The sequence below is a fragment of the Lactuca virosa genome, chromosome 5 (assembly GCF_052849685.1).
Source record: "Lactuca virosa cultivar CGN04683 chromosome 5, Lactuca_virosa_CGN04683_v6, whole genome shotgun sequence".
Lineage (NCBI taxonomy): Eukaryota > Viridiplantae > Streptophyta > Magnoliopsida > Asterales > Asteraceae > Lactuca > Lactuca virosa.
In genome coordinates, this window is record NC_136430.1 from 399,777,692 (window position 1) to 399,849,780 (window position 72,089).

The 72,089-nt window shown below is 35.8% G+C and overlaps 3 protein-coding genes across 3 annotated transcripts in view; 2 read left to right on the top strand and 1 right to left on the bottom strand.

The window, feature by feature from the left end:
• Positions 1-23,322: 23,322 nt before the first annotated feature.
• LOC145111000 (HXXXD-type acyl-transferase family protein) lies at positions 23,323-24,918 on the top strand. The gene has a single exon (XM_079047304.1). The coding sequence runs from the start codon at positions 23,388-23,390 to the stop codon at positions 24,795-24,797; it is 1,410 nt and encodes a 469-aa protein (XP_078903430.1). The 5' UTR covers positions 23,323-23,387; the 3' UTR covers positions 24,798-24,918.
• Positions 24,919-27,435: 2,517 nt separating this feature from the next.
• Positions 27,436-28,167, top strand: LOC145113869 (uncharacterized). Its single transcript, XM_079049915.1, has one exon. It carries the CDS (start codon positions 27,436-27,438, stop codon positions 28,165-28,167), a length of 732 nt encoding a protein of 243 aa, XP_078906041.1.
• Positions 28,168-68,817: 40,650 nt separating this feature from the next.
• The window catches only part of SQD2 (sulfoquinovosyldiacylglycerol 2), a 4,456-nt gene continuing 1,184 nt past the window's right edge, over positions 68,818-72,089 (bottom strand). The window contains exons 2-11 of the mRNA XM_079047307.1: positions 71,917-71,983; positions 71,718-71,788; positions 71,129-71,246; positions 70,766-70,839; positions 70,575-70,630; positions 70,400-70,483; positions 70,219-70,306; positions 69,885-69,962; positions 69,724-69,780; positions 68,818-69,601 (exon numbers count right to left, since the gene is read on the bottom strand). Coding sequence (XP_078903433.1) covers positions 69,085-69,601; positions 69,724-69,780; positions 69,885-69,962; positions 70,219-70,306; positions 70,400-70,483; positions 70,575-70,630; positions 70,766-70,839; positions 71,129-71,246; positions 71,718-71,788; positions 71,917-71,983 — 1,210 coding nt within the window. The 3' untranslated portion in view covers positions 68,818-69,084. The remainder of the gene's footprint in view (positions 69,602-69,723; positions 69,781-69,884; positions 69,963-70,218; positions 70,307-70,399; positions 70,484-70,574; positions 70,631-70,765; positions 70,840-71,128; positions 71,247-71,717; positions 71,789-71,916; positions 71,984-72,089) is intronic.

Here is a 72,089-nt window from a genome sequence, read left to right on the forward strand (position 1 = left end):
TTGACCTGCTTCTCGACCTTCCTTCTCATCATACGGGTTGTTTTTGTTAATGGGATTCAGATGGGTAACAATTTTTCCACTTCTAGTTGTAATAGCTTGTATGTGAGCTCCTTTTGGGTTTTGTTCAGTGTTTCTTGTAAGGGAGCCCGGTGATCTTTCATTGAATTTTTTAGCTAGTTGCCCAAGTTGTTTTTCGATGTTGAGGATTGAAGCTTGTTGATTTATGAGTAAAGCTTGTTGATCTCTTATTTCCGCTTCGGTTTCATCATGCCTCTTTTCTGATGCAATTGCAAAGCGGGGGAGCATTGACTCAAAATCGGGTTTCTTTTCAGGAGATGGTTCCTCTCTTTGGTAAAAACCTCTTCCTTTTTTCTCAAACTTCTCATCTTTGGCTTTCTTATACTCATGATAAGGTAACCACTTTTTCTTGGGCTTTCTCCAGTCTTCATCATAACGATCACCGCTTGAGTAGCAAGCTTGAACATTTCGGTTTCCATTCTCATCCAAATCACAGTCTCTAGTTAAATGCGGCATGTTACAGTTTACACACCCCACTCTTATATCATGGATTGTTTGATCCATTTTAGTCATCCTCCTATCCATGTTATGCACATTGCTAAGACCGCCGACATGTCTTCCGAAGCATCATTCATGTTTCCCCTAGTTGCATCATATCGAGGGTTATGGTATTCTCTTGAATGTTTAGAAAATTCCTCGATTAGCTCCTTGATTGCGGCTGGTGCTTTCTTTGTTAGTGGCCCTTGAGAATCAAGGAGTTGCCTAGTTGTGACGTTCACCCCATCATAGAAAATCAAGACTTCAACCAATCTTTTGTTGTACCATTAAGAGTATGAACTATTTGCGCATTTGTGCCCAAGTTGTTATTGTACCCGGTGGGAGTGCCTTCAACCAATCTTTTGTTGTACCCTTAAGAGTAATAGGGAGCATTCTTAGCAAAACCGTCTCACGTGGGATATTTTGTATGTTGAAGTAGTCAACGATGTCATTGACTTCATCAAGGTGCTTGTAGGCGTCCTCATGGTCTTTCCTATACAAGGGTATGTCTTTCAGTTGCGCAAGAATGTGGCCTTTCAGTTCAAAGCTAGCGGTGTTGGGGATTGCGGGTTACACAAGTCCGGGTCCGGTGTCTTCATGCATCCACCTCTTGTAGGCTTCCATCGTCATGTCCGCAATGTCCGTCATTTTGGCTTTTGGTTTGCTTTCGGATTCGCTTACTTTGTTATGATTCTTGTTCGCTTTCGGGCTCGTACCCTAACTCCTTTTTGTTAGGAGTCTTCTCAAAATATTCGAATTCGCTTTCAAGAGTTCTTTTGCTTGATTCTCCGATTTGGTTGTCTTCTTCTTATGGAATTCCGACTCAATATCGTCAAACGGTGGTAAGATTGGTGTGTTTGACCCTCGGGTCATAAATCACTAAAACAGAAACAAATAAAACGCGTAAAAAGAACAAAATGAAAACTAGAACCTAACTGTTACGACACCATGGCGTGGTGTTAATTACCACAACGTGGTAAGTCAAATAGAAAAAAGACTAAATACGAAAATTTTAAAAGAAAATAGACAAAAAAGTCCTAATAAAATAGCATATTCAAATTAACTAAAAATGGACCGTTCCCCGACAACGGCGCCAAAAACTTGATGTGTAAATAATTATGCACTAGTTAATCCTACTAATGTAACTAATTATTACCTAAGGCGGTGTACCTCATTAAGAATAGTCTAGCACAATAGACAAGTATCGAACACAGGGAACGGGATGATTAGCTAATTCTTATCTGCTAACTAACTAAATTACTATTTAATTCATAAAAGGGGTTTTCTCTAGTTTTGCAAGACTAGAAACTTAATTAACTAAACTAACTAACTATCAACTACTGAAGAAAATATTAAAACTAAAAGCAAGAAACACAAAAGACGATTCAAACCAAGGTAATTGATAGACTTTCATTTAGCTTCGATTTACTTGCTATTATGGTTGATTTATGGAAGTGCAATGGATTAATATTTCATTGGTTCCCGATTCCTATGATGACCAAGTTAATGCTCACTAACTTAATCCTTCACCAAACAAGTTCATTCATACGGTGATCAGGTGGATAAACTAACAAGTTTACTAGTGTTAGTTCGAGTTAAATTAGACTTATAATAGATTGATCAAATTGGTTCATTGATTCAATTCAATATATGATTGGTTTTCATATATTAGCTCATACAATTATTTACCCACTTTTCTATTTAACCCTAGGTTTTGGTCAAAACACTAGTCCTACAATTTTTGCAATTCACAAATATCATAAGATTCAAATTCAATTAAGAAAGATGGTCATGCAATCTAGATCAAACTCAACAATAAACAGAAAAAGTAGTTCTCATAAGCATAGAAGGTTCTTTAATAAGCTAAAGTAATAAATAACCAATAAAACTTAATCCTAACCATAAATTAAGCCATAAAAAGTCAAGCAAACCTACACTAAACGAAAGTCATAGGGTTTTAGCCCATGATTTCAGCAATCAAACTCAGAAAAACGAGATTCATTGTCACAAACATGATTAAACTAAAGTAGAAAATTGTAAATAAGGGTTGTATTGCCTTAATGCTCTCAATTCCCAAGCTATGATCGACTTCCTCAATTCCAAGCTTCAAAACGGATACTTGGCCTTCAAAAATCGACAGTAGCTTCCAGCAAAAGTTACAATTTATGAGTAGAATGGCTTCTATTTATAATTTCCCGAAAACAAATCACCACGACGTGATAAGTCCACCACGTCGTGGCCTTCATGGTTATCTCGTATCCAACAAGTCTTCTAGATCCATCGGGACAGTCCAAAACACCACGTCGGGGAATGTCAACACGACGTGGAGAGTATATTTTTCTTCATTTTAAGACTTGATCCAAATTCCTAGCTTCCAGCTTCCTTTTCGCTCTAAGCATGTCTTTTACCCCTACAACACAATATACAACAAATTAAGTACCTTTTGTTATATAAAGGGAATAAAAATAACTATAAATATTAAGATATGATGTAAAATTATATGTATAGATATGCACATATCAACTACCCTGGCGAGAGGAATCATAACCAAATTGAGGAAGAATCGAATGACATCTGTTTTCACTAGGGTCTTCCTCATAGATGGCCATTTAAGGAAGACAAAGAACCTGTTTGACTGTGACTATACAAATATAAACCCTAGAACGACCATCTCTAACAGTTCCGGAGATAGTTTGATCATCTGTATCATAGGTACATGAGTAGTAGAACTCACATACCTTCTTTGGAAAGAAGGGTTCAGGAGCATCCCTAAGAGAATAACGCAGAGGACAACTTTTCAAATAATTCACAAAGTCTTCAATGCCCTAGTTTTGATGTCGAGGAGAAATGGTATCAGTGAAGGCGACATTTTTTTCTTGAACAACAATTGGGGTTTCTGGGTTGTTTGGGGCTTTGACGACCTTCTCAGCAGGAACAAAGGCAAATAGAACTGGAGCCATTGATGAAATCTTGAAGTTGCAGAACTTGAAGCAGGAAAGAAGATGACCCAAGAGGGTTTTTGCGGGATTTTTCTTGACCGGGAAAAGGAAAGTGACCTAGGAGAGAGAAAACTCCTATTTATATTCAAAAATCCCCCCACCTTTCACGTAATCATTATGGATGGAGAAATGTCGTAAAAATATCAAATCCCAAGGTAACGGTGTACATTCTTATCCTCATCAGAAATTTATCGTTGAGGAATTACCGTTGAAAAACAGTGAATCACATATTGAGCAAAATGAATCAGCATATCGCAAGTTGCAACGGAAGATGTCAGTGTATCAAGATTTGTAGCAAAAATATTAGTACAATGGATTGGTTGGTGATGTCTCCTGATAGTATATTGTGATACTATAGATCATTGACATATTTTTGCGAAGTCTCATCAGTATATGGTCCTATACGCTAAATCGTTGACTTCTTTATTAGAAAAAAAAGGCAAGAGTGGATAAGTGCGTCACAACTATAGATCATTGACATAGTTTTGCGAAGTCTCATCGGCATATGGTCTTATACGCTAAATCATTGATTTCTTTTATTATAATAAAAAGGGAAATAGTGGGTAGGTGCGTGTAATATACCACGGTACATGATATACCCATCGGAATAGATTTTTCAAGTTCTCATTAGTGTCTGGCATCTTACACTGACTCATAAAACTTTTAAGAAGAAAAATAGGGTGCGAAAGGATTGGTGTGTACGATAGTCTACGGTACATAACCTAACCATCGGCACAGAGTTTCAAACTTTTATCAGTGTATGACATTATATAAAAGAATCATTAAGCTCTTTTTTATAAGAATTGAAGAAACCCTTTGTAAATAGAGGACCTGACAAGTATCTCTTACGCCGATGACAATGCAATCATGGTAAGCCACTGGATAATGCTCAATGTTTCAGCAGAACATGAGACTTGATGTATACGACAAGCATGCTTCCAGGGACAAGGTCAGTGAAGATACATTTATCCAAAAAAAATAACCACCCAAGCCTTGTAAATTTTTTTTGATGTGGACCAGGCAGTCTCATGCTGAAAGATATGTCAATACATAACGATCAGTGTGAATGGGTGACTCAATGTCATCTCAACAGATGGTCTCGTTGATGATATACTTAGAGAGGTTTTTCACATACAACAACATGCTTCTAGGGACAAATTTTTTCAATAGTTTCATACTTTCAATTCATTGGTACAGGACAAAAATAAATAAAAAATAAAACAAAAGAATTAGTCAAACAAGGAATCATTCAAAAAGAGGAGAAAATGCAGCTTTTTCAGAAAAGTCATAAAGACTGGATTTGGTGGATCCTTTGAATTGAAAGGTCATTAATGACTCATTATTGCAACATATCTACCCCACAACCTTCATCTATAAAAACAACATAACTAAAACACAACCCATCACATAAAAATAAGGATTTAAATACAGAAGTTAGAGAGAAATGTTTTCAACCTTTGATGTGTTGTAGATGGATTCCAAACTCCATATTTATCAAAGTCAAAAGAAGTCCAACAAAACATAGTCTTTGTAACCAACGAGTTAGAAGGTTCCAATCTTTGTAACCTTCGAGTTATGCATGCCAGCAGAAAGAGACTCGCAGAAACAAGGCATTGGGAACCGAGAAATAAGGGACATGGAACATTGTCTTGACAATGTGTTCTCTGGATCTCAGATGGGGTTTGGTGTAGCAGTAAGAACGACAAGGGAAATTATCTGTGCCATACTCACTAGCTTCACCCGATCTCATTACAACAGAAATAGGCTTCAAGGGAGGGCAAGAAGAGCATCCAGAACTAGATGAATAGACACAATTCTTTTCAAACTGGTGTCAATCACCCTAACAATTATCTTCATACTTAAGAATGCAAACACTGAAGAAAAGATGCAGAGCCGAGCTCAATGATAAGATCTTGAAACAAATATAGTGCAAGGTTAGGCGAGCTAGTCTTTTCTTTTTAAGGAAATGATACTTGTCAGCTTCAAAGGAAGGAGACGGATGATCTTGAGACTAGAAGATTAAAAGAGAAGAATCATACTATTTAAACATTAGATATAGGAAATGTAAGCAAAAACATGTATACTCCTTTGGTAAAAGCAAAACTAGAAATTTTTTTGTACTTTTCTTGAAGCAAAAATCCCAAGATTTTGAAATTATTCAAATGAAACCATTAAAGAAAAGAAAACATAAAGAAGCAATTGTTTATCAAACAAAAAGATCAATAAGATATGTGAGCATTGTTCTTCATGATGGAATTAAACATGATAGAGTACCCTAAGTCCACAACTTGTTCCTTCTCCTTGCTGAGAAAAACTTTATAGCCAATGACACACAAATGATTGATTGAAATAAGATTGTTCCGAAGACCTTTGACAAAAGACACATTCTTCAGCTCAATTGATTTGCACTTGGAATTTCCAAAACCTTTGATTTCTTCCTTGGTACTGTCTCCAAACATAACTGTAAGGCCATCTTTCTTCAAATAATCATTCAAGAAAGACTTAAATCATGTCATATGTCGTGAGCATCCACTATCTAAGAGCCATATATGCTTTTGACCTTGCAATACTAATACATGAATTAGCACACACTGACCCATTTTGCAATGGGTCTCTTAGGAAGGAAAATATTATAGCATTCAATTGGAAGACAGTTTAGAGAATTTTCCTTTTGACCCATTTGTTATTTCGAACTAAAATGTTGTCAATGCATTTTGCATTTTCATCAAATGTGCACTCGTTGATATTGTGTGAAGGGTCCCCACAACGATAGCATATCCTAATTCCAATATTTTTTCGTTTAAAAATTGGCTTCCAGTGAGTGGACTCCGACTCATTTAATTTAAAAACCCTTTCTTTTGTCCTGGAACTCGATACGCTACACTGTCATTACACGCTGATGAATTGGAAGATATCAGTGTTAGAAGTGTCTTAAAGACAGTCAGTGTCAATGTCACTTATAGTGCATTGAGGAAATTCATGAAGTATTTCATTCACTAAGTGAAATTCACCAGTCGAATATGAATATTTTAGCAAGACTTTGGTAGAGGGCAACACATATTCAGGAGTTGAAGGATGTTGTGATGGATCAAGAACGGACAAGTGAGATTTCCAATTAGTGTGTCCATTTGAGTCAGTGACACAATGTTTGTCAATTAAACTTTGATTTATAAAGAAGGTACTGAAAAATTTAGTTTTGAAGTCCTTTTCAAGATCACAGGCAGTGTCAAAGTTTTGTTTAGATTCAATATGTTCAAGTATTTTCACAGCGTCATCAATATTACTACAAAGAATTTTCTCATAATGATCAAGGATTTGAATGTTTAGTATTTTGTTTAACTTGAAATTTGAATGTGCCTAATTGTAAACTATACGTTGTAACTTTTTGGCAAGCTCATCAGAGGTTTCCTTTTCAGTGAAGAAGAATTTGTTTGATAAAGACAAATTTTTAAATTCTTTATTCAACTGTAAGAGAGAGTTTTCAGTGGCAATCAGTTTCTCCTTTAAAATCTTAATCTTTAATTTAAGTATGATCTTTTCAGAGTTATATTTTTCAGATCAAGACGCAAATATTCAAACATATCAAATTTTTCATTAGAAGAGTAATTAATAAATTTCTTAACCTGATACATGGAAGATGAGTCCCAGTCTTGCATCTTTGAGTCCCTGGCGGCTTGAGAAAGATCAGCGTCAAAAGTACTAGAACTTCCATTTGACTCCTTAATGTGAGAATCATCTATGCGAACCATTAGACACTTCCCTTTTGTCTCCTCATCTTCCGAAGACTCTTCTTCATCAACCCATTCTTCAGTTTTCTCTTGTTTAGCAGCAAGTGATTTTGGAAGAGAAATATTTTCTTTCTTCATATGAGCCAACAACTTCTTGTACATCACCTCATAACTTTCTGAGGCTTGTGATGCTTTCTTTGCTTTGCACTCCCTGGAAAAGAGATCAGTGCTTCCATAGTTGAAGCACTTTCGATCATATTTTTTGTCAGCGACATTCTTTCTCGCTGATGAACTGCTTCCTTTAGACTGAAACCTTTTACGCCCACTCAACCTGCTTTCTTCATAGCGTTTGACAACGAGTGCAGCGCTAGCGATTAACTCATCTGAGCAAACATTATCAGGAGTTTCATCATGATCTGATGTTTCAGAGTCATTGACAAATATCTCCTTTCTAGATAACAAGGCGACAAATTTTTCCTTGTTGGAGTCTTTTATGATGTCTTTTCGAAGAGCTTTGTTTTCTTCTAGTTACGCAGATTTCCAAAGAGAGAGTTTAGATCCATGGTCTAGATCTTCTCGGTGTTCTTGAGAAGATCAGTGTGATGTTCCCAGCTTTTGCCCAAGGAATCCAAGAATTTTAACACCAGCTAAGATATGTGTTTAGTAGTGACCAATCTGCGCATATCATTAACCAAACAGTTAAACATGTTAAAGGTTTGAGTTAGAGTCTCACCTTGTTTAGCAAATAAGTGCTCATATCTCCGATTCAAGTTGTTGATTTGAGTTGCTTGAACTTCTACATTTCCTTCTTAGGCAACTGTCAGTGTCTCCATCATTTCGTGTGCAGATTCACAATTCTTTAACATATGATAAATGTGTCAAGGAAGAGAGTTTCCAATGGCATCCCTTGCTTTTACATCTAGGCTGATGAGTCTTTTGTCTTCTTCATCATAGTTTGTCTTTGGTTTTGGCTTTAATCCACCAGTAGGTGCATTATCGACCATAAGTTGATACATGGTAATGTGTGGACCGTTATTGACAATGTTGAGCATGCCATAGTCCATAGTTTCAAGAACAACCAGGGATCTTGTCTTCCACATACCAAAGTTATTTTCATAGAACAATGGAATTTTATTTATTGTTGAGGATTTAGGATAGTATTGAGATGGGGAAGACATGATATCTTAAATGTATCAGAAAACCTGCTCTGATACCACTTGAAGGTTCGTTTGATTGAGTACAAACAAGAAAGAAATAAGAACAAGGATACCACAAAGATGTTTTGTAACGTCCCAAAATTTAAGAAAAAAAATTTCATTTTAATAATAATAAAACCATTATCCAAATCATATTCATAAAACCATAAAATAAAATCAGAGTCAGTCAATCATCTCAATACATCAGAGTCAAATAAACGAAAGTCGTGGTGTGTGCGATAAGATCATGCCGAGCTCTTCCCCTTCGATCCGGAAGTACATGAAACATAAACTAAAAACCATAAGCATGATGCTTAGTGATTTCCACAAAATACCTCATACCATACATATCAAACATACAATGGGCCATGCCCAACAACCATTGAGCCCTGCCTGACATCGGGCCTCGCCCGACATTCGTACAGATACATAAAATACATGCAAGAATCACTAAGATAAATAACATACAATACACTCATCAGGCTCAACTCGGTATACATATCACATACTGCTCATGCAAGAGTCATGCAGACAACTAGCATCCTAATCATAATAAATCATGGACCGGCATTGGTGCCTTCAACCTGCCAAGCATAGTGAGGAGACTCACCTCAAACTGCTGAAAATCAGATAAATGTTCGGACTGCTGATCCAGAAAATCCCCGCGCTAAAAAATCAAACAATACCCTAATTAATAATTAGGTCAAAATTCATAATCGGGGTCCCCGACCTAACACCCTCAGCCTCTAGGATAAAAGATTATTTTATCTTTTCCCTTATTGGGCCCAACTAGCTTGGCCCAATAACCCTATAGTGGTCTGAGGCCTAAAAATGGCCCATCCCATAAACCTAAGGTCCAACTATGACCCAACAAATACAAGGCCCAAAATCTAGCTAAGGCCCAAAGTCTAAAGGGAGTCCAAGTCCAAAAGAAGGCCCAAAGCAAAAGAAGCCCAATCACAGCGTACGCCCTACATACTCTTCGTATGCACCGTGTCTGCGCGTTGACCCAAACATACGGCATGCTAACCCAGTACATGCAGCGTACTATGGAGTATGCCCGGCATTCTGGCCAGAGTCCCAAAATCCAACTTAGGGTCTTATTCCCTTAATACCTTTTCTTCCAACTTCAGATCTAAGTCTTGTAGAACGTCTTAATCCATAAAGTCATGAACTTAGAGCCTTTGTATGGCTCAAAAGACCCCATACCTTACTTTAGCATTCTACTTTCACCAAATGGACCTAAACACATGCATGGTTGATCCACAACCATCAAGATGCTAACTTTATGGACTAGGGACCTCAGAAACATCAAGAGAATCAACTCTTAACTTCGGGAGTGGAACAAATCCACTAGATCTCATCATAGGACCAAAAAGGGACCAAAACTTCATAAATACTAGATCTAAGCATATAAGGAGCAAGTTCCAAGCTTTATACCTCAATGAAGCTAGAAATGATGTATGAAATATGGATCTACAAGTTCTCCTTTGATCGAGGATCCTTCTTCCAATCTCTTCTTCCTCAAATCTCACCAACACACACAAGAGGGTCAAATCTCCTTAAAAGGGGCTAGGGTTTCGAAATAGGACTCAATGGGCTATGGACGCTAAGAAATGAGAGGATCATGGGTCATAATGTTGTTTAAATAGGGTCCAAAACCTAAAATTTAGGGTTTGTCCCCTGGGTGTGTACGCCCTGCGTACTCCCAAATTTTCGAAAATGGCAAAACTGCCCCATAGGGACCAAATCTGCAAAATATTTACATACCAAGGGTCAAAAATGAAAAGTACCTTGAATCGAGTGTTACATGTTTTCACTAAGAAGTGATCCTCGCGAAGAGAATCAACATAAAGCGACGTTTAGGGTTACCATTTAGCACAAACCGATTACACAAATATATAGTAACACTAGTAACAATCAATCCCGACAGTTATGGGATTGATTCTAATCTAAGTAAACATATTGATCCTAATCACTGAGATTAAGGAACATTTAACCGACAACTACTATTACTATAATTATAGAATATAAAGTAAATACACTACTACTAGTGAACACATGTTGATGCTGGTAAGGTTCATACGCTAACATTAGCGCTGGAGCTGATGGTCGGCGTGTATTTGACTCATCAGATTATAAGGTTCGGCCTTACATGAACTTACTCTATTTTTAAATTTTAATTAAAAAAAAGTAGGGTGTAATTATAAAAACTAGTGTATGGTATATGTTTAGCGATAAATCCGGTATATAAAAATATCATTTGAATCTTTCATGTGAAATTCATATTTGAATCTTTCATGATAAAATCACATGTAAATAACATATGATATAATCACATGTGAATTTCATAGTTGAATCTTTCATGAAAAAATCATATGTGAATATTACATTATAAAAATCTTACATGTTATAATCCATATGAATCTTTCAACATATAATCACATGTGAATCTTAAACGATATAATCACATGTGAATATCATATGTGAATCTTTTGAGATATAATCACATGTGAATATTACATGATGTATACATATGTCGATATGCACATGATATAATCACATGTGAATCTTTCATGATATAATCACATGTGAATATAATTACATGTAAATATCACATGATATAATCATATGTGAATCTTACATGATATAATCACATGTGAATCTTGTAAGTTTCGCTTGTGAATATTTCATTATATAGTCACAGATGAATCATAAATGATATAATAACATGTGATTTCACATTTGAATTTTTCATGAAAAAATCACATGTGAATATCATATGATATAATCACATGTGAATTTCACAGTTTAATCTTTCATGATAAAATCACATGCGAATATTACATGATATAATCACATGTGAATCTTTTATTATATAATCACATGTGAATCTTTAATAATATAATCAAATGTGAATATCATATGTGAATCTTTCAGTATCTAATCACATGTGAATCTTTCATGATATAATCACAAGTGAATATCACATGATATAATCATATGTGAATCTTACATGATATAATCACATGTGAATATTACATGATTTAAATATAAATATAAATAAATAAATATATATATATATATATATATATATATATATATATATATATATATATCATGTAATATTCACATGTGATTATATCATGTAAGATTCATATATGATTATATCATGTGATATTCACTTGTGATTATATCATGAAAGATTCACATGCGATTATATCATGTTCATATCGACATATGTCAATATGCATATGTGCATACGTCTATATGCACACATGCATTTTGTGTGAGTGTTCTTTGTTAATTATTTTTTTAATGTTCATGTAGGTGTGAAATAATTTGTCGATAATTTTGAAGATATGAAAAAGGATAAATTTAAAAAAATATTGCAATTTGGGCATAATGAAATGAAGACACTTTGAAAAAGTTTATAGAATTTTTTTTTTTATATTTTACCTTGTATCGACAAATAATTGTACTATAATGTTTATAAATTATTAAATAAAATTTATTTTTATGATTATTTACGAATATTACTTAATAATTTTATTAAATCTAAAAAATTTATTTTTTATTCTAGTTTTTAAGAATAATTATTAATGTTTTAAAAAATACAAAATTACAATGACAATCATGCCGTTAATGAACATTTTTTAATCTAACGTTTCGTTTTTAGTTTTCAGATTCACATTAAACTATTAGTTCTCAACAGATCTCCACCTATATATATATATATATATATATATATATATATATATATATATATATATATATATATATATATATATATATATATATATACACCAAAATGAAGTTTTTGGTAGGAAGAGAATAAATTGTTAATATGCATATGTTTTCAATGGAACAAAAAAATCAATCATTAGATGAATAAAAAATAATATGATTTATAAAAAAAACGTCTTGATGACTTTTTTAATGATGATTTTGTTATTATTCATTAAAATTGTCCGTAAAGTGAATTTTTGCTTGATTTACTAAAAAATGATTCACGGATGTGTTTTTTCAGTAATTTTTATTTTTTTGTGAATCGTGTTAGTTTTTATTCATATAATGATTTGTTTTTTTGGTTTGCTAAAATAATATTCACATAAAAACGTTTTAACTTCGTACAAAAAATTTGTTCTTATTTGATCCGGATTATATATATATATATATATATATATATATATATATATATATATATATATATATATATATATATATATATATATATATATATATATGAAACATCATTAGGTATAAAAACCTAAAACGTATCTTACATATACAACTTAAAGTATTCTAATCATCTTATGGCATGCTTCGTTCATAAGGGATCCTAATTACTCCTTATACTAACCAAGACTTCATATATACCAAAATCCATTTCAAATAATAATTTTTTTTTGGAATGGCGGAAGATTTTATTAAAAACTAGCAAGAAACTAGAAAAAGAAACATTACAACATAATAGAAGCTATAGCAGAATTATAGAGTCAAGCAGTCCAAACAAGCTTAGCTTTTCTACACCTATTGAAAATCCAAAAAAAAATGTCATTTCAACAATATCATCAAAAATAAGAGATTTCCTAGGCAACACCGTTGCAAAAATGATGGAATTTTGAAAACTCCAAAGGCACCAAAAGGTTGATATCACTATTGCATCAAAAGCCTTGCGTTGACCGTCTCTCAATTGAAGGGAATCGGACCATGAAAGGATATCAGAAACCGTAAGATGCTCAACTAGTTGAACATCCCACCAAATTGCAATCTTGCTCCATATATCAATCAGCTCCCTATAACTTGTCAAAATATGATCAAGGGTTTCAACAGATGTGTGGCATACCGGACATAAAATTGACTCCACCTCAACCCTGCGGTATGATAATTTCTCTCTAGTCGGAATACTCTCCAATCTGATCCTCCAAGTAAGAATATTAAGCTTAATAGGAACCCAATTATTCCACCTGGTCTCAGCACCACTGACTAGAAGTAAGCTAGAATCAATAATAGAGCGAGCTGCAGAAACAGAAAAAACGTCTGAGGTATCAGCTATCCAACCCAATATGTCCTTCCTATCCTCCAAGTGATGGTTTTGCGCAGTCTCTAGAAAAACAGCCCATTGACTTTTCTCTATCCCTCCCCTAGTCATACGACGAAGATTTCCCGGGTCCCTACCAATACTAACTCGATCTCTAACAGTAGCGGATTTATGGTTATCCAAAGCGTAGATTTTATGAAAAGAAGTAGCAAGAGGGTTGTCAAGTAACCATTTGTCATGCCAAAAACTCGAAGCAGCACCATCTCCAACCCTAATGGGGCATAAAGAAAGAAGATCAACTCCATGTTCTGTAAGATTAACAAGCATACAAATAAGATTATTCCAGATCCCCGAAGAAGAGCCATGTTGAGAAAGTGAAGAAAGACCACCATCAGCCTCGTAAATGGTTTTGACGACCCGCACCCACAAAAGATCAGAATGATGGAAAAATTTCCACCGCCACTTAAACATCATAGATCTATTAAAAGCAAAAAGACTACCAAATCCAAGACCCCACACTCCTTTTGAATCCATAATTTTATTCCACCTTATCCAATGCATCCTTCCATCATCAAGATCGACACCCCAAAAAAAATCTAGCACTCAAAGATTCCAATTAACGAATAACTGTAACCGGAGCCGAGAACATCGAAAAGTAATAGCTACCGAAAGAGCCCAACACGGATTTGATGAGAGTAAGCCGACCACCAAAAGAGAGACTTTTGGCCTTCCAATTTGCAAGCCTGTTACGAAATATGTCCATAATAGGAGACCATGAATTCACCCGGTTCATGTTTTGCCCTACCGGAACCCCAAGATGAATCAAAGGAAGAGACTGAGAAACACAACCCATGAAGTTAGCCATATCCGCCACCTGGGAAGAAGGTATTCCCACACCGATCAATCTACATTTAAGCAAGTTGATTTGATGTAACGCCCGCAGATCCGAGCTAGTCAATTAAGACACAATAAGTGGCGAAAATGACTTTTTGATAGAAGGTTATTTAGAATAAATAATCTTAACTAAGATGGAGTATATGTCACAAGGGTTCCGTGCATATAAAGAACGCCGAAATCCGAGTTGTAACGAAGAAGTTATGGTATGTCGAAGTTTCGCGACAGAACCGACACGACATTACGTGACGTAAATAGTGAATTTATGATATAAGACTTTTTAGCCTTAGCAATCTAAAAGAAAGTTGTAGTGTTCGCTAAACCGAGAGCGTACATAGAAAGAACGTCTAAATCTGACTTCGTATGAGGAAGTTATGAATTTTCCAAGTTTCGGCACAGTAGTGTGCAGCCCGGAGTTCGAATTTCCGATTGAGCAATTTTTAGCCGATACAACCTAAATGAGAATTGAAGATCTCATTAATAGATGCTCAACGATAAAAAGACAGTCGAAAACGGAGTCTGTATGTAGAAGTTATGAATTCTACACGGTCGTTTAGCAGTGTAATCTTCTCATACTGTTAAATTTAAAACTGGTCGAGAATTAGCGGATGGAGTCTAAAGGAAAGTTGTAGAGAATGTTCCCACCTACACGTGGATATAAAGAACGTAAAAAACGAAGCTCTTATGAGAAAGTTACGAGGTTTAGAAGTCGGCAGGGTGCTGCAGCGAAATGGGTGACATTGCGCAATCTGATGACGAAACGTGGCACCAACTCGACGAGTTGGGGTTCAGAAACTCGACGAGTTGGGCCAGAAACTCGACGAGTTGGAGCCTTTTCCAGCCTATAAATACCACCCGAGAGCCCCTTCGTTTCTCACACTTTTTACCCTTTCTTTCCCTCTCTACTTACTCTCTAAACCTCCCAAAACATCCCCAAAAGCCTAGGAAACTTCCCTAGCACTTGAAGAAAGCCCCGGAGTTCCCGGAGTCTCTGAGAAAAAGAGTTTTTCGGTTTGAAACTCTGCCTGCGTAGAGCCCGGTTTTCAAGGAAACCTCCCGGTTTCGTCAAAGAAGATTGTTTTAAGAAGCGAAGTGTTGTCCGAATCACTTCTTATCAGGTGAGTGCATAGTCCCTACCATGAACATGATTTTAATAAAAGTATTAATATCTGTTAAAGAATTAAATATTTGTTAAAGAGTTTATGTGTGCATATTATCTGTTTACTTGAGATCTGTGCTAGATGAAAGATTTAAACTTCTTTGTTTTTCAAATCTAAACCGTAGATGTATTTTGTTTTCAGATCTGAACTTTTTTCTTCAGATCTAGACTGTAGATGTATTTGTTTTCAGATCTGAACATTTTTCTTCAGATCTAGGCTCTAGATGTATTTTTTTTTTCAGATCTAGACCTTTCCCTCAAATCTGAACCGTATATGTAATTTCTTTTCAGATCTAAACCTTTTTTTTTCTTCAGATCTGAATTGTATATGTATTTTATATCTACGAATATGTTGGGTAGAGCATGGGTAGATGAAATAGTTGGTTTTGATAGTGCCTGAAATACGTGTTAAGAGCATATCTGATGAATATATGATGATTTAGGATACAGAGTAGACCTAAATAAATTAAGAGGGATATTGGGTAGTATGTCCTTGTGAGTACAAATGAGATATACAAGGAGGGAATAACTTTAAGACTTGACATCTATCTGAGAGTATGGATTAGACTTAGTCAGCTGTCCTTAGTCCGGGAGTATGGTTAGGACATAGTTATGTGTTTTTAGATCTGGGAGTATGGATCAGACATACCCGATCCGAGAGCATGGATTAGGTAAAGAGGTAAATTTTAGATCCGGGAGTAAGGATCAGACATACCCGATCCGAGAGTATGGATTAGGTAAGAAGGTAATTTCAGATCCAGGAGTATGGATCAGACTTATCTGATCCGGGAGTATGGATTAGGTAAAGATGTAACTTTTAGATCCGGGAACATGGATTAGGTAAAGAGGTAACTTTTAGATTCGGGAGTATGGATTAGGTAAATAGGTAACTTTTAGATCCAGGAGTATGGATTAGGTAAAGAGGTAAATTTTGGATCTGGGAGTATGGATTAGGTAAAGAGGTTAACTTTAGAGTATGGATCGTCTCGTTGTGAGGACCGACGGGGTGGGGTAAAGTTGCTTATAGATGGTGAAATTGTATATTTTGTGAGTTCTAATATATTATATATATATATATATATATATATATATATATATATATATGATATAACATTGTGGGATTGAAATCCCTATGTACTCACCAGGTTTCCCAACCTGACCCACTCAGTTTATTGTATTACAGGTGTCGATATAAAGCTACAATACACTGAGAGATTAAAGAGATGTAGATCACTAGTGTAAATGAATGTAAGTTCTGTTTATGCTTATGTTTCTGTATTGACGTTGACATCCCAAAATTTTAAAATGAATAAAATACATTTCTTCGGAAAATGTTTTGATAACATACTTATCATGTTTTCTGGGAACAAAATTCTGCAACACTTTTCTATAAAAGTATACTCTGATTTTAAAAATGAAGCATAAACAAATCGGTCTTTTCTGGCCGTGCAAATGGGGATGTCACATTTGAGACCCGAAGCAAGAAAGAAATATCTAAGGATACAGATAATATGAGAAGCATCGTCCAGACTCCAAGCCGAGAGAATAACAACATCATAAGCATAAAAAAGATGAGATATTTCTATATCACCAATAGAAACACCTACTGTGAGGATCTAGCCGTTGCTTCATGCTCACCTTCCTTCATAAGAATAGGCTAGGATTAGTCCGGATCTAGCCTTAGTGTAGTAAAGACCATCACCTAAAGACACCAGCCAATCGGGCTCTATGAAGCGCCACATGAAGACCTTCCGTATCCGAAATGAACAGAAAAGGAGAAAGAGGATCTCCCTGGCATAATCCTCTTTGAATCTTGAATTCCTGAGTAGGAGACCCGTTAACCAGAACCGAGGCTCTAGCAGTCCTCAACATCTCCATGATCCACCCGCACCACTTAGATATGAAACCCATAATACTCATAATTTCAACGAGATAATCCCATGAAAGAGAATCAAAAGCTTTCTCAAAATCCACTTTAAAAATCAGAAGAGGAATTTTAGAAGCTTTACACCACGAGACAACTTCATTAAGGAGGAAAGGACCATCTAAAATCTGTCTACCTTGTATAAAAACAGACTGCTCCGGACTAACCAATAACCAGCGCCAACCTATTGGCTAAAATTTTACCAATAATTTTATATTGGCAACCAATTAAGCTAATAGGTCTGTAATCACGAACAGACTTCGGGTCTCTAAGTTTAGGGATGACAGTAAAGAAAGAAGCATTGCAACCTTTTGGGATAGACGAATTACAATGAAAGTGCATAACAGAAGCCACTAAATCATCCTCAAGAATGTCTCAGTATCTCTTTATGAAGCCAAAAGTAAAACCATCTGGACCCGAAACTTTAGAAGAACCACAATCCCACACAGCTCTTTTGATTTCATCCATAGTAAAAGGAGCCTGAATGGAATGCAACTGAGACTCCAAAAAGGAAAAAAAAAAAGGTTGAATCAGTCTTAGGTTTGTTTCCTTTTTGGCGAGAAAACAAAGACTGATAATAATTCTGAAATTCATCCTTCACCCGCCTTAGATAATCCACCCAAATTCCATCACTATACACTCCACGGATAGTCACTTGACGCCTCTTACGATTAACAAGACCATGGAAGTAATTCTAATTCTTATCCCCATCAATACCCCCAATGAATTTTCACCTTCTGGGCTAGATCAATATTGGCAATATGATCTAACTCATTCATCTCCTTCTGGATTGAGACTCGTTGTTCACGCAAAATCGCCGAATCTTCATTGTCCATTAACCGAGCATCAATGGATTCAAGATTCACCTCTAAATCTATTCTTTTGGACCCCAACCAAGTACGATAAGAAGCATTCCACAATTTAATGTTATATTTAAGATTTTGCAATTTTTTCTTAAATATAACCCATGGATTATTAACATCCACAACCTGAGCCCAAGAGGTCCTCACCAAACTATCGAAACCATCCATATCAAACCAAGAATGGAACACCCTAAATGGGGAAGGGCCATAATCGCAAATATGCTCCGAAAGAAGAATAGGGCGATGATCCGGGATTTTTTTCTCTAAGACCATACCAGAAAGATGAGGAAAATGCCCAAGAATACCATTTGTAACCAAGAATCTATCCAGATTACTAAATTTTGATCCCCACTTATTGCTCCAAGTGTACCTAGGCCCTCCCAAAGGAATATCAAGCAAGGCAGCCTACTCAATAAAATTGTTGAACAAATTAGCAGTCGTCGCATTAAATTGGGAACCCAATCTTTCCGATTCATCTCTGACGACATTAAAATCTCCCATAATAATACATTCACCAGAGAAGTTCAAGATCAGTTGAAGGAGTTGGACCCAAAGGTCTCGTTTACTATCCGCATCTTGAGGAGCATAAACAGAAATAAACATAATATTTAGGCCCGAATTCCTCCAAGTCGCCTCCACAATGACAAAAAAATCTGAAATGACAATGTTATTATGAGAAATAACATCGGTATCCCAAATGGCGATGATACCACTCGAAGCACCACGAGAGGGAGAAAGCACAAAAGAGTAAGAAGAAGTTCCCCAAAAAGAACCGACCACACTGAGATCCACACTATACAACTTCGATTCATAGATGGATAAAAAATTGACCTTATGCTTATGGCAAATAGATCTAATCCAAACCTGCTTGTCTCTACTACCCGCTCCTTGAATATTAATAAAGATGCAATTCATATCTCTACTCGATTTTTCTCGTGACCATGAACAATTTCTTTTATCCGATCGAAGCACTCTTCCATGTTGTAACCCAAAGATCTACCCATCTCCAAAGTTTTTTGGATTTCATTTAGGAATCCATTATTTGTACTCGGCCCATCGGAAGAACCACCATGTTGCCCATGATTGGAAACACCCGGGGGATGAGAAAGAGATTCATCTGAGGATTCCACACCCGACATTCTACCGTATCCGCCAGAAAAACCAACAAGATACATCTCGGACCCTTAAACTTCTGATTTACAGCCGTGTGAGAAGAGGTTGAGTTATCCGGAATAGAACAGGCAGCCGGAACTGCGCCACATGAGCCACCAGCATCGGCGGTAACAGTAGGGGCTGTTTCTAGACTTTTCACAAAAGCAGGGGCTTTTTCTGAATTATTTTCATCTGCGGGGGTGGGCACTGTAGCATTTTCCTTTTGAGTCTTCTTTGTTGTGGCAGAATTTTGCATGGGGCCTTTACCAATTTTGGCATTTTCAACTTCACAGGAATCAACACATTCCACTTTTAAAAGTACCACCTTTGTGAGATTGATTCAATTTGATAAAATCACCTTCTTTATCCATTTTATCCATCATTTCATAAATACTAAATGGGTCCTCGAAAACTTCATTATTATCATGATTTGAGTGGAGATCTTCCTCTTCTTCAAACGGACCTTGTGCTTCACGGTTTTCCATGACAGACTTTGGAAAATCGAAGGAGAAGGAAGGTTCCCATCCCGAAGCTTCTTTGATGCGAATAGTAAAAATCAAATCATCAACCTTAATCTTAACCTCTTCCGAGATGATTCCTTGGAATGTGGTCAAAATACAAACCCGATTCTTATAAATATCTTCACCAAGATCGTCTTCAAGATAGGCAATATATCCCCACTTTGCAATAATTCGTCTAAAAGCATCTTTGCTCCATGCACGTAGAGGAACTCCTTCAATATCTATCCATACAAGTCGTTTAAGAGGAATAAAACTCTTATCCCATTCTCGTTTTTCCACAAACCAATGGTTCAATCCATCATTAGACATGAAATTTTTACAAGCCTCTTTCACTTTGAATTCAAACATGACCTAATACCCACCAACATATCTTAGATCAAAATCATCAAAGCCCTCATCATAACAAAGCATACGAATATTTGGCAACGTAGAGAAGTATCTAACATTAACCAAACAAGCACGTTTTATCTTTTCAACTATAAAGTCACCGGATGGAAGGACTAATATGTCATCAACATGAGTCTTGACACAATCATCGTGACCAATAGACGATCCTTTAACAACACTTGCAAAAGAATTATCCGGGGAGACCATTTTCTCTGCTTTGGGCGGAATCCCACGAGAAATTGGAGCTTTCGATTCCAAGTTTTTTGATTTCGAGTCTCTAGGGAAGGATGAAAATAACTTATGATAACCAAACCAAATATCACAAAGCTGTTTGATTATATGATCGTTACTAGTTACCCCAAAGAACCGAACAAAGCCAAACCTTTTTCCTAATCGCGACCTCTTTTTAGATATGAAGATATCAGAGACTTTTCCGATACGATTACAAACACTCCATAAATCTTTTGGGATTATATAGTCTGGGAAATTAGTAATGTAGAAGGAAGAGATGGAGGGACTGTTACGGTGCCAAACCTTGTCATGGAATTGAGATTGAGAAGTAGGTTTTGATTGACGAGCCTTAATCCACGAATCAGAGGACCTCCATCTAGTCGCCATGTTGGGAAGAGGACGAACAGGATGAATTAATCATCCGGCCACCGGATTATACGGCGTTTGCGCCGGCTGTGGGTAGGGCCCGAAATCAATGTTTCAAATAATATTTACAACTTAGATCTTAGAACCTAAAACATAAAAGTAATAAATCTTATGTTTAAGAACCTTAAATCCAAAATAATTAAATAATAATCCTATCACTATGTAATATCGAAGGTTAAGTGTGTTTCTTTTAACTTAATGAAGTTAATATTAACAACACGTAAAATATTCAGATGAATTTTGATGTTTCCTTCATGAAGGAGGAGAAGAATAGTGTTTATGATGTGAGATGTGTTTTTTTTTCAAGGCATTATATTTCTTTTAAATCAATCATGTTTCCTTAATAATCTGATTTTTTTATCGTTGTTCAAAAATCTCTCTCTCTCTCTCTCTCTCTCTCTCTCTCTCTCTCTCTCTCTCTCTCTCTCTCTCTCTCTCTCTCTCTCTCATAAACCTAATGAAATCCTTAATATCACTCCAAATTTCATTCATTTTCTTCATTCTTCTGTTGCATTCACCTTTTAATTAACTTTAAGATTGATTTTTATTAAATGAGTGTAAATATGTTTATAATTATGCTATTGGTGAGAATTAAAACCTCGATGAATTAAAATGAACATATAAAAAATGAGTGAATGAACATCGATGAATTAAAACAAGTTAGAATAAAAAATAAATATAAAAAATGAACAACGATGAATTAAAACAAGTTAGAATTTAATAATCGACATTCATATAATGTCTTTCTTTCTTTTTAAATTTCATTAAAAATACAAATTTAAAACCAATAAATTACAATAAAGTAGAACTTAATGACTGATTCTCTTTTTTTTTTCCATGTTCTATTTTTTTTCTCTTTATTTACTTTTCAACTCTCAAAGTTAGAAAATTACAGTTCTTCATATGTATATACAGAAAGCATATAGAAATAATATATTGTAAGACATATTTTGATTTAATTTTATTATTGAACTTATTTTAAAATAATGTTTAATGTAAGTTAAATATCATTTTTTTAAATCTATTTTACATTTAAAAATTATTTAATTTGATAATGTACACTTTAAATTTATAACGAATAAGTAGTCAACTTGTTATTTGTTATCATTAAATATGAGATTAAAATAGTTATTTATTTATATTCTTGATAATAGTGTAAAAAAAGAAATAATGTTTATATCAGCAACACTATATTTGTTCAAATATCATATATTTGTTCAAATATCACATATTTGTTCAAATATCATTATCCATTATTGACATTTATCACTTCATGACTTAACAAAAAAGGGCCTAACCCATACTATCCAAAATGCATGCAAAGATGAAATCCTAAAAACTAAGATCAAGTCCTAAAGACATGTTAACCCTTAATCAAATTTGTCGGCTAGCATCAACAAAGCATTTGCAAAAATACCAAAAACAACTTAATACTAAGTTTTAATAAAAAAAAAACCAATGATAATAAATTCAAAACATGTGTTTTTTAAGCAAATAGATAATTATTGAATCGGGGTTGTCTGGTTATTTGAGGCCAAAATCATGTTTATGTTTGTCATTTTGCTCTTTTAATACACACAACAAATGTGGATAGTTTTAAGAAAATGTAGTATAAGAAAAAAAGGTTGATCATATCATAAAACCAACATGGAACCTGCCTACCAAGGTTCATGAACCTCAACAACCCTCAAAACCCCACCCGAAACTTTAAAAAATAAAAAAAAAAATTGAAAATTAAAAAAAAAATACTACATTATATAACTTGCACATTATGTTATTTTTTTGGTAAATATATTTATCAAGTAAAATATTATATCTATCAGTCTAGATATAGAACATACCAGCATAACTATTTCATTTCATAAATCGATAAAAAAAATAATAATAATAATAATAGAACGCGTTTAACACTTATAATAATGATATTTATTATTGTCCGTTATTATCCTTTAAAACACTTATATAAAACAAAAGCTCACAAAATTACGTTTATTTATTATGTTGGATATCATGTCATATGATAAATTGTGGGAGGTAAGTTGACAAATCAAAATTTGGTATATTCTTTTCAATTTTATAGATAAATGGTATATTACGAATATAGAAATTAATACTACTAAAATAATAATTTAAAATCTTTATTAATATGCTAAAATGTCGTAAAAGTTTTATTTCCTAGAATAACATTTTACTGAAGTTTGGAATCCCTATAAATACCAAATCAAATCTAATATCTTCTTCCACAAACTCACAGCGACTACAAAGTCTATAAGTGCATACATCCATTGACTTGATACTGAAAGAAACTATGCCTTCGTCTTCTTCTTCTACAACTGCAACTGATTCAGTTGCCAAAATCTCCAAATGCAAAATTCATCCAGACAAAAACTCCATAATCAAATCCTTGAAGCTCTCAGTTTCTGATCTTCCCATGCTCTCTTGCCAATACATCCAAAAGGGTGTCTTGCTCTCTCAACCTCCTTTGCCTCCCCACCACCTAATTCCCCTCCTCAAACTTTCTCTCTCTAAAACCCTCTCTCATTTCCCGGCCCTCGCCGGCCGCCTCTCCACCGACGACAAAGGGCATGTCAACATTATCTGCAACGATTCCGGTGTGGAGTTCGTTCATTCCACCGCTACCCATCTCTTCACCCATCAAATTCTACTCCCCAATTGCGACGTTCACCCATGCTTCAAGACTTTCTTTGCTTTTGACAAGACCTTGAGTTACGCCGGGCACCATCAACCAATCGCCGCCGTGCAAGTGACAGAGCTTGGGGATGGGGTTTTTATTGGGTGCACCGTTAATCACGCGGTGGTCGACGGGACTTCCTTCTGGAATTTTTTTAATACTTTTGCTGAGATCTCGAAAGGAGCCATGAAAGTAACGAACTCGCCGAATTTTTGCCGGGAAAATGTTTTTAACTCTCCGGTGGTCCTGCCACTTCCCGACGGTGGACCGGCTGCTACGTTTTCCGGTGATGAGCCGCTACGGGAGAGGATCATTCACTTTAGCAGGGAATCAATCTTGAAGATGAAATTCAGAGCCAATAATCCGTTATGGAAACCCCAAAACTCCGATCTGAACGACGCAGAGATTTACGGGAAGGCGAATAACGACGGTAACGGAAAACATAACGGCACGTTAAAGCCCAAAAGTGAAATTTCGTCATTCCAATCACTTTGTGCTCAATTGTGGCGTTCTGTAACACGCGCGCGTAATTTCCACGACACAAAAACGACGACGTTCAGGATGGCTGTTAACTGTAGACATCGATTAGATCCTAAGGTGGACCCCTTTTATTTCGGTAACTTGATCCAAAGCATCCCAACCGTTGCTTCCGTTGGGGACCTACTTTCACATGACTTGTCGTGGGCAGCCAATCAGCTCCACCAAAATGTGGTGGCACATGATAATGTTACTGTGCGCCGAGGTGTGAAGGATTGGGAAAACAATCCAAAGTTGTTTCCTTTGGGTAACTTTGATGGTGCTATGATAACCATGGGAAGTTCTCCTAGGTTTCCAATGTATAACAATGACTTCGGGTGGGGTCGGCCCATGGCGATTCGCAGCGGTAAGGCTAATAAATTTGATGGTAAGATTTCGGCTTTTCCAGGTCGTGACGGTGATGGCAGTGTTGATCTTGAGGTGGTATTAGCTCCCGAGACCATGGCCGGCCTTGAATGTGATCAAGAATTTATGCAATACGTGTCTTAAAGGTTGTTTATTGAATTTTATTTTAGACATTTTGTTATCGATCGATTTCTATAGCAAATTATTGTATAAATATTTTGAAATAATGACAATTAAATTAAAAAAGAGTGATTAAATTTTCTAAGACATTGGTTTTTAAATTTCTATTAAAAGAAAAACTTAGTTTTGTTGGTAAATATATAACTGAAAAGAAGGAAGGATTATCATAGTTTATGATAAAAGTTTATAATTATATAATTGATTTAGTTATTAAATAAAGTTTATATTAATAAAATTTAATTTATATTTTCGATATTTATGATAATGATTTAAGTAAATCACAAATGTATATATAACAATCAAAATTTTGTATTTTTCATATAACAATGACTTATTAAAAGTTAAAAACTCATATGATACATATACATTAAAGTCAGAACGAGTACTCACAATGCCATACACATGGTGGTGAGGCGGCGGATAGCCAAGATGTGCACACTAGCCTACCTCCAGTGGAGCGATGAATTAGAGCCACACTGTGTGGCTTTATGTGGTCTGCACCATATCTTTCAACAGAATATATGGCTCTTGTGCCTCTCTTCATTTCTTGTTTTTCTTTCTCTTTCGATGTTTTGTGGAGACCACATCATTGTTAATGTGGTGTGGTGTTGATTATTGATGGTGATTTGGAGGAAACTCTCGCCCTTAGTGTTGGGAGTACTCCAGATGACCTAAGTTGTAGAAAGGTAGGTCATCTTTTAAAGATTCGATTACTGGATAAAACCAAACTGTATCCATAACTTCCTTATATGTTTGGGATTCATTATTCACTACAAATGTTATGTAATGAGGTCTAAAATTTTTGGCTATTTTTTCCAATTTGCTTTTTCTAGGTTCTAAGTTCTCTTCTTGAACCTTGGAAGAACTCTCTTCATTTGTCTGTAAACTTTTGTCAACAATGGTTTCATTCAGTCCATAATCTAGAGGTCTTTTCCTTGAGCATGAAACCCTTTTCCCTTTATCCTTGTAAGGAAATACATTTTCAAATAATTCAACCTCTGTTGATTCCATGGTATTGTTATGGATATCATCAACATGTGATTTGTAGAAAAGAAACCTATAGACTGCACTATTCATGGCAGGTCCAAGATAGATACAATCTATGATTTTTGGTCCAAGGTTGGTCCTCCTGGGAAGATTTATCACTCTTTTTTTGAGGAATTCTATTAAGTATTGAATTTGTTGCAAGACATGCTTCTCCCTACATATTATGTGGTGCTCTAGAAGTGATTAACATTTAATTAATCATGTTTTTCAATGTTCTTTTCTTCCTTTCACCACTTCATTCTGTTAAGGAGTATATGGAGCAGTTTTTTGATGTGTAATACCATATAAAGAACAAAAATCAGCAAAGTCTTCAGACTCATATTCTCCTCCTCGGTCCGACCTTAAAATTTTGATCTTTTTGTCAAGTTGATTTTAAACTTCAGCCTTATAGTTCTTAAAAGAGGTCAAGGCTTTATCTTTGGTATTTAACAAAAAAAATATAACAATACTTGTTGCAATCATCTATAAAAGACATATAATAATTCTTTCCTCATCTTTTAGGTGTTGCTCTAAAATCATATAAATCATAGTGGATTAAACCAAGAATGTCATTAGATTTTTCTATTGATTTATGAGGGTGTTGACAAAATTTCGATTCTACGCAAACCTCGCATTTCATAATTTTTTCTAATGAACATTTTTGTAACATGCCCAGTTTTGTCATTCTTTGAATAGAACGAAATTGGCATGTCCCAATCGAGAATGCCATAAAAATAAAGGATCATGCATACACATAGAAGAGGGGATAGTAGTGCCCATTATTGCATTAGTATTACTAACCATGTTGGTTTGAATCATTACAACAAACTAATTTGGTGATTCAACCATGTTGGTTTGACCAGAAGTTCCTCCACCAAAATTTCCACCATTGTTTCAATTGTTTCCTCTAAAATTGCCTCCTTGACCCTTCCTAAATTTGCAACCATTGGCCTTATGTCTAGTTCTGCCACAAACATAGCAAGGACCCGGATTCTTCTTGTTTGGGCCATGGTTTTTGCCATCTTTAGAAGATTTTTTGGATCCATGCTTCTTTTTCTTGTTGTTATTTATTATCTTTGAAGTATGTGCTTCTCCAACAAAGTTTGTGTTAATATATATCTGTATTAGATTGTATTTTCCAGGCCCGTATTCTTTGTAAACGGCCCATGTATTTGTATTCTATTATATATATATATATATATATATATATATATATATATATATATATATATATATATATATATATATATATATATATTGATTTAATGAGAAGGGTAATTTCATGGGAAATAATAAACTCAACTTGGTATCAGAGCTCTCCTGATTTCTCTCACCCTAGACGCCGCTTCCTCCTTGGCACAAAATCCCTTCTCATTTCATTATTATTTTTTTGTCTTCTGTGTCGATCTCCCTTCTCTTCTTGGTGCAATCATCGACATCCAATACCAATATCACCTCAGAAAAACTTTATGGCATATCCAACATCAAAGCCTCCATACCCATCATTCTTGATCTAGAAAAACTTAACTATGATGCATGGCAAAAGCTGTTTTAGACTCACTGCATCGGTTTTGGGATGGCTGATCATCTAAAAGCCCCAACTGAAAAAACTATTGCTGTCACGGATGAATGGGAGAGGATTGATAACATCGTGCAAATGTTGATGTTTTGTACTATCTCTGAATCATTACTTCATATGGTACTCAGGAAACAAAGCTCAGCTCATGAGATGTGGCAAGACCTTGAATACCTGTTTCGCATCAACAAAGATGCAAAAATTATCCAACTTGATAATGAACTTCGCACGATCAATCAAGGTGAATCTGATGTTTCTTCTTACTGCACTCGTCTCAAGTCTATTGTTGATATGATTGAGGATATTGACTCTCTTGTGCGTGAAAAAAATCTTGTTATGTATGCTATCAATGGGTTAAACCCAAAGTTTAAGAGTGTTGCTACTATCATACGCCACAGCAAGCCCCTTCCGAGTTTTCTGGAAACTCGATCCATGCTTATGGCTCAAGAACACCGAATCAAACAACTTGATCACTCGCTCACTCCATATGTCACTCCTTCATTGCCTACTGTCTTGGTTGGTGAAAAACATAACTCATCTCAAAATACCACTCGTGGAGGATTTAATCACCATGGTGGTCGAAACGGTGGCAGGGGGAGAGGTCGCAACAGTCGTGATGGTGGTTGTTGGTCACACTCGACATGTCAAACTCTCCAGGCTCCTCATGGTTGGGGATTCGGATGGTACCCATTGCAAATAGGACAAGGCTTGCTGCCAAGACCCCCTCAGTAGCTTAACTTCGTCCCTCAACAGCCTTTGTGGGCCGGTAATCAAGTGCAACAACAAAAACAACCTAATCTGCAAGCTTTAGCCCAACAACTCCCTCCAACCCATTAGGCATTCACAACGCATCAGTCCAACAGCACTCCTCCGCCCTGGGCTTGGTTTCAACAAGATTCTTCAGGTGCAAATCAGCCAACTAACCTTCCAGAAATGTTCAATTCGATTTCTCTCAATGATCCATTAAACGATGGATGTGTAATGGACATCGGGGCCACTACGCACCTTCACTCCAATGCAGGTATACTCATATATATATTAGGGATAAGTGCATTAATTTACCTTATGTTTTAGTTAGTAATGGGTCTAAAATTCTTGTCTACAATTTTGTACACTTGTATCTATCTAACTTCAATCCTAATCATCCCCTTATTCTCAAAAATATCCTTATCACACCCCAAATCATTAAAATTTTGATATATGTTCGTAAGTTTACTCATGATAATCTTTGTTCTATTGAGTTTGATTCTTATGGTTTTTCTGTGAAGGATTTTCAAACCAAGAAAATCCTCATCCGATGTGATAGCTCTGGCGACTTGTACCCTATCACGTTACCTCCACATCAAGCTTTGGTCTCTCCTAACTCCACCATTTGGCACTAACGGCTTGAACACCCCGGTCAAGAAGTTTTTAATCAGCTTTCTTCGCAAAATTTATTCCTTGCAAAAACATTAAAAATTCTACTTTATGTCAGTCTTGTCAGTTAGGAAAACATGTTAGGCTTCCTTTTACATTGTCGAATACTGTTGCTTCTTATGCTTTTAAAATTGTTCGTTATGATGTTTGGACTTCTCCGGTTCTTAGCAACTCTGGTTTTAAGTATTATGTTCTATTTCTTGACCAATTTTCTCATTATTTGTGGGTGTTTCCTATCAAACATAAATTTGATGTGTTTGAAAATTTTGTTCAATTTAGCACTCATGTCAGAAATCAATTTCGATGTGATATTAAATATTTTCAATGTGACAATGGGGGTGAGTATAATAATACTCAATTTCATAATTTTTGTACCACCAATGGCATCCAAATGCGCTTTTCTTGTCCATACACTTCCCAACAAAATGGGAAGTTTGAACGTATGATTCGTACAATCAACAACACTATTTGCACTCTTCTCTTTCAAGCTCGCCTCCCTCCTACATATTGGGTCGAGGCTCTTTTCATGGTTGTTCACGTTCTCACCATCACTCCCTCCACCACCATCAATCATATGTCTCTTTATCAAAAACTCTATAATAAAACACCGTCATATTCTCACCTTCGAGTCTTCGGTTGCCCATGTTACCCTCATATTCCAACTCCTCATAAATTATCTCCTCGTTCCACCCTATGTATTTTCCTTGGATATCCTACTCATCACAAAGGGTATAGATGTCTTAACCTTCATACAAATTCCATTATAATTTCCCGTCATGTAATTTTTGACGAGACTATTTTCCTTTTTGGTTCTTTCACTCCCAATGTCGCTCCAAACTATTCTTTCTTAGACACATCTGATACTCCTAACATTACTGCTACTAAACTCTTATTCTCTCCTTTTTCACAACCTAATCCCTCTTCCGCTACCCAGGTCTCTGACCATTCTTCACCAACTACAGATGCTCCCACATCATCTTCCTCTATTCCTAACGTGAGCAACCCTCCTCCTTCTAGTTCTGTGTCTGCTCATCCTATGGTTACACGGATTCGTACGGGTATTATCAAAGTGATCCATAAATTAAATCTTCACACTCAAGATATCTCGCCTACTCCTCGTTCTTACTTACAAGCCTTCAATGACCCTAACTGGCTTAAAGTTATGCAAGATAAATTTAATGCTCTTATTTATAATAAAACTTGGGTGCTTGTACCTAAACCTGATGGTGCTAATATTATTAATTGCATTTGGTTATTTAAAAAGAAAGAGCATGTTGATGGGTCCTTAGAACGATACAAAGCTCGGCTTGTGGCTAATGGTCGTAATCAACGACCTGGAATAGACTACGATGATACCTTCAGTCCTGCGGTTAAACTAACCACCATACGCATAGTTTTATCTCTTGTTGTCTCGAAAAATTGGCCCATACGCCAACTTGATGTAAAAAATGCCTTCATTCATGGGAATTTGCAGGAAACTTTGTACATGTATCAGCCATGTAACACCCCGACTCTCAGGTATTAATTTTATGGCTTTAATTTTCATAAATTGCAAGGTCTACTCGATGAGTTGGATGCCCTGACTCGTCGAGTAGGAGCGGGTTTGGCCACGTGTTAAGTGACCGACTCGCCGAGTCCAAGATAGGACTCAGCGAGTAGGAGCTGGGGGATGAAACCCTAATTTCCGGGGTTTTGCACCCTATTTAAAGGATCATTAGCCTCCTTTTGCCCCTTACAGCCTCTTGAGAGTCCAACAAACCTTAACCCGTGTGTGTGCTCCATTCTTGTGTATTTTAAGCTTTGGAAGGTGGATCTTAGTGAGAAAAGCTTGGAGAAACAAGTGGCTAGAAGCAAGGAGCGTGTGGGGATCTGAAATCTACCTCAGTTATCATCTTCTGAAGGTATCAAGTCGTTACCTTGACCTCATTTCCTTCTAGATCTCATTTGGCTAAAGATTAGGGCTTTTCTAGCATATTAGGAAGCTATTCTTGGGTATGAGCTAAGATCTGAAGTTGGAACTTCAGATCTGAACTCTTTGGTCTCTAAGTCCATAAAGCTTCCAGCTTTAGCAAGTATGAACCTCTCCTTAGGTGTAAAACTCCATTACAAGCTTGGTTTTCACATTATAAGTCTTTAGAGCCTTGCATGCATGTAAAGTTTGCAACTTTACGTGATAAACATGCCTTGGGAAGCTGGATCTGCAATATGGAACCTTAAAATGGCTTAAAAAGCATCTGAATAGATAGTGGACTGAAGGGACTCGACGACTTACATGGCCAACTCGGCGAGTCTGATGAAGATTGTCGTGCAAGGATATCTGCATGGACTAGGCGAGTCAGTGGGGTGACTCGGCGAGTCAACTAGGGTTTTCCCGACATTTGGACACGTATGAACTCGACGAGCTACATGGAAACTCGACGAGTCAACAAAGGATTTCACAACTTCTCGAGTTCAGGAAGGACTCGACGAGTCGGTGAACTGCACTCGATGAGTAGGGTCAACATGGATTGTTGACCTTGACTGTTGACTTTGACTTTGACCAAGGATTGACCAGTTTGACCTCTGGGGGTATTTTGGTAATTTGGGAATTTATGGAAATGGTTTTATGGTAACTATAGGTGGTGGAGTTCATTTCGGTGATTCGAGAGTTAAGCTTATCACTTAAGTGCGACATTTGTGAAGTGAGTTATCCTCACTATAGTAAGGGGTCTAAGGCACCAAGGCTGGCCCATTGGATTCGATATCCCAGTAGTTGATTATGTATTGAATATGAGATGATTATGCATGCTAGTTTGTTATGCCGGTTAGGTAGATCTGTAGGACTACCTGTGTTACTGTTCGATTATCAGTATGTGTTATTAGCTGTATATGTGGACATGTTGTGTGGGTAAGGTTGAGGTTGCACTGTCTCGTGCAGTGACCAACAAACCCTGGAGTATGCCAGATATGTGCTGACGGCCGGGAAGGCATACCAGACTCATACTGAGGACTCATTAGCATACCAGATACGAGCCGAGGACCAAGCGGTATGCCAGACTCGTACTGAGGGCAAGTCAGATATGTTCCAGTTGTAGGACTGCAGGGGGGGGGGGGAAGCTAGTCATAAGTTGTGGGCTCGAAAGCAAACCAGACTTATGTTGTGGGCTCGGAGGCAAGCTAGATGTGAGCTGTGGGCCGGAAGGCAATCCAGACTCACACTGTGGGCTCAGGGGTAATCCAGTCTGTAGATCTGTGGACCCAGTACATGCTGTTATTTGTATATGTGTTATGTGCAGTGTATCGGTATTTTGGGGGAACTCACTAAGCCTCGGGCTTATAGTTTTAGTTTATTGTTTCAGGTACATCAGGGGATCACGACAAGGCAAAGGCGTGATCATACAACTCCTCATATTTATGTTTATGTTTCTGGGATACTCTGATATTATAGATTTTGAAAACAAGTTTTGTAATGATTAATGGTTTTGAAATGTTTTAAAAGTTTAAATTTGGCACGATTTTTTTTATGGGTGTTACAAGTTGGTATTAGAGCCTTGGTTTGAGTGAATTGGAGGAACACTCGTGTGAATCCAGTCTCAAATCAAGGAAAGGATTTTCAAAATGATTTTTTTTATGGTTTTCAAAATACTAAAGGAGGATGCAGAGTGTACGATCGGCCAGAGCCAGTAAGTAGATCCCAAAATACCATACGATTATCTGATATTGTGATATGTTAGAACAACATGCTAGTACTAGGCTAGGGATCTTCAGGAATTGCATGATAGAATTGCTTGATTGTATGATGCCTGATAGCCTAGTGTGTTCCTTATATGAAATTGACATCATTACTGTAGTTACTTAGTGTATGCATCACGACTGTACATAATTAAGATCTTATAACCTGAGAATGTTTGGTTTGGCCTTATTTCCTGTTCTTCTTTGATGAAGGGCTTAGGGTAGGATCAGGTATTCAAAAGTCTATAGGGTCCAACGTTATGTATGGTTAGCATACACGAGTGTTGCAGGGTTGGTGAAAGTTTCATGGGTGGGTCGTGAGAGGCCGGGAGGCCAGTTATTAGATAGTTTGGCATTCCTCTAGGAGTGGGGATTGAGCGCTCGCCATGTTATGTATACAGTTAGGGCGTTGTGGTGATACTTGGGACAAATATGGGTAGGTGTGGAAGGTAGTATGGTCCTGTACTACTAAAAGCACAGGACCCATATGTGTATCAAGGAAGTCACAACCCCTGGGGTTTAGTTGAGAGTTGGTTCCCTGTCATCATATGGGTTATCAGAGATCTTTCTGGTGTATTATCAGAATAATGGTTACGAGATATCTTGAGATCGGATCCGGATCAGGACCGGGAGCTGGCAGCCAGGATAGGCCAGTAATGTTAGAGAATCGTGTCAGTGTGATCATCTGAGAGGTGGTGATCGAGATTGTCCGGGGACAGTTTCCGAAGATGTTTGGGTCTATTCAGATCGCCATGGTTGAGTATTTCGATGAGCGCTATGCAGCCCTTGCTGAAACGGTTGCCGCAGCGGCTACAACAGCTGTAACGACGGCAGGGGGAGGAGTTGGTCGAGCTTTCCAGTACCGATACTTGTTATTGGGACACATTCTGATGAGAAGAGGGTTGCAGTTACTTGAGATCAGGGAGATGTTCCGTACACGTTACATTCTGTGGGTTGAGCGGGAGGGGCTAGCACAAGAGTTTCTAGATTGAGGCTTCGTGGGTTTTGCTCGAGGCTGGGATGCGAGTCGCGGGACTCAAGAAGGGAGTGATGATTATGATCAGCTCGAGTTTTGCAGATGGAAGTAGAATGGTTGATTGATTGATTGGAATGTCGTTTTCTAGGGCAAGGATTTTGCCCATTCAGTTTTCGATCTCGAAGGAGTGAGTAGGCATGTGACCCCAGGATCAGGTGGTATTCTAGCTCGAGGTCAGTTATTCGCACGGGTTGGTGACAGTATCTCAGCGCTGGTGAGCGCAGGTGGGTCGATGTGGCATGAGTATCTCATGAGGCGTACGCGATTACCGTTCCGAACCGTAGGAGCTAAGATCCGATTCGCCTTGGGTCTCTTGCAGCGGACAGTAAGGATGGGTTGTGCGATCTATTGCACTTTCGGGATTTGAGACTATGTCTTGGGAGTTGTTGTAGCTGGTTTATGGTAGAGGTTGCTTCAGCTATGGCAGTTCATATGAGTACGATTGAGTTAGTGAGTGAGTCAGGATGCGAGACCCTGAATGATATGATTTCTAGAGCCCGAGAGCAACAAATTTGTTTGGAGCACTTTGGGAAGAAGGGTATTATGTGGGAGGCCTGCAGACAGGGCCCCACAGGATGGGTATTCAGCATTATCAGGATTCAGCGGTTGTAGTGATCGTTATTGATTGGCAGATGAAAGCGCCAAGGGAAATAACTTGTTGCTGAAGTATTAGTTGGAGCATCTATCTTTTGGTTTTCAAGATTTGAGTGTGGGATCATTCAAGCATCTGGGACTGTCGGTTAAGATATGTTTCTATTTCACACCAGTGGGTGGTGATTAGTGTTCAAAGTGGGGGAGAATTGGAAATTTTCAGGTTGAGCGTTAGCCATTGAAGGTTTTGTCTATTGCTGTTCAGATTATGGTTTCCAGAATGGTCGGACAGGAGTTTATCGGTGAACCTCTCAAGGAGCGGGAATTCTCCGAAGGAATTGAAGAGGCTACAGTTGAGAAGCTAGGAGCGTGTCACCAATTCCCTTATGCAGTGTGTTTATGTTTCCTAAGTCTTCGGGGTATGTTTCTCCTCGATGATGGAATAGAATTTTGGTTCGTATCGAACTCGGATTTTAGTAAACTTCGGGATAATTATGGAAGTCTTCTTGAACTAGTTCCATATTAGTAGAATCGGATCAGTCTCGGCCAAGTATGGGATTTGTGGCGAGTGAATATGGAGTTGGGGATTCCCAAATATGTGCATGGTAGTGATTCCCCGTGTGTATCTGTGGGTATTCAAGGTGGCAATAGGGTTGGTTCGGCTTACGTGTTTGATCAGGTCCAAGTTACAGTCTGCAAATTAGATCTAGAGTCCGATTATCATCCTACTCTAGGGTTATGTGCGACCATAGTTTTGTAAGATTTTGCTTGAGTAGCAACTTGTTCTATAGGTGAATCGTGCATGGTGGGATTTTCAGCATCGTGGCGCTGGTTGGTGTTGTGAAGGATATTGGTTAGGCCTTTTCTTTTGGACAAGGTTGATAGTTTATCAGGAGCATTCCAGTCATGAGCTGAAGGCCAGGTAGGGTATACCAGAATCATGTTGTGGGCTTAGAGGCAATCCAGACCTATGATGAGGACCTTGTAGGGGTATTCCAGTCATAGGCTGTGGGCCTAGTGATCTTAGTAGTTCATTTCTTCTGTTGGAGCACTTTCGGAATGGACACATTGTCGATGTTCGGGCGAGCCGTAATCGGCTGCAAGGAATCAGAAGATTTTGTGCGAAATACAAGGGTAGGTCCTTGAACCTCAAGTTATGAGTTTAGACTCGAATTTCATATATAGTAGTATTCTGATCTAGGGTATTCCATCCCGAGGATGACCGGACCCTATGATTGATTGGACCTGGCATGTTTAGTATTCCAACACAAGGGTTTATTGGGCCAAACATGTTCATGATGTGAGGGTATTCCATGTTGAGGATGACTGGACCCGTCGTAGGCATGCCTGGTATTCCAGCCTGAGGATGATTGGACCAGGTATGAGTATTCGTGCTTATGAGCTGGTTATTATATGTATGTGGTCCTGGGGATAAATGAGGCATTATCTTGTCAATCCAAAAAGGGATCATCTCCCAGTTTACATCTCGTTGTTCATTATATCCCTGGGAATTGTTTATCAAAACGGGTTTCTCTTGAAGGAGTACCTAATCTATTTTCAAGAAAAGAGTTATACGTAGCAGTGTGTGATTTGTGGTTATGCTTTCTGGTGAGAACCTCAGGTTATCAGAAGTTGAGTAGCCAGTTGGGAGTTAAGTGCAATGAATACGACAATGATCCAGTGTGGGCGGTTTGTTAGGGAGCCAGACCATCTCGAGACTTCAGATTTCGGGTTGAGTAAATGTGATCATATTGCAAGGAATTTGTGTATCTTCAGGTTTTAGAACCCTACGAGGGTTGGTTATGGTTTCTATGGAAAGGCTGAGGGTATGCATCAGGAGAACTGGAAACTCGAGAGGATCAGGGGTGAGATTACCCGGTTTGTGCAGGATAGACGGGGATTATTGACCCGTTGCGGTCGGGTTTGGGTTCCAATGTCTGGTGGATTCAGATAGACTATATTGGAGGAGGCTCATAAGTCTCGCTTCTCTATTCACCCGGGGGCCACCAAGATGTATCGGGACTTGCAATTAAGTTACTGGTACCCGTATATGAAGCGAGAAATCACTTAGTACGTCGAGAAGTGCTTGACCTGCAGGATGGTCAAGGCCGAGCATCAGAGGCCGCATGGCAAGCTGCAGCCTCTGGAGGTTCCCATGTGGAAATGGGAGCAGATCACGATGGACTTCATCACCAAGCTGTCGAGGACGGCAAAGGGGTTCGACACTATCTGGGTCATCGTGGGTCGATTGACCAAGAGTGCTCATTTTCTGCCCATTCGGGAGAGCTCATCGGCCGAGAAGCTGGCCGATGTGTATATACGCGAGATTGTAGCTCGCCATAGGGTTCATGTCTCTATCATCTCAGACCGTGATGTTCGGTTTACCTCCCAATTTTGGCAGAAGTTCCACGAGGAACTGGGCACACGACTGCATTTCAGTACAGCTTATCATCCACAAACGGACGGCCAGAGTAAGCGGACGATACAGACTCTTGAGGATATGTTGAGAGCCTGCGTTATTGACTACTTTGGGAGCTGGGACTCCTACCTACCACTTGCAGAGTTCTCCTACAACAACAGCTTTCACTTTAGCATTGGTGCTCCACCATATGAGTTGTTATATGGGTGGAGGTCCCACACCCCAGTTTGTTGGGGTGATGTGGGTCATAGGGTGATGGGACGGACCAAGATAGTCTTACAGACTACCGATATGACTCAGCAGATTAGACAGCGGCTGCAGACCGCACAGAGTCGGCAGAAGAGTTACGCTGACAAACGCCGATATGAGTTGGAGTTTTAGGTCGGTGACATGGTACTCCTGAAGGTCTCACCCTGGAAGGGTGTGAACCGCTTCAGGAAGAGGGGGAATATGGGTCCCCGATACATTGGGCCATTCAGGATCATTGTCAGGGTTGGCAAGGTGGCATATAGACTCGAGTTACCAGAGGAGCTTAGTCAGATCCACAGTACCTTCCACGTTTCGCAATTGCGGAAGTGTGTTAGGCGATATTTAGGTTGATGAGCGCCTGAATTATGTCGAGAGGCCGGTAGCAGTTCTGGAAAGGAAAGTGAAGGTTCTACGGAACGAGGAAGTACAGTTGGTAAAGGTACAATGGGAGCACCGGAGGGGATCCGAGTGGACTTGGGAACCGTAGGCTGAGATGCGGGAGCATTATCCAGAGTTGTTCACCGAAACAGACTTCGAGGACGAAGTCTAGTTCAAGTGGGGGGGGGGGGAATTGTAACACCCCGACTCTCAGGTATTAATTTTATGGCTTTAATTTTCATAAATTGCAAGGTCTACTCGTCGAGTTGGATGCCCTGACTCATCGAGTAGGAGCGGGTTTGGCCACGTGTTAAGTGAACGACTCGCCGAGTCCAAGATAGGACTCGACGAGTAGGATCTGGGGGATGAAACCCTAATTTTCGGGGTTTTGCACCATATTTAAAGGATCATTAGCCTCCTTTAGCCCCTTACAGCCTCTTGAGAGTCTAGCAAACCCTAATCCATATGTGTGCTCCATTCTTGTGTATTTTAAGCTTTGAAAGGTGGATCTTAGTGAGAAAAGCTTGGAGAAACAAGTGTTTAGAAGCAAGGAGCGTGTGGGGATCTGAAATCTACCTCAGTTAGCATCTTCTGAAGGTATCAAGTCGTTACCTTGACCTCATTTCCTTCTAGATCTCATTTTGCTAAAAATTAGGGCTTTTCTAGCATATTAGGAAGCTATTCTTGGGTATGAGCTAAGATCTGAAGTTGGAACTTCAGATCTGAACTCTCTTTGGTCTCTAAGTCCATAAAGCTTCCAGCTTTAGCAAGTATGAACCTCTCTCCTTAGGTGTAAAACTCCATTACAAGCTTGGTTTTGACATTATAAGTCTTTAGAGCCTTGCATGCACGCAAAGTTTGCAACTTTACGTGATAAACATGCCTTTGGAAGCTGGATCTGCAATATGGAACCTTAAAATGGCTTAAAAAGCATCTGAATGGATAATGGACTGAAGGGACTTGGCGAGTTACATGGCCAACTTGGCGAGTCCGATGAAGATTGTCGTGCAAGGACTTCTGTGTGGACTCGGCGAGTCAGTGGGGTGACTCGGCGAGTCAAATAGGGTTTTCCTGATATTTGGATACGCATGAACTCAGCGAGTTACACGGAAACGCGACGAGTCAACCAAGGATTTCACAACTTCCTGAGTTCGTGAAGGACTCGACGAGTCGGTGAACTACACTCGACGATTTGGGTCAACATAGGCTGTTGACCTTGACTGTTGACTTTGACTTTGACCAAGGGTTGACCAGTTTGACCTCTGGGGGTATTTTGGTAATTTGGGAATTTATGGAAATGGTTTTATGGTAACTATAGGTGGTGGAGTTCGTGTCGGTGATTCGAGAGTTGAGCTTATCACTTAAGTGCAACATTTGTGAGGTGAGTTATCCTCACTATAGTAAGGGGTCTAAGGCACCAAGGCCAGCCCATTGGATTCGATATCCCAGTAGTTGATTATGTGTTGAATAGGAGATGATTATGCATGCTAGTTTGCTATACCCGTTAGGTAGATCTGTAGGACTACCTGTGTTACTGTTTGATTATCAGTATGTGTTATTATCTATATATGTTGACATGTTGTGTGAGTAGGGTTGAGGTTACACTGTCGCGTGCAGTGACCAACAAACCCTGGAGTATGCCAGATATGAGTTGAGGGCCGGGAAGGCATACCAGTCTCATACGTTGTGGGCTCGAAAGCAAACCAGAATTATGTTGTGGGCTCGGAGGCAAGCCATATGTGAGATGTGGGCCGGAAGGCAAGTCAGACTCACACTGTGGGCTCAGGGGGGTAATCCAGTCTGTAGAGCTGTGGACCCAGTACATGTTGTTATTTGTATATGTGTTATGTCCAGTATATCGGTATTTTGGGGGAACTTACTAAGCCTCAGGCTTACAGTTTCAGTTTATTGTTTTAACTACATCACGGGATCGTGGCAAGGTAAAGGCGTGATCGTACAGCTCCTCATATTTATGTTTATGTTTCTGGGATACTCTGATATTATACATTTTGAAAACAAGTTTTGTAATGATTAATGGTTTTGAAATGTTTTAAAAGTTTAAATTTGGCACGATTTTTTTATGGGTGTTACAAGCCACCTGGGTTTCGTGACTCTAGATTTCCATACTATGTATGTCTCCTTCAGAAATCTTTATATGGCCTCAAACAGGCCCCGAGAGCATGGTTTCAACGGTTTCCTCAATTTCTTTTGTAGTATGGTTTCACTAACAGCCGTTGTGGTAGTTCATTATTCATTTATAATCAGGGTATTCATATTGCATATCTCATTCTCTATGTCGATTACATCCTTCTCACAGCTTCCTCTCTGGAGTTATTGCACACGATTACCAAGGTTCTTGATTCTGAATTTGCTATGACATATATGTTGGGTTTAGTGTACTATAATACTCCTATGGTGCACATACAACCCTAATAGCTTTGTATCTAAGTTTTCTCTAGTTATACATGCAATAAAATTCCAAAGCATGAAGCCTGCAACTAGCATACAATTTTGGTACATGAATCATAAAATCAAGTTAGAAGAATACCTCTTTATTGTAGCTTGTAGTTTTGGCCTTCAAGAGCTTAGCACCTCAAGTGTGATGCCTCAAATAGTTCACAAACACCATGAACAATGGAGGACTTTTAGAGAGAGTATAGAGCACACTAAAATCGATTATAGCTCTTAGAATACTTTGGTTAACCGATTTTGGCTAAGGGATAACTCATATATAGTGTAGGATTCCAAGAGTCATGGGTAAACCCTAATCCATACACTTAGGTTATGATCCATATCTCATGTGGGCTAACTCTTCCTGGATACTTACACAAACTTAGCCCAATATGGATCAATAACCCAAACACTATATATATCACTGATTTACATAATCAGTCCCCGTTAATTTAATTAGTCTCTTTTGATCACTAAATTAATTCTTGATTAATACTAATTAAATAATATGATTTCAAAATTAATATATTATACTTGTAATATATTAATAAATCATAAATAACCTCTTTCTCAAATATCCATCCTATCAGATTGTTCTGGTGAAGGCAACCCAAATGGACCATGCTACTCTCGGGTCGAGTACATACCAATTATAGTTATGGGCTTAGACACCTAATCCAACAGTCTCCCACTTGAATAAGTCTAATAACTATTACTGCAAGTACGACTCCAAAATCCCGACTAGCAATCGTAGCTCTTAAAAGCCGTTGTCGAACTCTGACCTAGTCAATGACGCGTCCATTAGATAAGGGATCATACATTCATCCATTGTAGATATCGTATTAATTGATACATGGATTATAATCATTCTCTCTGTTCATGTGTTGTTTCCCGATTTCTGATTTATGACGACCGACTAATTGAACAAATCAAATCAGTCCAAGCTTGGCCAAGCGCTTAGGGTGTCATCACTAAATCATCGAGGGGCCCACAGATATCGCTTTTATCCCTCGTAGGGTAAAAGGAACGGGTAAACTTCGACTCATATTCTTGCTCTATTTACTCATCAAATCACAAACAACAATACATTTTATAACACCAAGTTACTAGTGTGTTTTCATATTATCAATGTGCAACCGACTTGTAAACTGCAACTCATATCTCTTCGTTTCAAGAATATAAGATATTATCGTCTCACAATCACCCGTGATAAAATCCATGAAGTGATTCAGATGAGCATGGGTTTAATCTAATACTCAAATCTTATTACAGGAGTACTCATGAATACTGCAGCAAACTTGTGCTATGTCTAACACTTTTGACAACGTACAGACAGATTCATGACAGTCTAGCTTCAATACCTACTTCCAAAGTATGATCGACTATGGATAGTTTGAATAACCTAGTTATTCGGGAAGTCAAAACATGCAAAGTGAAACACAAGAATAATCGAATCCAATATGGTCTCAAAACTTTTGAATATAAATAAAACACCTTTTATTTAATCACCATATTGATTACACATTATTCATTGTATAATGTTTCGATTAATCAACTTAATACTTGAATTGAAACAATAGTCATCCCATGCTCCAAGCATGCACACTATGTTTACTTATGGTCCTTACTTTGTGAAATAGATCAATTGTAAACATTTCCAATGACACTCATTTCATAATTCCAAATCCTTATCGCAAGTGTAAGAATACCAAGTCCTTGCCACTTACTGTAATCTGTTAGATTCTAAGCTTATATGCAGTGATCCTTTTGTAACGACTATGTACACAAGTCATAGAGACTATGTCAATTACAAAACTTTCCATTGCATATTGTTACAAGACAATTCCATAGATATGAAGTCTCATATTTAAAGCACATTCCTTTGAACCTCCTTCTTGCATAAAAGTTTCTAACTTACTCATAGATTCTTGATATCCAACTCCCATTATGGAAACTTTTCCATAATTGCCATATGACTATCCATTCTTAATATAATCCTATTTATTCAGAATTATATCAATATGTTCCATTCATTACTATACTTCCAATTGTCCTTAAGCAACCAATCTTTAGCGAACCTCAGATCGTCCTTGACAATTGTTTAATAACTTTAGTCATATCCGGTTCTTGTCCTTTTTCCCTCTTAATGCCCTAGGCATTTGGAAAATTAAAACACGTGAATATTATAGTATATGCAATTGATCCTATATTCGAAGCATATGGGACACGATTCATAATGTTTTACATAAAGACATGATACTTGATCAGTCTCTTGCTATAATACTTCCATATATATAATTTCCAATGTTGAAATATTTCAACATGGTATTCATATATATCCATGAATAAGTCTAATTAATACTTCAATCTAAACTTTTAGATTCGAAATAAAGTATAAGTATCCTCTCCCTTATTATAGCGAAACAACTTTTCAAATTTTGCAAATTTGCAAATTTGTAACCTTTGTTTACTATAACCAGTATTGCTAACTTGAAACACTTAATATCATAATCATGCTCCCACTATCATGATAATTATATTCTTACTAGCATAACACTTATGCTCCCACTAGCTTTGACATGTACTCAGAAATCAGGTGGACTTCTAGAAATCAATACTTATTGACTTTCTTACCAAAGTTCAGATTTCTGATACGAGATGCTTCGATAAGACTTTATCTAGGCTTCTCAAACTCATACACCTTATCTTAGACAGCTCATATATGTGTCTAAACTATTTTAGAACTTACAGCAATAAGTCTCAAATGTTTAGACCTTTTGCCATTTCTCACAATTCGAACTATGAAGAGGGATGTCGTAATCATAATCGAATTTGAGAATGCAAATATCACAAATGCTATCTCCTTAAAATCTACTTAGTGAAAGCGTTTCCTCACAATCATTTTCATGAATTGGAGAGAAACCTTATGACACTTAGATTTTATGGTGAATGTGTTCCTATCCATGTGAATTTGTCATAACTATAATCATAAGACAAGGTTAGTGACAAATCTAAACTCATATGGACTGAACTTGTTCAATCTTAATTTCTTGCCACTTGGTATCACGAGGGCCTACCATTGCTTCCAAGTTGTTATGCAAACAATTGAGTACTCATAGAGCTCACATGCATAGTCAACCAACTAGAAAGGGCACAAAAAATAAGAATATGTCAACACGATAGGTTACAAACCTCAAGTCATGTGCTAGTGATTAACAATAGGTTTACTCTTGATTAGTTCTTGAAACTTTCAAGATCCTTAAGACTCCCACTGACCTCTTGACATATAAGACTCTCTTTCTCAAGAAAAATTACTTGACAAACAAATATTCAAGAGTTAGTGCGGTTTCTTATCAAGACAAACACTTTTGATAATCGGTCTTAGTTAATCTTTGTTGTTTCCAAACCATCACAACTTACCAAATTCAAATTTACAAGAGTAGAAAACATTTTACTCTACATTTGATAAACCTTTCTTAAGATTATGTCACTCAAGGCACAATCTTGGAGTATGACTCTAAGACTTGATTTTGGGACGAAGTATGATTCACCTTTTGATTTAACCATTTCAACAATTTACAATTCCTCTTCTTAGTCATACAAATGCACTAAGGTATCCTTAGAGGATCAACTGTGACATAGTTCCATAATCATAAGGATGATCATAAAACACGATACTTAAGTACTATCCCTTCCTTTCAGATTGGAGAAACTTTTATCTTTCTGCCTAATTTGATTCTTCTTATTCGTTCTGCTATACATTGAAACTTTTCCAATGACTCAGAATTATACTTAATCTTGTAAGCGTAACCATATTTACTAAACTTTAGTAAATCACGACGAATAGTCTTATCGTTCTTTGTGGTGGAGCTGACCAGCACACAACCAAGTGTATCCGATCCCCTAGTCCTTCACTTGACTCACATATACATGTGAACAAGGAATTAGTCTTAATTTCCCAAAGATGAAAGTTCTCATTCATCATACAATACAAGTTGCATGATTTCAAGTTTCTGTCCAGTTAACTTGGGTGATGAGAATCTTTCCTTATTTGGTAAATTATGACACTACCACAAACGAAAGAATCAAGTCAATATTGCTAACAATATATAAACACCAATTTTCACAAATTCCATTGCAAGGAAATATAAAACAAGATAAAACTCAAAATTTATCTTTATTTATAAAATGCGGATAAATTTGTCCTTACAATGCAATTACAAATGAAAACTATGTCGCTACATATTTCTAAGCAATCTATCATAACTCCTAAGCAGCAGCTCAAAATTTTGAACATCGAACTATGCGATCAGTATCCATCTCTTCGCGATCAGAATCAACTTACTCTTCTTTCAAGCTTCCTTTCTTTTCTTTGATCCTACAAAACATCAAAATGCAATCTTATCACATCATGTATTAAGAATCTATAAGTAGGAACTTAATAGAGTTAGATAGTGAACTTACCTGAAGCAGAGTCATACATTTTGACTTTACCATCTCTTAGATCTCTCAGGTAGTTAGGGCTGCTTCGCAACCAATGCCCCTTCTCTTGGCAATAGAAACAAACAGACTCTTTTGGAATGGCACACGGGACAATCTCAGACTTAGCCTTTCCCTTTCCCTTGGAAAGAGAAATATTTTTTGGACTTCCAATGTTTCCATTGTCAATGTCCATGGAAGTTTGGTAAGTAGATATTCCAATCAAATTTACATTACCAGTGCGCCAAATCATTGCTGATTCAGCAGCAATTAGCAAATATGTAAGATCGATAAGGGACATGTCGCGGTCTGTTATATAGTAATCTTTAATGAACTCACCATATGACTCAGGGAGTGATTGAAGAACCCAGTCAATAGCCAACTTCCTTGACACAACGACTCCTAACATTCCCAGCCTGTCAATGTGTGACTTCATCTCCAAGACATGTGCACACACAGACCTTCCATCTTGGTGTTTGCTAGCCAATAGGGCTTGAGTGACCTTGAACTTTTCAAGTCTTTGAACTTGTGGGTTAGGAAGAATAATTGGAGGAGGTGGAGGAAGTGAAGTATGATATTTGGGAACATTATCTTCATGAGGAAAGCTTTTTCCAAAAGATTCGGGAAGACCATAGTTGTCAGAACTAGACATCTATAAGGGAGAAATTCAAGTTAGTTGATTTAAGTACTTAATATAGCACCCAACATGAAATATTAAGGCTAGTACCCAACACAATATTTTACAATTCGGAAGAGGGGTGCCCTAATCCAATTGCAAAATATTTGAAGGTAGGTAAATGACGATTTACCAATTTCCACCACGAAAAACGAAAATGAACTTTAGGTTTTAAATGAATTGAAATTCCTAGATTCTTTGAGATTCATTGAATTTTTCAACGGCATGTTTAAATATCGATTATGCCCTTCAAGTTTGTGACTGGGATGCTGAGGATCACAAACAATGTGTGAATAACCATGCAAATTAGCTTGGTACACTTAATGTTACAAATCACCTAATCAATGTGCCGGTTAACCACACACGCTTCATTGATCCATGACTAACATCGAGCTACCCATTTCCATCCTTCATTAGTCCCATATTAGTGTGTCGGTTAACCACACACGCTCCACTAACGACTAATAAGGTGTCATGTGCAATTTCATGGGTTAGCATCAAATTCAAATTTTTCCTAAGTAACTAAGATTGAGAATTTATAAAAAGTATTTAGTTACTTGGTATTTCATTATACTTTTAATGAGAATTAATGTCCTATCCTACCCGTTCAGCTAACGACCAGTCAAGGAAGCGGTGGGTGAGAGTGGACACCCATTAAACCATCATTTTATAGGCAGTAACCTTATACCCCCCTTATAGACCGACTTCGTGAATGAGGCCTACTAACGGTAAGACTGACCTTTTACTTATACATATATAATAGATTATACTTTAATTTTATATAGTATAAGGGTGTATTTTAAACATTTAAAATACTAGGTGGTTTATTCTTTTAATTAAACTAGACTTTTAATTTAATTAAATTCAAACCATATAGTTATGGATTTATTAATACTCTTTTAATTAAATACTTTAATCAATTTAATAAAGTCCATAAGGTGTTATTGAACTATTTAAAGCATCTAGATTATTAAAACCAAAGGGCTTCTAGCCCAGCGGTATCCGGTGTTGCCCTCCCTCCTTGAGGTTGAGGGTTCAAGTCCGGTCGTAGACATAGGTGGATTTAAGGTGTAGTTTAGGAGTAGGTTAGATTTGTCGTTTCAAAAAAAAATATAGGTTATTAAAAATTCAAAATTAAAACTATTTAATTAATGTTTAAGTTATGAACCCAAGAGTTGCATCTTTTGAAATCTTTCAATTACTAGATGTTTTAGAATTCATTATTTCAAATTAAAACTTTTTAATTAAACTTTTCAAATTTCAAAACTTGAGGGCAAGTTTTGAAACTCTTCATTTCCATAACTTATGAGTTTAATGTTATTTTAATGGATGAGACTTTTCATGTTCCATAAGTTGAGGACAAGTTATGGAACTCATTAAAAACATTTAGATCAATTCCAATAAACAAAATTATCATATAACTCATGATTGATCTAACTAAACTCATAAAGCAAGATAATATCAAATCAATATTTTACAAGTAACTTTGTTTATCATATAACCAACAATTATCTTAAAACTTTGACAATTATATTTTCATTGGATGAGTATAATCACTACCATATCAGAAAAAAAACATATTTTATGATACAAAACAGTTTGTGGTAGTGATCCTAATCCAATATAGGCCAAAAAACCCGAAAATCTGTCATCTGCCAGTGCAACTCGTCGAGTCAGGCTTTGGACTCGTCGAGTTCATCTATGGACTCGGCGAGTTCAGCCTAGTAGAAAGCCTTTTTCAGTTTGCTTCAACTTTGAACAATGAACAATGCAACTATATAACAGAAAGCTACCCATGTCTCTGATACCACTGTTGGGTTTAGTGTACTATAACACTCCTATGGTGCACATACAACCCTAATAGATTTGGATCTAAGTTTTCTCTAGTTATACATGCAATAAAATTCCAAAGAATGAAGCCTGCAACTATCATATAATTTTGGTACATGAATCATAAAATCAAGTTAAAAGAATACGTCTTTATTTTAGCTTGTAGTTTTGGCCTTCAAGATCTTAGCACCTCAAGTGTGATGCCTCAAATGGTTCACAAACACCATGAAAAATGGAGGACTTTGAGAGAGAGTATGGAGCATACTAAAATCGGTTATAGCTCTTAGAATACTTAGGGTAACCAATTTTGGTTAAGGGATAACTCATATATAGTATAGGATTCCAAGAGTCATGGGTAAACCCTAATCCATACACTTAGGTTATGATCCATATCTCATGTGGGCTAAATCTTCATGGATACTTACACAAACTTAGCCCAACATGGATCAATAGCCCAAACACTATATATATCACTGATTTACATAATCAGTCCCCATTAATTTAATTAGTCTCTTTTGATCACTAAATTAATTCCAAATTAATCCTTGATCAATACTAATTAAATAATATGATTTCACAATTAATATATTATACTAGTAATATCTTAATAAATCATAAATAACCTCTTTCTCAAATATCCATCCTATCAGATTGTTCTGGTGAAGGCAACCCAAATGGACCATGTTACTCTCGGGTCGAGTACATACCAATTATAGTTATGGGCTTAGACACCTAATCCAACAATATCTTGGAGATTTAAACTACTTCCTTGGTATATCGGTTAAGCGAGATTCTCACGGGATGTTTCTGCCTCAGCGCAAATATGCACTTGACATTCTTACCAGATCGAACATGCTAAACTGTAAACCAGCTCGCACTCCTGCCGACACGTTAACCAAGCTTGATGATTCCGGCCAGCCAGTTTCTGACCCTACCCTGTATCGTAGTCTTGCAGGGGCTCTCTAGTATCTCACTTTCACAAGAACAGATTTAACCTATATTGTACAACTGATATGTCTCTATATGCATGACCCACGTGAACCCCATTTTACAGCTCTTAAACGCATCTTAAGATACGTTCGCGACACCATTAATTATGGATTACAATTATATTTTACCCCTGACAGAGGTCTTATTGCTTACTCTGATGTTGATTGGGCTGGTTGCACTACAACGAGACGGTCTACTTCCGACTATTGTGTATTTCTTGGACAAAATTAAACGACATGGCACCGTATCTCGCTCAAGTGTCGAGGCTGAATACCGGGGTGTTACTAATGCGGTTGCTGAGATTTCATGGATTTAGAACTTATTTAAAGTTCCTACACTTGTTTGGGGACAGATTTAGTATCCACCATTTTAAAATGCATGAACTTTCCAATCATGAATTTCTTGGAACATGTCACTTATGTTTAGTATTTCTTTTCCAATGATTCCTATAACTCTTTTGAAGTAGGAATAGTATAGTAGATATCATAGAGGGAATCATCCAAAGCATTTAGAATATAAGTTATGTAATTATACTCATTCAAGTTCCAAAATTCCATAGACCTTTGATGTTCTACCAATTGGGTTGCAACAGGTGGATTTTTCTCTTCACCAGTGGAAGGAGATGGAGAATCATCAGTGAGAACATTGGAAACATGAAGAGTTATTAGATAAAATAACATCTTTTTTTGTCATCTCTGAAATTAAGCATTTTAATTTCTCAGGCTTTCTCCACATGTGATTTGATGATGGATTGTTGATCTATTCTTCACCTTTTTTATTTATGTCGTAGACTGTTACGACAAAAGTATTTAAAATCAAAACTAACAAACGAATTCAAAACCAATTTGAAATCTATATATAAATTATAGAGTCATAATATAGAAAACAAACTTGAATATGAGATACACAACAAAACAGAGCCATGAAAATGTAGAGATTAAGGCCTGCTATGCAGTGTCCTAAGACAGAAATTTCCCTAGTATGGATCTATCTAGAGGATACAACAATCAATCAATATTAGATCTTGATTCTATCGAAATTCTCCATGCTTCCTTGATTTCACAGAAAAAAACAAGAGAGAAAGAGAGTGGTGTTTTTGTGTAAATATGATCAACCCTTAATCTGTCAATTATCACCCTTATATAGACTGTCAAATAATAGTTATAACTGCTAACCATCATACTTGTTCAAAACCGAAATTAATTTCCAATTAACTGCCAAACAACTAATTAACAATTATCAAATTTTAATAATTAATAAAAAATGAATTTTGGAATTAATATATAAAAATTAAATTAATTAATCAACAGGAGCCTAAGAGCTCCAATGCCCAAGGCGATATCTTTGACCATTAACTATATTTAATGTCATACCTATTCCAAGACTAAATTAATAGCCTAATACCACAATTCTAACACAAATGCCTTTTTGTCTTACTTTATCCATTTAATAATATGTTGAGACAAAAGATTATAAGGCTATACAAGTTTCTTACTTTCTTCTAGCGTGGGAAAAAGATATTTTGCTTTAAGCAAAGTTCTAACAATAACCCATATTTTCTATTCAAACTCCAACAATACCCCATATTTGAATAGAAAATAAGAGAACTTTAATATTCAAATCAGAAAGGTAAGATATGACATGCATCTGAAAAGTTGTTGTAAAACTTGAATCTTTTATAGTAAATACTACTTGGATCACTTTATGGGTAGTGAAATAGAGTCTTGAACTAACCACTTTGTATAGAAGAATCAAAACAATAAGTATCACACATATCATATCTAAACATATATCATTTCTTACCGTTCTGTTCATTTCGGTCGTGAACAATCCTTTCTTCACGAGACTTATAGAGAGCTTAGCCATATCATCTCCCAAAGATGCGACCTCACATCTATCTCACATAGGTAATGCTAATCTAGAACAATTTGTACTATTACACTATAAAAGTTATCATCATTATTAAGAACAAAGATTTATCCCTATATCATCAACAGAAAACACAAAATAAATATCATAGGAATGACCATATCTTTGTGTTAGTACTACTTTGAATCTTCCCCAACTAGTTGTCCTATTGAACCTAGACCATGGGATCTCTAATGTTGCTATGTTAGTGTAACATCTTGTTTTGAGGTATTTTCTCTTTTGACCCTTATATTGAGATTTATTACATTTTGGTCCTTAAAATGTAAAATTTGTGGCTAGGAAGGGCTAATATTGCCATTTTTGGAATTATGGGGCAGAGCCTCGTACACTGGTCGTACGTTTGCGTATGCTGGGCATATGGGATGAAGTCCCAAACCCTAATATTTAGGGTTTGGACCCTATTTATTCTTTATTAACTCTTAAACCTGGCTCCTTCCATTAGCCTCCATCCTCTCAAAACGTTTTTGCAAACCCTAATCTACCTTGTGATAATTTTTTAGCTTGTGTGTGTGTTTTGTGCCTTTGAAGAAGAAAGAAGGAAGTAGAGACCATCTTGGAGGAGCGAAGCACCTTAGATCCAGAATCACATCATCATTTGACATCAATTGGATATATAAAGTTCTGAACTTGGTGAAGTTATACTTAGATCTTGTTTATGGCTTGATTTTATGTTCTTTTGGTCCCATAAGCTTGGTATTATGAGTGGGGGTTACTCTAATCCATTTGAGTTGTTCTTTCAGAGGTTTTGGAGCCTCTTGAGTCATAAAAATGTAATCTTGGACACTAGATTCTTCTCATGCATGGCCTAAGTTGTCTTAATGAAATAAGAAGTTAGGTTTTTAGATTTTGGGACTTGCCTAGCCATGGAAAGTCATAAAGGTGGAAACTTTATGACTAAGAGCCTTGTTTTGAGCCTAGATCTGTATTTGAAAGGAAAAAGTCTTAATGGATTAAGCATGACTTAAAGGGAAAGTTGGCTGCGGAGTACATTGGGTGTACTTCAGAGTATGTTGCGCGTACTCCCTTAAGCCTCCGATGATAGAACGCACATATGTTGGGCGTACAGCTGAGTACGTTGGGTGTACTAAACTAGGTTGACTCGGTTGACTTTTTCGAATTTTGACTTTTACTTGATTTTGACCAAGTTTGACCTAAGGGTATTTTGGGTATTTTGGACTGTGTTTGAGAATTGGTCATTTGGATGAATAGTTAATGGTTAGAGATGAGATTCAGAGTCGGGACCTCATTAGCTATTGTTCAGATTGAGAGGTGAGTCTTCCTCACTGTACTTATGGGCCGAAGGCACCAAGGCCGGCCCATTGGATTAGATATCCTATTATATGATAATATGTTATTATGTTGTAGAGATCTGTTAGATCGGTATCCTGGTATATAGGATGTTAGCATGCAGTACTGATCTGTAAATCTGCCCGTTTGTCTATTGACTGGTTATATGTTTATCTGTTATGTATATGTCGACATGTTATGTTTGGTTGGGTTGAGGCGGTCATGCTTTGTGCTGAAGGCCAAGATACTCAGGGCGGTCCGGATAGACTGTAGGCCCTGCGATGCGGTCCAGTCAGGTCGGAGGCCTGGAGAGCGGTCCGGATAGGCTGTAGTGTGGGATTTGGTGTCTAAGCCCATAACTGTAACTGGGATGTACTTGACCCGAATGTAGCATGGTCCTTTTGGGTGGCCTTCATCAGTGCAATTTGATAGGATGGACTTCTAAGAATAAGGTTATTTGTGATTTATTAATATATTATAAGTATAATATATTAATTGAGAAATCATATTATTTAATTAGTATGATCAAGAATTAATTTGGAATTAATTTTGTGATCAAAAGAGACTAATTAAATATATGGGGATTGATTATGTAAATCATTGATTCTTATAGTGTGGGCCAATGATCCATGATTGTTTAGATGGGCTAAACGAATGAGATAATCCATGGATAGTCCATGGAGGTTTAACTCATGGAGCATAAGAATGTGAAAGGTCATGGAGCATTAGGGTTTACATGAATGTAACCCTAGCTTAATAACACTATAAAAGCATACCCCTAGTCCCAAAATCGGCTACCCATTCATTCTAAGAGAGTGAAGTTGATTTTGTGCTAAGTAACTTATTCTCTCAAGCCTCCTCTTGCATTTGGTGTTTGTGAACCATTAGAGGCATCACACTTGAGGTGCTCAAGCTTTTGAAGGCCAAGAACTACAAGTCCTACTAAGAGGTAAGTTATCTAACTAGTTGTATTGTTCAATTGTTCAATTGTATGCTAGTTAGAGAGAATGCTTTGGAAAATTGAAAATGCATGTATAATTAGAGAAAACATAGATCCAAAGCATTTAGGGTTTCATATGCACCATAGGAGTGTTATAGTGCTCAAAATCCAACATGTAGGCACTGCGAGGCGGTCCAATCATGTCGAAGGCTCGTAGAGTGGTCCAGATAGGTTGTAGGCCCTGCAAGGCGGTCTAGTCAGGCTGAAGGCTCATTTATGCATGTTGTTGTTTGCTATGTTTATGTGGTGGTACTTTGGGGGAACTCCCTAAGCTTTGGCTTACAGTTTTAGTTTATTGTTTCAGGTACTTCTGATGATCGCGAAAAGGCGAAGGCATGACCGTACACATCCTCCTGCTTTATGGCCTTATGATTTTGGGATACTCTGATATTGATAAACACTTTGGAAACAATGATTTTGTAAACATTTTATGATTATGGGTTGTTTTGAAAAGTTTAAAACTGTTGTGATTTTTGGGACGTTACAATTAGTTTTCCGTCAGGTGGTGACTTATTGTGTTGGATTTAAGCCCATTCCCCTCGATGTGAAGATAACTTGCTCTCTACTAAGGTCTTTTGTAAAATGATCAACTATATTTTCCTTTGACTTTATATAACTAATGGAAATATTTCTATTATTCAGGAAGTCTCTTATTGTAATGTGTATGCACCTAATGTGCCTTGATTTGCCTTTGTATATTTGATTTTGTGCTCTAGTGAGAGAAATCATGCCATTTAATGTATACTAATGGCAGTAACATGTTTAGGACACAAAGAAATACGTTATATGAAGCTTTTTTTAAGCAATTCAACTTCTTCATCAGCTTTGTCTAAAGCAACAAACCTTGCTTCCATTGTAGAACGGGTATTCATAGTTTTCTTAGATGATTTCCAAGATATAGCAGCTCCACCAAGAGTGATTTCCAAGATAACCCCCACCAAGAGTGATTTCCAAGATTTTGCCTCAGAAGTGTTGGAAATCCAATTTGCATCATAATATCTTTTAAGAACAGGAGGATACCTCATATAATGAAAAGCATAATTCATTGTATGCTTTAAATATCTACGCACTCTAATTAATGCATAGCAATGTTCTTTCCTATGGTTGTGAGAGATGTTGGATTAGGTGTCTAAGGTCATAACTAAATTGATATAACTTTATGGAATAAAATCAAAGTCCTTTTTAGGTTGCCCTCAATAACTAGAAATAGCTAGAAATGACTTTAGGAGAGTTAGGAAATCATTTGTTAATTTATTATATGATTAATAAATTAATTAGAAATAGATTAGAATTAATTAGAATTAATTAGAATTAATTAGAAATTAATTTTGGATTAATTAAAAATAATTAAAGGTGCAATGGTTGAATTGTAATTATTCATAATTGACCATAAAAAGCAATTCTAGAGCCCTCCATAGGCTTGGACAGTTTTAGAGGTTCTAGAACTAATTATGGAAGCCTCATGGTAGCTAATAAGGATAAGGACTTGAATAAATTAATTCTGAATATTTAATTATTCAAATCAAGGTTTATCTTGGAGAGCTATCAGCTATAAATAGGGACCATAACCCTAGCAAAAAGCGATCCCTACACATATACAAGAAGAAATCGGATTTCCTCCTTCCTCCTCTCTCCTATTTTCGTTCCTAAGGTTTGTAGGGTATTGGGTGTGAACCATTAGAGGCATCCATACTAGTGGTGCTTGTTTTCCAAATGAAGGATTGAAGATTCAAGGTTGCTATATTCGATTATAGCAAAAGATATGTACTCTAATCTATTTGATTTTCGATAATAAGTAGATCAAATCAATGTTTTTAAAACCGGTTTTTTAGTTGAACCGGTATGGTGATCGATTTCCGGTTTAACCAGTTCGACAGCGGGTTCAACTAGTTTCTATAATTTTCATATTTCTTCTTATTTTCATATACACACATAGACATACATAAGTTTAAACATTAAAAATAAATATAAATACAAATTGTAGATCAATCCAAATACATTAAAAAGAACACATAACCATACGTTTTACATCAATCCATGTTCATCAAAAAGAAAAATAAAGTATACTACAGAAACAAAATATAGTATTAGATGAATACAAACGCATTAAAAAACTTCATAACATTTATCATGTGTTTTTATTCAAGCAAATCTGAATAGATGTGAAAAAAAACACAAAAGTTTGCTATGCAAAATGATTTATTTCTATATGTTTTATTTAATTTAACCGGTTTAATTTAACCAGTTCAATCGGGTTTTTGTAAAAATCGGCCGGTTCATTCCGGTTTAGAAATAGACATAAAACTGGTGCTAGTTGAACATCCAGACTAGTTCCCATTATACTCATATCATCCACATACAAGCATATGATGACATAGGTATTCTTGTATTGTTTGACATAAACACATTTATCACACTCATTTATTATAAATCCATTAGAAAGCAGTGTGTTGTCAAACTTCTCATGCCATTGCTGTGGAGCATGTTTTAGTCCAGAAAGTGATCTAACCAACTTACATACTTTGTTTTCTTAACCTTTAACCACAAACACTTCATGTTGATCCATATATATCTCTTCATCTAATTCATCATTCAAGAATGTAGTTTTCAAATCCATTTGGTGTATTTCCAAATTGTGAATGGTTGTTATTGCTATCAATGTACAAATTGATGTTATTCTTATAACATGTGAATATGTGTAAAAGAAGTATTGACCCTACTTTTGACGGTACCCTTTAGCTACTAAACGAGCTTTGTACTTTTCAATGGTACCATCAGGTCTAAATTTCTTCTTGAATATCCATTTATGCTCAACTAGTTTTTGCCCAGGTGGAAAATCTACAAATTTCCATATGTTATTATGCATAATGGAGTCAATCTCACCTTTAATTGCCTCTTTCCAATAAGGAGATTCAGAAGAATCCATGGTTTCCTTATATGTTTAGGCTTCATTATTCACTACAATGGTCATGTATTGAGGTCCAAAATCTTTGGCTATTTTGCCCCGTTTGCTTCTTCTAGGTTCTAAGCTCTCTTTTTGAACCTTGGAAGAACTCTCTTCATTTGACTGTAAACTTGGTCTACTGATTTATGAAGGTGTTAAGATAATTTTGATTCTACACAAACCTCACATTTTTTAAGATTACCTTTGAACTAATATATCTTATTTTCAACAAATCATTATAAACATAACTCATCTTTTTATTATAAACAAAAAAATACAGTTGTTGCTAATTTCTAGGAATGGAAAGATGGTCGAAGTAAACCCCCACCACCCCCCCCCCCCCATATTGCTTGTTGATAGCTTTAATCTCTCTATGTTCCTCTTATGCATCGTTGTTAGTGTCATGGTGAGATACACATTGTGAGTGTTTCTTTAATGTTGGTTTTTCTATTATGTTCTTTAACCTAACTACCTCCCAACTTTCATACCTTAACAAACATCGGATGACACACACAACTATACATAAGGGGAACATAAAGAGTTTGCAGTGATAAACAAGCAATATAGGAGTACTTAGTCTATCTTTCCATTCCTAGAAATCCGCAACAATTATATTTCCTTTGTTTATAGTTAAAAAGATGTGTTGCGTTTATAAATTATTTGTTAATAATAATATACATTAATTCAAGGGTAATCTTTAGAAGTCTCAATATTTTGGTTATTGATTAAAAATATGGTAATCTTTAGAAAAGTCTCAATTTTATGACCAAATTAATGAAAAAGACGGGCTACTGGTTGAATTCGCGAAACTAGCCAAAAAAGGTTATTCTGAAGCTTTAACTGGTAATTTGTCATTTTCTGTAAAAAGATTTGGAATTAAACCGTAAGGTGACCCAAAATATCGAGACTTTATTGGATATATATATATATATATATATATATATATATATATATATTAAGTTTTGAAAATTACTTTTAAATTATATAACTTTTTTATTAAATATAATAATTTTTTTTATTTATTAAATCAATTGATTAACTAATAAAAATCTAACATCTAAATATAAGTAGAGTAAAAAGTAAAATGTTAATAAATATAGGGATTAAATATGATAAAACTTAAAAAAAAAAGGGAAATTAAGTAATCTAACCTAGCTTTTCAACGGAAATAATCACTTTTTTCAGTTTTTAAAAAGCAACCACTTTCTCCTCAATGTCTCGCTTCGGACTACTGTTCATATTCTAGAATTCTTTTTATTCAATTTTTTTCAAAGAATGCTTCATTCCGGATTTGATTTTGAAATTTCAGAGTTATTTTTTTATTTTTTCCTTTTTTTCAAAGAAATGTCTCGTTATGTCTATTTTAAAGTGTTTATGTCACTGTTTTTCAATAAAATGTCTGATTTTATGCAATAATATTGTATATAATTTATATTTACTATGTTTAACTTTTTGTTATATTTAAGTAAAAAACGATTTTTTTTCTTGAAATTTCAGAATTGTTCATCAGATTTCAGACTTCTTAAATTCCGAAGTTTTTTTTTCGAAATCCGAAATTTCAGTCCGAAATCCAAAATGTTGGTTCGGAATCCAAAATGTACTTTTTTGTCAGAAAAAATGTTTTTCTTGCTCCGGAAATCTCATTTCGGACCAAGTGGTTATTTTTGCTAAAAACAATTTTTTTGGGGTTATTTTTTTCAAATACACATTAAATATTAATTAGATTACTTAATTTCCTATGAAAAAAATGTTAGATAATGATAAGTGTTTGGAGTGGCATTTTAAAAACCTTCCTCTCCGATGATAAAAAGTTTTCCAAATGCACTGATAAAAAGCTTTGAAAAAAAAACTATTTTTTTTAGAACAAGAAATTTATTAAAGCAACACAAGCAAGATGCTAGTGAGCATTAACAGAAATACAAGGCCAATTGGGACTAATGTTCCAGCTATCCCACGACAAAAATCTATATTCACTAACTCTACCTTTTATCCACCAAAAGGAGGTGTTTTTAATTTCCCACAAAATAGAATCACTCATAGTTTGTTGCTTTTATCCTTCTCATCTGCATCTCTCTTCTGAATAGTTTGGAACATATCTTCAATGGTAACCTTGTCAGTTGGAAACTCATGACTCCACATATTAATAAGAGCGATAGCTTCCTTAGCCGTCGAACACTTGGTAAACAAGTGGTTCTCCGTCTCCTCGAAACTATGGCACAAAGGGCAATATGTGGATCTGATTTGAGAACTTCTCACTGCCAAATTCGACAAGGTTGTTAAACAACCCAACCTTGTTCTCCAAAACAGTACATTTGCTCTATTGGGAGTCGACTTGTTCCGGTAAGTATTAAAATCCAAACGTTCAAGAGTGTGGCAGTATATAAGCTTTCTGATGGAAGAAACCGTGAATTTTCCGTCATCTTCGAGACCCCACTCCCAGCCTTCATTAGTTATGTAAAACATGTTTCTAAGATCTATATTTCCGAGGTTAAGAGCTTTGTTGATGTTGTTGGTCGTCCCCCATGTCCCTCTTCTGTCTGCAGCTGACCGACAAAACTCAGGTTTCCCATCTGGACCGTGAATGGATTTTACCACATCGTGCCATAGAGATCCTTCTTCTTTTTTAAACCGCCACCACCATTATTAAAGATTCTCTAAGAAGAATGTTTGTGTTTTGCTTGGATTGCAGTGGAATTTGTGAGATTAGATGGATTTAGAATTAACATGATTGTGGAATGAAACTTAAATTTTGTTGTTTATAAAATTGTCACTGGTTTGTAAACTTGTGAAAAGATATCAAATATGTATGTGGTATACGACAATATTGATTTTCTTTCAAAAACTTTATTTAAGTATTTATTTAAATGACTAATCTAGTCATTCCACCTAATATTTTGGCCTGTAATAACTCATGATTTTCCTTCTTTCTTAAAATAACATATCATTTCACATGTGGCCTGGTGCGAAAAGCATAATGGTGAAAAAATGATCCTCCATATTTATGCTAAAAATGATTTCTTTCTCGTTTTCATCTTTCTATTTTGGCAATGCATCGACAAACTTTTTCATCTCTCACATCGCATTGAGAAAGCAAAACTGGCTCAAGACTAAAATAGATATAATCAAGTAAAATTTCCTTTTTTCAAAGTTGATTTTATACTTTTTAAGTTAAAAAGTTAGAAATTGTTTGATAATTTTTGATTGAATTTGATTTGATTGAGTTAAGTTTTGATTGAATTAAACCAAACTTTTTACCACACCCAATAAAAGACATATCAGATGTTATATAACCGAATGAGACATATCTGATGTTATGTGACCAAATCAAAGGTTTCTAGTTGTAGTATGAAACGGTCTGATTCTAGTTGAGCCAGACCAAACCTCTTGTCAGAACCAATAAAAGACATATCAAATAGTACTTCAGTTTTTTTCTATCAAGCTCAAATGTTACTAAAAAAACAAAATACTTGTTTCTTTTTTTTTTCTTTTTTTGTTTTTTGCTTAACGAAGAACTGTCATTTGTAACATTTGGTTTTCGTTTATATATATATATATATATATATATATATATATATATATATATATATATATATATATATATATATATATATATATATATAATTGGGGAATCATTGGGGTTTTAATTTATAAAGGTATTGATAAGATTGTTGTCATCTAATAGTCAAGTGATTAAGTAATTAATTAATTACTTAATTAATTAATTAGTTAATAATAATAATAATAATAATAATAATAATAATAATAATAACTAGATATGTTGCCCATGCTCCGCATGAGCCGTGTGCGTCTGATTTGAATGTCGCTTTTGTTTATAGATTAATAGACGTTACTGTTGACTTAGTTAACTTTGGTGAGGGTAGGAAAAACCAAAAAAATTAAATATGATGATCAATATAGAAAAATTATAACAAAAGAAGCAAATGACAGACGTAGAAAGTGCAAGGGTGAAAAACCCGGGTTTTACCTCGTGCCGGTTTTTTTTTTTTTTTTTTTGTGTTTTTTATGAAAAAAATGTAAAAGTTTTGACTTTCAAGGACGAAAAGTGTCAAAATGGCTAAAGAATTAAAGAGGTAGGAATTAGCAAGTTTTTAGAAAAGGGACCAAAGTTGTCAAACCGTTAAAGTTTTGTTGCCAAACTCCGCATGGGCCGTGTGCGCCTGATTTGAATGTCGTTTTTGTTTATAGATTAATAGACGTTGTTGTTGACTGTTTTAGTTTACTTTGGTTAGGGTAGGAAAAACCAAAAAAAATTAAATATGATGACCAATATAGAAAAATTATAGCAAAGAAGAAAATGACAGACGTAGAAAGTGCAAGGGTGAAAAACCCAGGCTTTGCCCCGGACCATTTTTTTTTGTTTTTATGAAAAAATGTAAAAGTTTTGACTGCATGGACCAAAAGTGTCAAAGTGGATAAAGAATTAAAGGGGTAGGAATTAGCAAGTTTTTAGAAAAGGGACCAAAGTTGTCAAACCGTTAAAGTTTTGTGGCCCAACTTTAAATATTAAAAGGTTACTAAAAAGTGTAAAAATTTTGATTGCAATGACTAAAAAATGTCTAAATGACTAAAGAATGAGGGCCAAAGTTGACAAAAACCATCAAAATTTAATATTCCTAACTTTGAACATCTTTAATATATATATATATATATATATATATATATATATATATATATAATAATAATAATAATAATAATAATAATACAATGATCTTAACGGATGAATAATGAACTAGGAGGGTCTAATGGTGCTTTTTAGAACTTCATTTGTTTAGAAACTAGAGTTAGGGGTTTAATGTGTGCTTGATGGAACTTGAAGGGCCTTTTCTGCTAAATTTGGAAATTTCGGTCATATAATGTCTCTCTCTTCCCGACACAGTGTGGAGGATATTCCATCCCTCTTTTTTTTCTTGAACCTGCATCATATTGTGATAAAAGGAACCAAAGCCTAGCATAAAGAATTTTAGGAGTATGTATATGCGTTTTGTGTGACTGGAAAAAGAAAGAGAGACCGATGGCGAGAGGAATGACATCGGTGTTTACCCATGTGGGGTTAGATCGATAGAGATGGCCACTAAGAGGTTCTATGAATGTTTTTCTAGAGCTCCGGCTGAGGTGGTGGTTTCTAGTTGATGTAGGTGTGCAGAGAGCTGGAAACCCATCTTAAGATATGACTTAAGTAAGAATTATTAATATGATGTAGGTGTGCAGAGAGCTGGAAACCCATCTTAACCATTTCAGAGGTTTTATTATATGTCTTCCAGCTTCATGTGAGTTTTCCCGCCTGTACTCGTGGGTCGAAGACACCAATGTCGGCCCACTAGATTATGTTATGTATCATTGTATATAGGATGTTGTTATGCTATAGTGATCTGTTAGATTGGTAGATCTGTATGATTACCCGTATTTGCTGGTTATTGTTTATCTGTTGCATATGTCGACATAGTGCGGTTGGGTTGAGGCGGTACTGCTTTGTGCTGTAAGCCTACAAACTCGGGAGCAATCCAGTCATAAGATGAGGGTCGGGAGTGCAATCCAGTTATGTTGTGGGCTCAGTAGCAAGCCATTTATAAGCTGAGGGCTGGGAGGGAAATCAAGTCTTATGGTGTGGACTCGGGAGCAAGTCAGTCATAAGCAGAGGGTCGGGAGGGCAATCTAGTCTTATGTTGTGGGCTTGGGAGCAAGCCAGTCATGGACTGTAGGTTGGGAGTAGGAAATCCAGTCTCATTATGTGGGCTCAGGAGCAATCTAGTCTGATGTTATAGGCCCAGTATGCATGCATTATATATATATATATATATATATATATATATATATATATATATATATATATATATATATATTGTTATGTGGGGTGTTTTGGGGAAACTCACTAAGCTTTGGCATACAGTTGTGGATTCAATTGTTTTTCAGGTACTTATCACATTGCAAAGGCATGACTGTACACACACACACCAACGACTTTATAATTCGAGATTTCACATTGTTTTCATTATAACTCTGATTTTGAACTATGGTTTATGAACAAATGGTTTGACTGTAATGTAACTTTATAAATAATGGGTGTTTATTCTATTTTTTAAAAAAATGAAATTTTTTATTCTGGAATTTGGGACGTTACAAGTTGCTATCAGAGCCCTGGTTTGAGGGATTTGGATGAACACTCGTGTGAATCCAATATATATATATATATATATATATATATATATATATATATATATATATATATGAATATATATATATATATATATATATATACATACATACATACACACACATACTTCATACACTTAGGTTAATATGTTCTATTGTACGGGCATATATGGGTTGTGCTATTGTATAAGAGTGACTAAGAGAATAGGTTGTTTGGTAATATGAATATGTTCAACCTCACATAACTATTGTCATTGTCATTTATTTTCACTAATTAAATCCTCTATAAGAGTATTATGAACCTTTTTTTGTGATTCTCATTTTATTAGAATGTGTTATTGATAATTGTATCCTATAAGAATAAAAACGAGTGAATGAGGATGCATGAGAACAAGAATGAATGAGAATTAGTGAGAATGCATGATAGTGGCAATAGTTATGTAAGGTTGAACGTATTCACATTACCAAAGAACTTATTATCGCAGTTATTCTCATTGAATATCACTGTTCATACACGCCCGCACAATCGATGTCATCCATATTTGAACCTAACCTTATATATATATATATATATATATATATATATATATATATATATATATATATATATATATATATATATATATATATATAGGAAAAGAAGCACCAGAAAGGGTTGTGCTAGAGCGAGAGATGAGAGACAAGGACGATGTTAAGAGGATCCAATCATCTTCTTTGTCATAGAGAAATTATCTTCATATTCGGAGAGAGGATAATTAACTAGTCCCCTTTGCTTGGAACTGGTCATGCCTCTTCCATGTTCCTCCCTCTCTTCCCTTTCTTGTTGCCCCTGCGACCAACTTAAAGGAGGAACTGGTTTGTTCTTTGGTGAAGAAGAAACCAAATGTCATTGAACAACTCTAGCACAACTATGACATATATCACCAAAGCCCCAAAATCAAACCGATTAATTCTCAAACCTTTCATCAAAGTTCAACAAGTTACTAGCTAAAAACAACACAAAGCTTAATCAAGACAATCGAAGTTAAAATGCGAACAACCCACCTTTAACTGAAAGATCTTGAGTGGAACTTTATATTAAAAAAAAAAGGAAATGGAGTATATCCATTTTCTTGGGAGATGTGAGTTATGGAAGAGAAAGATGGTTGAGAAAAAGGTGTGAATGTGATTAATTCATGGTATTGAAATTTCACCCATTTATGATAAACAAATGAGAGTCTATATGTATTGTGTGATCTATTTTATAGTGTTCATGTGGTATTTTGTTGAGGGATCTTATATGGTTTTCTGAAAATCTACAAAGAAACCAGTGGGGGTATTTCGTTGAGGGATCTTATATGGTTTTCTGAAGATGTACAAAGACACCAGTAGGGGGAAGAGGGGTCTATTTTTTTAATTATTAATTATTTAAAAAAATAAAAGAAAAATATAGATGGTATATTGGTTATTTCATAATTATTTAACCTTTATTTTTAATTTTCTTAGTCACAAGGATTTATGGTGTAAGGTTTTCCAAACATAAGGACCAACAATGTAACAAAATTCTCATACAGACGATTTGTGGTCTCTTTCATAAACAATAAGGACCATTTGGGTAATTTTGTCTAATTTTTTTAAAGACAAAACTGCAAATTTGGTCCTTGTGATTTGCAAAAATATTTGGATGGAGTCCAAAAAGTTTCCAACTTGTATTGAAGGTCCAAAATCAAACTATTCCCATGATTTTGGTCCCAAAATTAAGATATTCCTTTGGTTTTGGTCCTTGGAAAACCTGAAAGGACGGTTTTTCTCTTATAATTTCTTTTTTGTATTTTTTATATTTCATTTTGATTATTTATTAATTAAAAATAAAACTAAAAGAATAGGGCCCACCCCCACCCTTACCCTACCCTCCCCTCCCCCTTCTCTCTATTAGAACCAACAGATGTGTCTGCCTTTATATGCTCCGACCATCTAAATCACTATCATCCACCACTTCCTTTCATTAACCACCACCTACAGCTACTATCACCACCCCCGCTACCACCACCACCACCAGATGCCACCACTATAAAAGAATCACAAATCAGAAAAACGTTTTTGTTTCTTGTTTCAACTTCCTGTAAAAGAAAAGTTGATTCTATCAAAATCATCAAATATTTAGCATTCATAACCAAAATCTGATTCAAAAGTTCCAATCCATCAATGAATGATCATCAATTTTAAAGCACACAAAAATTTCCAAATCAGATGAGGGAATCGGGTTTTTTAGGGGTTTCCTTGTTTGGGTAATTCGGTAGCAAAGAAGAGAGAGAAATCGTGACCCACCTGCAAATCATCTTCATAAAAATCGACATAAATCGAAACCCTTCTTCAGTTAACATTGTTGTGTGTTGCTCAACCGTTGGCAGCTCCGCCTAGGGCCACCATATCGTCTACAATTGGTTTCATTTCCGATAATTGGATCAGGTGCACCTTTCCCCCAACCTATCGTCGACATCCCCTTTGCTCAACCTCCTGATCGATCCAAATAAAGATCAATTTTAGGAAATCGATCTAGTCAGCAATTGAGGAGTAGTGATGTAGAAGTGGTGTTAGCCCTCTCTTAATCCCATCATCTTCGTCTTTTAGTTGTTCTTATCACACACACATACACAATGTGTGTGTGAGTTCCCTCATGTTGTTTAATCACAGAGTAAACCCAAGATAGGTGCTCAGGCCCGGCCCAATAGGGCGAGGCCGTCGCCACTTCTTGAGGCCCTATAATTATATTTGTAGTAGATTTGTTCTATTCATATAAGTTGCGTTCAAATATTGGCAATTGTCTCTTTGGTTGGGTTGGTTAGGACTTAGGAGGCGTGTTTTTGCTGTCAATTAGCCTTAAGTTCGAATCGCCGTATATGAATTTTTTAATTTAATTAAATGCAAAAGTTTTTAATGGTTTTGTTATATACAGAAATGCTATATATCGACTCTCCTTTCAAACAATAGGTCTACACATAGTTTTAAAATGTCTTGTTTTTTTCTTTGTTTTTAACAAATCTAATTTGGAAATATATATAATACTAATAAGTTTCTATGTAACATTTTATTGTATGACTCTTCCTTTCAAACAATATATCTGCCACCTAGTTTTAAAATATCAAATTTGTTTTTTTTATTTAAAAAATCTAATTTAAAAAATATATAATACTAATAAGTTTCTATTTAACATTTCGTTATTTTAACTCAAACAATGTTATATATTAGTTTTATAAACAAACAAATGCACTTTCATTATCGTAGTTGTCAACCAACAATGTAAGATATATTAATCTTAATTTCTAATATACTTTATCAATTAAATATATAGTATAGCATGAACTTGGGATATTATGGTTCGGTTCTATTTTTTGCGTTTTAATATAAACAAAGACCATTCCGAACCAAACAAAACGTGTCTCTTTAAACACAAAAACCAAAAAGACGTTTTTTCAAAATGGTTCGATTATTCTATTCTTTGGTTTTGGTTTGTCATTGTTTGTTTTTACATCCAAAAAGTTGTAATGATTTTAATATTTAATGCGTATCCTTTAAACAAGGTCAAATTTTTTGTAATAGTCTTCATAGACATCATTGTATTATCGTAAGAGATTACTAATTATTGAAATTTAAAGGGCCTCAATTTTGCTTTTGCCCCGGGCCACAAATTGGCTTGGACCGGCCCTGTAGGTGCTTATGTTTTTTTCTCAACTATTGGTCTTCTAGTTTCTCGATGACGATGACAAATGGTTGGGACTCGGAGAAGGTATCGAAGGTGGGTTAGAAGAAGGAGGAGATGAAAGAGATATAAGGGTGAGAAAAGGGACGGTATGGTGGATGTCGTGGGTTGGGTATATAATCCTTTTTAGGGGTGCAAACGAGCCGAGCCGAGCCCGAGCCTGGCCAGGCTCGGCTCGGGCTCGTTTAAGTTCTAAGAGGCTCGAGCTCGAGCTCGGCTCGAGCTCGTAAATAATTATACAAGCTCGACTCGGGCTCGGACTCGGCTCGTTTTTTGTCTGACTTGCCTAAATAAGCTTAAGCTCGGTTCGAGCTCGTTAAGAAGCTCGTTTACTAATACCCTAATTTCCTAATCCAAAAATATGTTTTTATTTTAATATATAAAAAAATGAGAAATTATATTATATAAAGGCTCGATTAGGCTCGCGAGCCTAATCGAGCTTAGTGACATAGGCTCGAGCTCGAGCTCGTTTAATAAACGAGCTTAATATTAAGCTCGAGCTCGGCTTGGGCTCGTCTAAAATCGGTTTCGAGTCGAGTTTTTAGCGATCCGATCCCGAGTAGCTCACGAGTAGCTTGGCTCGTTTGCACCCCTAATCCTTTTTATTTTAATATTACTTTAAAATTAAAATAGTGTTAAAATAAATATAGAATATATATAAAATGGTAATTAAAAGGGCATAACAGTCTTTTTAGGTTTTTTAGGATCAAATTCACGGAAATTATTTGATTTTAGACCTTCCATGCAAGTTGGAAATTTTTTGAACTTCATCCAAAATTTCTTGCAAACCACAATAACCAAATTTACAGTTTTATATTTTTTAAAATAAAACAAGATTTTTCATATAAATTTGGAGATGTTAAGTTGACCGTCTCATAAAACACGTTTTTCATTGAAGGTTGGAAAAGACGTCAACGTTGAATAGGTTACATATTGACCGTCATTTTCTATCTTACCTCTAATGATTAAATATGTGATATGACCCAATTCCTCCAATTTTATTTTCATCACGTGTCTATTTCTCTAATTAAAAAAACATTTTAAATGTTAATAACATAGATTATAGAATGGCACTATCAGCTGCAGTGAAGTGGTTTGTAGTGCATTCGCACTATGATGGCTAAGATAAAATTTACTCTGTAATTTAATTCAAGTGAAATTAGTAAACCTCATATTTGGGGATCACACCAACTAATCCCATCACTTAGTACAATTGAGATAAATTTCAATATGCTAGCCGTAATAAACATGATAATTAAACTTGAACTATGAGTAAGTTTAATTCAAGTAAATTAAATAAACCTCTTATTTAGCTATCACACTAACCAATCTCATCACCCATACAAATACAAATAAGAAAAAGATGATTTATGAGGCTATGAAGTATATATGACACGGGAGTGGACCTTCCACATCAACATCACAACACCACCGAAGACACATGTTTTTGTGGTCACATCTTGAAGAAGAGACAGAAAAGGGGTGTGGTTGAGGAGTAACGAGTATAGAACGTAAAATCATATTGTTCATTTTTTAAATGAAACCGATAAAAAATGAAAGGAAAAAAAAACTAGTTACGGGTCCGGGTCGAGTCGTATAACCAAAAACAAGTTGCGGAAACTTATAGTTTTGAGGTTGAAAATATCATTTTTGCTAATTTCTTATTTCACAATTCGTAATTCACAAACAACAATCGAAATATCGAATAATCAAACAAATGAACAACAATCAAATAATCAATTCACATCGAAACAATAAAAAAAACCTAATATAAAATCATAGAACAATCAAATTTTATGTTGTGGAATCATTGAACAATTCACAAATCACACTTCAATATTCACTATTAGTAAAAACAAAAGAAAAAAACTACTGTGTAATCGATTTCTCATATTCATAATCCATTATTAACAAATATTTAATATTAATAATACTAGCATAAAGGAAGAAAGATTCAATGAAACAATAAGTTAAAAAAACTTACATTTAATGAAATTTGATTTGTGAATCATGAATTGATGACTAATGAATTATGAATTGATGAAAGCCCTGCCCTTCGAGTCGTTGTTGCCTGCTGAACCGCTGCCCTAAGTATTCATGTTTACTTTTTTTTTTTTTTTTTTTTAATTTAATTTTTTTTATTCGGCTATACATACTGGATTATATCTTAACAGTTTGGGCTATTAAAAAAAATACAGGCTTTAAAATCTGATTTCTTTTTGTTACCAATAATATTAGGTAGATCATTTAAAATGTTTTACTGCAGGGGCCGGTCCGGAAAAATTAAATATTCTCAAAGGCCCAGGTCGAACAATAAAAAAAGGTCCTTATCTTTATGATGATTTTTTATTTTTAAACAAAAATATATAATGAAAAAAATTGGACCCTGTGCAACTGCCTACTTTGCACCCCCCATGTGTTTTAGGTAGGCCACATTATTTTATTCTATATAAACTATTATAAAAAAGGTGGTTCAAATAACCGACCTTTAATATATGTGGTCTCACCATTGTGGTTGAAGCGAAGTCTCACCACGCACATGGTTTCACCTTAGCACCACGTCGGAGACGAGTTGGTGTGCACGTCATGGTGGGGGTGCCTAATCACCACCACGTCCTCTTACCCTAATATGATAAAGGTAATAAATGATTATATGAAAACCACTTTTTTCTATGATTTTATAGGTTTTTATATAAACCTTAGGTCTAATCACATATACATAATAACATGTAACATGATGATATCATCACATTACACAAAAAATAAAAATATATTTATATAGACATGGGTATAAATATAGACTATAATCATGATTATAAAACTTGAATATGAAATTTCATTATAAAATTCATTAAACTTATTGATGTAAACATACAAAAACAATTTAATATCTATATAAGTCGTTTTAAAGCTTTAAGCTATGGCTATCCAGAATTTTTTGTCAAACGAACTAAGATAAAATATACCAACAATTAGCAACTTGTGAATAGTGCAATCCCTATTCATGATTTCATTCCCACCATGTATAGCATCAGCGAGTGTTATAGGATACTTAGCCAGTTACCACAGTGTCATCCCTATTGAAAATCTTCCTCTGAATCCCCTTTATGGAAATCTTTCCATCCGGAACTCGCCTTTCGAAACTTCCTTCAAGAACTAGCCTTTTTGGAACCAAATTCTAGAGTTATCTTTTTGGACATCTTTGTAGGAACCATTTCTTAGTCTCATTAGCAGCAAATAGACTAAGAAACGATCAAATTTCAAAATTCAATAGGCTTTGGTTGTTAATGTGGTGGCTCTTGTATCATCATAATGTTTAGACTTTGAAAGATGTTACGACTGAAGAGTAAAGACTTCGTTTTTCCATGTTCCCCATGCGTCTAAACTATTCCTGCATATTCACATTTCCACATTTCTATGGTCATCATCTTCCATCAATTTAACTAGTTATTGTCAAGTCCAGAGTTGGTTGCTAACGACAGTGTGATAGATGAAGAGCTTTACTTGAGTTGGAGTTCGAGCAGCCTGTGTTTGTTGTTGGAGGAATTACGCAAAAATGTATATGGTAATACAAGATGTAATATGAATAAGCAGTTCGAAAAATGCAAATAAATAAATAAATAAATTGAAAAGTGGTTAAAATTTATCTATTGATTAAAAAATTATTAAAGAGTTAAATCAAATATTTTATAAATGTTTAGAAAATTTTATAGTGAAACTTTAGTCAAGGATAACTATGTGGGTAATATGTCATTAACAACCAAACGCAAGAGATGATCAAAATGAATTCCTAATTTTCCTAAAACAATCTATGAACCAAACGTCTCTTTACTTTGGATAATCACGTCCTTTGAAAATCGGTTTCCACCTTCGCGCCACGAAGTTGTTTCTAGCTTCAATTTTTTCTCTTTTCAAAACAGGCCCTCAAAGTTCAGTTCATTTCAATTTCTCCCTAAAAGTTACAACTGTTATGTAAATGACAAAATTTAAATGGATTTCTATTCTTTTGATTATTAAAAGATATATATAGTGTTATATAACATTTGTCACCACAATATCCAAAAGCAACAAATATAATATCCAAACTTAAACCAAAACCAAAAACTTCACTTATTTATTTTCACATCTTTACTGCTACACCAAGCATACATAGACTATAACTACATGCTGCTATAAGCAATTATTAATTTTACATCAAACGAATAATACACAAGAGCATTTAGCGTTTCAAAATACTAACAAATAATACAATATCTACGACTCTATCACCCTTTTCCTACAACCAAACCAATATCAAATATACCACAATTGCAATTACACTTTTAAAAACAACAAACACAAACAACTTTAGGTCTAAGGATCAACCCCTGCAGTTATCTTTTGAGGTGTGTCGTCTGCGGGTAGAAAACACCTAGCAAGCCAATGTAAAGGTTTCATTAGTTCTTCTCTTTTCTTTCTCCAAAACCAAATTGCAGCATTATACTGTTGATTTCTAATCACCCGTGTGGCTGCCCGCCAATCGTACTTCTCCATCTCCTCTCGGGCAGCCTGCCCGATCTTTTCACGTAACGCCACGTCATCTAATAACGGGACCAGTTTCTTTAAGCAATCATCAAGATCTCCAGGGGTGAAGAGGAACCCGGTTTTGCCCTCCTGTTCGGGCGGGATAATGTCGGGCACACCTCCAGCTCGGGCAGCCACTACGGGCAGCCCTGATGACATGGCTTCCAGGACAACCTGCCCCAGTGTTTCGGATTCGGAAGGCATTAGGAATATGTCCCCGCTGGCGTATGATTGGGATAATTCTTCGCCTTGTAACATCCCTGTGAAGACAGCTGGCATCCCTTCGAATAACTTTTCAAGATCCTCCCTATTTTTGCACATCAAACTTAAATTAAGAAATAATAATGCTATTTATATATTGTGAAAAATCGAACAAATATTTTCAAGGTTTCATGGAGTTTGACTTTAAAAGGGGTTCATGTGGGGTACCTGTATGGACCATCTCCAACGAAAGCTATCCTTGCCTGTGGGATCTTTTCCATGACACTGTTCAATTCATAGATCAATCGACACTTTAGAAATCGTATTTGAAAAATATTCATGTTAAAATTACGTATTTACCTATTATAATCGACTAAAATGAAGAGTACCTTTTAAGGAAATCTAGATTTTTCTCAACTCCAATACGCCCAACATGTACAATCAATGGTCGATCCGTTTCGCCATTGCTGTTTATAACAGAAATTGAAGCAACAAAATCAAACAAAGAATTGAAATTTATATCGCATTGTTTCATGAATGATGACTGGTTTTTTAGCGAACATTTAAAGATCAATTAATTGTTTCTTTTGTAAAATTTAAGGGAAAGACATGAAAAAGAGACTTTCCCCTTTACGCTCTAAATACTTATAATCGTCATATATCTGGAAATTACTTAATGAAAAAAATAAAAGAAATGGGGAATTAGCCAAAGAAGAAGCATACGATAATCTAATTCGCATTTCATGAGACTTGAATTTTGGATGAAAGCTATCTGAATCAACACCCTTATTCCATAGACGGATCGTGTTAGCTGAAAAGGCAAAACAAAAAAAAACATTGTATTAATTAATATATTTTCTCAAATATTCAAAATACATTTCAATATCAACTATTAAATGTTTACCTTCTGCTACTTTGTATTGTTCAAGATCCTTTGCAATAGCAGCCGATGGGACCAATGTAAGATCAGCAGCTCTGTGAAGAAATTCTGATCATACAAGAAAAATATAATCATTTCTCATCTCCAAAGACCTTAAAATATAACAATATAAGAGCAAAAAGGAAGATTCATGGCATACTTATAACTAACCACATTGGCTTGACTAACCAGCTAGACGTGTATCTTGGTATGTATCTGCATTAAAACAACATCTTATTCAACTTCAAGCACCAAATTTGTATAAATGTGTGTGTATGTATATACATATACATATACACATACACAAACGTCAAAACATAAATCACAATTTGTCTCAAATGTTTCACTTACACAGGCACGTGTGTATGATAGGACATCACTATTGGAACAGACAACATTTTTGCAATTGCAAGCGCTCCAAAAACCTTATAAGTCAAAGTAAAAATGTTAGTAAAGTTAGAAACCTACATCATTGTACTTCCACTTTTTTCTTATTAAGTCATTGTAGTGTGAAAAATATACCCAATTATAACATTTAAAGTTGCTTTGTGGGTGAGATTGCTATTATTGGGTAAAATTTTAAAAGTAAAATGTTGTAATATGAAGAAATGAAGTAGGACACTATAATAGATAAATCATTTAAAGTGTGTTGTTATTTCTTGCATTTAAGCCAGTGTATATGCACACATACATGTAGAGGAGGAGAGGATGTACCATAATACCAGGAGATGATGCATGGATGATGTCTGGTTTGAACTTTTTAACTTCATTGATGATTCGAGGGCTCAGAGCAAGGGAAAGTGGCACTTGCTGATACCATGGGAAAGGGAAGCTGTACAAAGAAGATTCAAGAAAATTTAAAAATAAGGGTCTGTTTGATAGTTGTTGATTGAGTCAGATCTGATTGAGTCAAACCCAGCTTCTTACCAAACCCAGTAAGAGGCACTGTGTCAGACCCAGCTAATTGTGGTATCAAACGGTCTGAATCTGACCGAGTCAGACCCAACCTCTTACCAGACCCAGGAAGAGGCATATCAAACAAGTTTTGTTCAATCAAGACCTAGTTACAATTTTGGTCCATGTGTGATATTACATTTTTCGTCCCTATTTCAATGTTTCTTATCTTTTAGTCTGTGGGTCGTCTAATGTAACGAAATGGGTGTTAGTTTAGAGGATGCAGGGATGCAAAATGTTAAGAAACATTGAAATGGGGGCGAAAAATGCAAATGGATTCTTTAATTGGGACCGAAATTTGTAATTATTAGGTCTTTAATCGATGGAAAGGAATCTTAAAGAAATCAACCTTCGTGAGCCAACTAATTTTGCTCCATGAAATTCTTCAGGCACCCCTTCATGAGTCGTTACAACCATCACCTACAAAAAGTGCAATAACCCAAGTAAGGCCTTGTTTCTTCTCTTTTTTTTTCCTATTAAAATAAATGATGTTTAAAAGGTATTCGAGAAAATAATGATACACTAATATAAGTATATAATAAATTTACCTCGTCCCCCATCTCGCGTAAATATTTAATGAAGTTTTGAAACCGATTCTTGTATCCAGACACGTACCTGTTATAGAGATGAGATACAGCAAATGAGACTTGACCAATTTGTTTAATTGGTGATAACAGTTAAGAATAATATTTATTTCATTTTTGTATAATGTGTTTCTATG

Bases quoted from the DNA above. Each gene is read 5' to 3' on its own strand.
- LOC145111000 (XM_079047304.1), top strand. From the start codon at position 23,388: ATGCCTTCGTCTTCTTCTTCTACAACTGCAACTGATTCAGTTGCCAAA.
- LOC145113869 (XM_079049915.1), top strand. From the start codon at position 27,436: ATGGCTGATCATCTAAAAGCCCCAACTGAAAAAACTATTGCTGTCACG.